A 54,688-nucleotide genomic window follows, 5' to 3' on the forward strand; every position below is an offset into this window, starting at 1 on the left:
ATTTTATCACAGTACAGTGTAACCTGTGTTTGTCTCAGTTTTCTACCCTGTTCCCTTTTTAATTCTGCTCCTGTTCTCCAGGAGCTAGGGGGTTCTGCCTAACACCCCGACGTGGATCCACCTGATGTCCTCCATTACCAACCACCCTTCAAATGTTCATTACATCAGCTACTGTTGTCATTATCTATGAAGTTTTCTTGCTCTATCATAATGTGAGACCCAGATAAACAAAAAAATATTAAATGGATTTGCATATGAATGGAGTGGAAATTAGCTGACTTCGTAATCTGTAAAGGAAATAACTTTAATGTGTCAAGCAGATTACACTTTCTTTGCCAGTTCTGTAACGTAGCGATGTTTAAGACATGGATTTCATGTTGTAATGTTAACAAGGTACCCAAAAGTAGTTTGAATAAATATTTTAGTAGTTAAGCAACTTGTTCAAACAGTAAAATTGTGGTGGAAATCTGCCTTGTTTGCATAGCGATGATGAAAAGAATGCCATTTAGGCTGTAATCTCAAACTCTAATCATTAGGTCATCACACCGTTGATAGTTTATAGAATCCCATTGTGAAGCAGAGGACACTATTTGTCATGACAGGCCCAATTCCTTCCTTGGGCAGAGTATGCCCAGAATTAGTTGTGTCATTCCTCCAACGGGCTGACTCCCTTCCAGTGTATTCTGGGTTACCAGCCAGCCCTGGCCCCATGGACTCCAAGCCAGACCGAAGTGCCATCCGCCTCAGAAGGAGCAGGCGGTTTGCCACAGCAGTGAGACGTGTCGTGGATATTCTACTCCATAATGAGAGACATGAACCATTAAGAATCAGCTATTCTTTAATCAAAAAGTATTAATAAGTGAGCAAGTCACCATACACACACACACACACACACACAGCGTGAATAGAGAGAGCTCAGAGATTCTGAGTTGGGGCTTGCTTTATATAGCCCAACCTTGTTACATTTCCTTCATCCACCACAACTGTCTCAATGTGTCGAACCAACTGATATCTACTGGATGAGGTGCCCAAATATTCTGAGTTCTCTTGTGAGTATTAAGGACTGTTTGGTCTTAGAATAGAGGATAAGGAGAGACTTTGTTCAGAACAGGTGCCTCATTTCAAACATGCAAGTTTTAGAGTACAGGGTGGGGTTAAGAACACGAGATGTTTACAGCCGTAGTGGATTCGGTACAGAGTTAGGTGAAAACAGCAATTTACACAACCAGAGTAACATGATAATTATGTACAATCATTTCAAGTAATACAATTTTTAATTTTTTTTCCCCCACAGGTGCCCATGTTCGATGCTGGTGATTGCATCTGGCTCTCCACCAGGAACCTCCCACTCTGTCTGCCATGTAAGAAGCGGAGTCCCCGGTTTGTGGGGCCGTTCAAGGTCCTCCGGAGGGTCAACAGGTAAACATACAGATTACAACTCCCCTCTAACTACCGCAGTTCACCCTCTTTTCACGTTTCCCTCCTAAGGCCAGTGGTTCCTGGTCCCCTGGCTGACGATGTCCCGCACAACACTCCTCTACCTCCCCTGGACATCGAGGAAGCCCCGCCTATGTCATCAGATCCCTCCAGGACTCCCGACATCATGGGGGGTCGGCTTCAGTACAGAACCGCCCCTGCTTCAGTACATGGTGGACTGGGAGGGGTATGGTCCAGAAGAGCGGTGTTAGGTTCCAGTGGATGACATTCTGGATCCCTACATCATCTGAGATTTTCACCTTTGCCGTCTGGACCGCTCCTCGCCCTCACGTCATCGGTCTACTAACCACTGGTCCTGGCACCCATCTTCACGCACACCTGCATCTCATCTGTTACAACTGGACCTCATTACTCCCTGCTTACTTACCCTTCTAATAGCACTCTTTTGTTACTAGTTTTCAGGTAGTATTGTTTGTTTCCATGTCAGACGCTTCTCTTGTTTTGTATCATTCCATGTTCATTGATATTAAACTCACTAACTGCACCTGCTTCCTGCGTCTACGTTACACCTTATATGTTGCCTTTATATTTTTGTTCAGTATACATCCCCATGTGCATCCCCATATTCATCTTCCTTGGTGTGTTTAAATAAAGTTCCTTTGTAACTCTAAGGCTGCTTTATTCCCCTCTAACTGGGGGCGGTGTCAATTGGGCACAAACCAGAAATGTGTAGAGCCGTGTCGCTCTTTCAGAAGTGTTTCCATACTTGAGGGGTGTGTCTATACACTACCGTTCAAAAGTTTGGGGTCACTTAGAAATGTCCTTGTTTTAGAAAAAAATGGGGGTTTTTTTGTCCATTAAAATAACATCAAATTGACCAGACAATCATTGTTAATGGTGTGAATTACTATCATAGCTGGAAATGGCAGATTGTTTAAAATTTTATTTATGGAATATCTAGAGGCCCATTATCAGCAACCATCCCAATCCAAGTTTATCATTTTAAAAGGCTAATTGATCATTAGAAAACCCTTTTGCAATTATGTTAGCACAGCTAAAAACTGTTCTGATGAAATAAGCAATAAAACTGGCCTTTAGACTAGTTGAGTATCTGGAGCATCAGCATTTGTGGGTTCGATTACAGGCTCAAAATCACCAGAAACAACAACCTTTCTTCTGAAACTCGTCAGTCTATTCTTGTTCTGAGAAATTGCCAAGAAACTGAAGATCTCGTACAACGCTGTGTGCTACTCCCTTCACAGAACAGCGCAAACTGTCTCTAACCAGAATAGGAGTGGGAGGCCCCGGTGCACAACTGAGCAAGAGGACAAGTACATTAGTGTGTCTAGTTTGAGAAACAGACGCCTCACAAGTCCTCAACTGGCAACTCCATTAAATAGTACCCGCAAAACACCAGTCTCAATGTCAACAGTGAAGAGGCGACTCCGGGATGCTGGCCTTTTGTACTTTTTTTGTAACACTTTTGTAACTGCAGTAGCCTAGTGCAGGGCCACCGTGTCCCCCCTGCCGCCCCACAGTTTGGCACCACTGGCCTAGTGCAGTCATTTTGTAGTTCAACTGTAGTTATTTTGCAATTACTGCATCCAAATGAACACTATTCATTTTTGTAAGGGTAGGCAGATAACAAGGATTCCCCATGGCAATGTTTTTTTTAAGTGCAGCATATTTGTTTGCTTTATAGATTAGTGAGAGAGAACCTCCCTTTACATAACCATAACTGTTTACATTTTTACCAAAAATATTTTGTGGAATGAACAGCTGACTATATGGGATGGTAGGGAAAACATGTGGTTGAGTCCTTTTCAACTGTAACATGGACTCTTAATAACAACGTGATGAAACCACAGAGTTTTTAAACCCAAAGGCGCAACATCGCGAGACTTCCGGGAACGCTTGCGAAACAGACTAAACAGTTTGAGAGGTCAATGAGAGAAGTGAAAGATTCTTCCTTAGTTGTTCATTTCCTCAAAATCTAGTGAATGTCTTAAGTAGCTGAACATGTTATTACTCACATCTTGTGAAAGTGACAAACAGTCACGTTTTCATTTTCGTCAAAAACAACTTAATATCAAAGGACTGCCTTTGATTTGAAGGCCTGCATATGCACAGTTCACCACGAGATGACTGTTAGACCCGATAATGTGTTTCTACACGAGCTTAGCTAGCCATTGGTTCCCAAACTGTGGGGTCTAAGGGGAACTCAGTCCAGCTTGAAAGCTGTAACAGTAGAATGCACAAGGTGCAATTTTGAAATGAGGTAGTGCATGATCAGTTTTCCTCTTGTCATGTCAGTCATTGCATACCTTAGAGCTATTTATAACTTGTCAGAAATGTCCAGATTAACTAGCCCATGCCAGCTAACAATTTTTATCCCATAGATTTTGTTGCAATGTTTGAGTCACTCAAATATCACATGAATACGCATTAGACATGGCAAAATGTATAGAATTGCAAGAAAATGCACTTCAAACGTCAAAATGTTCTCTGCACCCCATGACAAAATGTGTAGAATTGCATGAAATAAGCTTTAAACCTACAACATTTTCTCTCCGCCACCAAGAGGGGTGTGAACAGTTGGTGTCACAGTGCTTGTGCCCATTGAAATAGATGTGCCACGCGTGCAGGGAGGGCGCGGGATGTTCCCCAATGCTGGAAGGGGGGCCTGAGTGGAAAAAGTTTGGGAACCTCTGAGCTAGCCAACGTCGTCATGACATCGCCTATAAGTGTGATTAGGGATTTATATTGGAGAAGCAGTTTCAACCTATCTTCATACTGTACTGTCTTTGATGAAACTGTTGCTCCCTGCTGAAACAAGCAAAAGAGTCTATGGTTCCCTAGGCAACATCCCTCACAATGCAGCAGCAGCACACATAGAAATAGAATGAATATATAATTTTTTAAATTTAACCTTTATTTAACTAGGCAGGTCAGCTAACAACACATTTTTATATACAATGACGACCTACCAAAAGGCAAAAGGCCTCCTGCGGGGAGAACAAAACACACATCACAACAAGAGATACACCACAACACTACATAAAGGGAGCCCTAAGACAACAACATAGCATGGCAGAAACACATGACAACACAGCATGGTAGCAACACAACATGACAACAACAAGATAGCAACACAACATGGTAGCAGCACAACATGGTAGCAGCACAAAATATGGTACAAACATTATTGGGCACAGACAACAGCAGAAAGGGCAAGAAGGTAGAGACAACAATACATCATGCGAAGCAGCCAAAACTGTCAGTAAGAGTGTCCATGATTGAGTCTTTGAATGAAGAGATGGAGATACAACTGTCCAGTTTGAGTGTTTGTTGCAGCTCGTTCCAGTCACTAGCTGCAGAGATGAGCGACCCAGGGATGTGTGTGCTTTGGGGACCTTTAACAGAATGTGACTGTCAGAACGGGTGTTGTATGTGGAGGATGAGGGCTGCAGTAGATATCTCAGATAGAGGGGAGTGAGGCCTAAGAGGGTTTTATAAATAAGCATCAACGAGTGGGTCTTGCGACGGGTATACAGATATGACCAGTTTACAGAGGAGTATAGAGTGCAGTGACGTGTCCTATAAGGAGCATTGGTGGCAAATCTGATGGCCGAATGGTAAAGAACAACTAGCCCCTCGAGAGCACCCTTACCTGCCGATCTATAAATTACGTCTCTGTAATCTAGCATAGGTACAATGGTCAGCTGAATCAGGGTTAGTTTGGCAGCTGGGGTGAAAGAGGAGCGATTACGATAGAGGAAATCAAGTCAAGATTTAACTTTAGCCTGCAGATTTGATATGTGCTGAGAGAAGGACAGTGTACTGTCTAGCCATACTGCCAAGTACTTGTATGAGGTGACTACCCCAAGCTCTAAACCCTCACAGGTAGTAATCACACCTGTGGAGAGAGGGGCATTCTTCTTACCAAACCACATTACGTTTGTTTTGGAGGTGTTCGGAACAAGGTTAAGGGCATAGAAAGCTTGTTGGATACTAAAGAAAGCTTTGTTGTAGAGCGTTTAACACAAAATCTGGGGAAGGCGCCAGCTGAGTATAAGACTATCATTTGCATATAAATGGATGAGAGAGCTTCCTACTGCCTGAGCTATGTTGTTGATGTAAATTGAGAAGAGCTTGGGGCCTAGGATCGAGCCTTGGGGTACTCCCTTGGTGACAGGCAGTGGCTGAGACAGCAAACCAGGCTAAAGACCCCTCAGAGACACCAATACTCCTTAGCTGGTCCACAAGAATGGAATGGTCTACCATATCAAAAGCTTTGGCCAAATCAATAAAAATAGTGGCACAACATTGTTTAGAATCAAGGGCAATGATGACATCATTGAAGACCTTTATAGTTGCAGTGACACATCCATAACCTGAGCGGAAACCAGATTACATACCAGAGAGAATACTATTGACATCAATAAAGCCAGTCAGTTGATTATTGACACGTTTTTCCAACACTTTTGATAAACAGGGCAACATAGAAATTTGCCTATAACTGTTACTGTAGGAACCGCTTGATCTCCTCCTTTAAATAAAGGGTGCAGCATGGCTGCCTTCCAAGCAATGGGAACCTTACCAGAGAGGAGAGACAGGTTAAAAAGGTCAGAGATAGGCTTGGCAATGATAGGGGCATCAACCTTAAAGAAGAAAGGGTCTAAACCATCTGACCCAGATGTTTTTTTGGGGTCAAGTTTAAGGAGCTCCTTTAGCACTTCGGACTCAGTGACCGCCTGCAGGGAGAAAATTTGTAGCGGGGCAGGGGAAAAAGAGGGACTAGGGGCTAGTCGCATTAGAATGGGTGGGAGATTAGGAAATGTTGGACAGGCAAGATGGCATGGCTGAGTCAAATAGGAATCCTGACTTAATGAAGATCTCAGCCATGTGCTCCTTGTCAGTAACAACCACATAATCAACATTAAGGGTGATGGGCAGCTGTGAGGAGGAGGGTTTATTCTCCAGGTCTTTAACTTTTCCAGAACTTCTTGGGGTTAGACCCACAGAGAGAGAACTGCTCCTTAAAGTAACTAACTTTGGCCTTCCGGATAGCCTGAATGGACATATTTCTCGTTTGCCTGAACGAGAGCCAGTCAGCTTGAGTATGCGTGTGCCGAGCCTTTCGCCAAATGGAATTCTTGAGGTGGAGTAATTCTGCAAGATCACGGTCGAACCAGGGGCTGAACCCATTTTTTATTCTCATTTTCTTTATGGGGGCATGTTTTGTTATCAATACAACTGAAAATATAAAAAAAGAAGGTCCAAGCGACTTCGAGAGAGGGGATCAAGCTGATTCTATAGCAATTTACAGAGGCCAGGTCATGAAGGAAGGCTTGCTCATTAAAGTTTTTTAGCAAGCATCTATGACAAATCAGGACAGGTTGTTTCACTGAGCAGCCATTAGGAACACAGGCTGTAAAACAGGTATCACTAAGGTCATTACAGAAAACACCAGACTGATACTTATCAGGATTATTTGTGAGGATAACATCGAGGAGAGTAGCATTTTCTGGGTCTTTGGAGTCATACCTTGTGGGATTGGTAATAATTTGAGAAAGATTTAGGGAGCCCCATTGCTTTTGGACTTGGTAAGGTGGTTTAAGCATGTCCCAGTTTAGGTCACCTAGCAGGACAAGTTCAGATTTAGTGTAAGGGGCCAGGAGAAAGGTAAGGGCAGGTTGGGCACAGGCCGGTGCTGATGGAGGATGATAACACCCAGCAACAATCAACAAAGAGCTATTTGAAAGTTTAATGCTTAAAACCAGCTAATCAAATTGTTTGTTGACAGACTTGGTGGAGACAACCGAGCACTGAAGGTGATCCTTGGTAAAGATTCCCACCACCCAAGATTGCCATCACCTTTGGAAGATCTGTATTGCCAAAAAAGGTTATAACCAGAAAGGTTAACATCAGTATTCAAAACACTCTTCCTTAACCACGTCTCAGTAATGACCAACACATCTGGATTGGAGCTGTGAACCCACACTTTCAATTGATCCATTTTAGGTAATACGCTTCTAGTGTTAACGTGCAGAAAACCCAGGCTTTTACGAGAACAGAAATCAGTGAAGCAGATATCAGAACACAAGTCAGAATTGGGGCTAGCAACAGTAGATGGGCCAGGGTGTACATGCACATTTCCAGATATCATCAACAGTAATACAATCAGGGCACGGCATAGTACAGGGAGAGCTCTGCAGTGTTGATTCATGACATTTGAATGTGCATTAAATGGCAACAAGATCATATTGTACAGCAATTTCAGCAGGTAACATGAATAGAAAGCCAGAGAGAGGTGGTTAGAATAGGATGGGAGGCCAATAGTCTGTGTAACCAATAGAGAGTCAGAGTCCCGAGTGTGGGAACAAACATAGTCTGTCCCACGGTTGGGTGAACAAGAAAGTTCATAGTCAACAAAGCATACAGGAGTCATGAGGCAAATAGCATAAAGCTCAATAAAAAAAAATATAACGACTGGAGGCGAGCGAAAGCTCGGGAGAGAGGGGGGAGTGTGGCGAGGGTACCTGTACCAGACAGGGGGAGACAGGCCAGGGAAGACGGTGAACAGATCACCAGGTTGAATCCAAGCAGCAGTGCAGCAGGCAACGGGAGTAGGTGTCACACCCACTTGGGAGAAACATTTTTCTGGAGGCAGATATATTGTAGAAAATGCCAGTGGATGGTCTCTGAACTTCAAATGGGCTTCAAATGCCTCTGGATTTGTGTGGGGTATGCTGTGAAACTCTCCTGCCATTGTTGGGCTCAAAGGCTTTGACACCTCAGCATGTCAAGTCGTTTGTTTGTTACTGGTAGATTTTAACCTACTAACAACCTATTCATTTATGGTGGAGAAAATCTACAATTTCCTTGTTGTGTAGTGCAAACTATTTAGTTTTGCTGGTGTAAAGATCGCGGGTCTCCCTCAACTCGGATAAAAAAAAAATCTCGCTATTTGCACTTCTACACTTGAAGTATACCAAAGAAACCCTCTCTCTGGCTTGCCTGGGTTCTATCCTCAGCTTTCCCTCCGTGGAGTGTGTCGTCCAAGCTGCTCCTCTTCACTCTCCACCCGGCTGTCAGAGACAGCTCAACAATCCCCAACCCGTTCTCTCAATCGACCCCCACACCCAATCTACTCACATACAGACATACACATAGTCCCTCTCTCCCCTTACCTTTCCTTGGCCTCTATTTCTTACATCTCTCAGAGAAAATGACAATTTTTGTGGTATTGCTTTGTGCACTGACTTTACTGAACTCTGGAGAAAACTAACATTGTCGCTGGGTGAAGTACATCTGACACTGTGCTCTCCCGTCCATTAGACATTTTGTCTGCGGGAACTTGCTCTTTTTCACTCGGTCCACTCGTACAAGTGCCGATGCATTTGTGGCATGATGTGAACAGTACGAACTTGCGTCACTACCAAAGTCTAATGGTTTTAAATGACTGTTTTGTATTGTCTGGAAACTCACTTGTAGAATTCTCTTGCAGTAATTCTCTTAAAAAAGAGAAGCCGTGCAAGGTTATTAAACAGAGGTGTCTATTTTCTTCTTTTGTTGATATCAGCTAACGTGCAACCTAATCCTGGCCCTGATATGCAATGTTTCCAAACCCCTTCTGATTTTAAATCTAGATCTGGTTTTGGTATTTTTCATTTATATGTACGCAGCCTGTTGTCAGAAATGTATGGGGTTAGGATTTGGGCTAAATCAACTGATACTGATGTACTTGTTTTCTGAAACCTGGCTCAGCAAGTCTGTTCTTGATAAGGATATTTGTATAAATGTTTACAATGTGTATCGCACTGATCGAGTTAAGAAAGGTGGGGGTGTGGCTATATATGTAAAGACTAAATTCCTTGTAAATGTGGCAAAGTCTGAAACTATTTGTAAACAGAATTTCTTGCTTTGAATCTTGAGGTTTCAAAGGGTCTCTCTATAACTGTGATTGGCTGTTATCCTCTACGGGCTAGGGGGCAGTATTGAGAATTTTGAAAATATGTGCCCATTTTTAACTGCCTCCTACACCAACTCAGAAGCTAGGATATGCATATTATTAACAGATTTGGATAGAAAACACTCTGAATTTTCAAAAACTGTTTGAATGGTGTCTGTAAGTATAACAAAACTCATATGGCAGGCAAAAACCTGAGAAAAATACTACCAGGAAATGAGAATTTTGTGGCTGTACTATTTTTGAGTCATTGCTATTAGATCACACAGTGACAAAGGATTCATTTCGCACTTCCTACGGCTTCCACTAGATGTCAACGATCTTTATAAAGTTGTTTGAAGCGTCTATGATGAACAGAGACCGGATGACAAGGAAGAGAAGTTGACCTCCCTGGGATGTCGTCACTTCATTATTGCGCGCACCTGCGTGGTCATGCGAGTTCATGTGATGCGAGACATTTTTCAAAACGTGTTTCAAGACACAGGAGAGGTCGGGTTGAAATATTACTGATGTTTCACGTTAAAAATGGCTCTAAAGATTGATGCTAAACAATGTTTGACTTGTTTGAACAAACGTAAATAGATTTTTTTTTTACTTTTCGGCGTGACTTTTCCCCCCCCTCCACCCTACTTTTGAGTAGCGCTAACACCATGGAACAAGTTGGAGTTATTTGGACATAAATTATGAATTTTGTCGAAAGACACCACATTTGTTGTGGACCTGGGATTCCTGGAAGTGCCTTCAAATGAAGATAATCAAAGGTAAGGGATTATTGACAATAGTATTATTGATATTAGCTGGTTACAAGATGGTGCTAACCTGTATATCCTAGCCTATTGTTCTTAGCACAGCACCCCGTTTATTGCAAAGTGTGATTTCCCAGTAAAGTTATTTTGAAATCTGGCAATGTGGTAGCATTTACGAGATTTTAATCAATAATTATTTGAATGACAATATTATAATTTACCAATGTTTTCGAATAGTAATTTTGTAAATTGTAACGCTGGTTCACCGGAAGCATTTGAGGGAGAAAAAAAATCTGAATTTCACCGCTACTGTAAAATGCTGTTTTTGGATATAAATATGAACTTGATGGAACAAAAAATGCATGTATTGTATAACATAATGTCCTAGGGGTGTCATCTGATGAAGATTGTCAAAGGTTAGTGCATAATTTTAGCTGGTTATCTGCTTTTGTCATTGCTACTAGCCTCATGCCATGAATATGCATAGGAATCTCGAGACAGCTCTGGAATGTCACGTGTCATACTTATATCCACATACGTGTAACAACATAAGCATTAGAAACTTTTATCAAATAAACCTCACGTGGCAAATAAGCCATAATTTTTTTGGTGGACCAAATTCGACACACTCTTATTGACTGCCACACAAAAAGTCATTGCTTGGTGAGCGAAAAATGATCAACGCAACTTGCCTGTCTTTGAATTGACAAAACATTACACACAGCTATTTTCAATGTACTCTCCTAACATAACCTAACTTTATGCTTTTGCCGTAAAGCCTCTTTGAAATCGGACAATGTGGTTGGATTTAGGAGATGTTTATCTTTCAAATTGTGAAAAATAGTTGATTGTTTGAGAAATTGAAATGATTAGATTCTTGCAGTTTTGAATTTCCCGCCATGGTCTCTTGACAATGAATCCCATTACCGGGCAGGGGTCCTCAACAGGTTATAGACCCCCCTCTGCTATCTGTGATACATTTTCTTCTCTGATGCACCTTATGTCTAAACTTCTTTACAGTGAAATGATCTTGATTGGTGATCTGAACTGGTGTGGGTTAAAGCCGGTGTCTGATGATTTTAAAATGTTTTGTAATTCTATGAGTCTTACCCAGTTGATTAACTCACCCACCTGCCCAAATCTCAAATGTCCAGAGAAATTTACCCTGATTGATTTGATATTGACAAATGTTCCACATAAATATTCTGCGGTTGGTGTTTTTTGTAATGATTTAAGTGACCATTGTGCTATTGTTGCTGTTAGAAATACTAAAGATCCTAAGACAAAACCACGCTTTATTTGTAAGAGAAATGTTAAGATTTTGATTGAGCAGGCTTTCTTTCATGATTTGTTTTATTTTGACTGGAGCAAGATTGAGCTTATTCCTGATGTGGAAACGGCCTGTAAATTCTTTCATTATGTTGTTTTCCAAATAGTAAACAAACATGCCCCATTCCACAGGTTCAGAGTTAAAGAGCGGGATAATCTATGGATTTCTTCTGAGCTGTCTTGTATTATTCACAAACGTAATCTAGCCTGGGATAAAGCAAGGAAATCGTGTTCTGATGCTGATTGGCTACGAAACAAATGTTATTTTCTTCTCAGGAAGGCCAAGTCTGAATATTTTATGTCTGTTACCTGATAGCCTGAATGATCCTAGAAAGTTTTGGAAGGCTATTAAGTGTATGTCTGGTAACAGTAATGGTAATGAATTACCATTGTGTATTGAAGGACTCAATATGACTGTATATGACAAAACTGAAACGCTGAATTGTTTCAATGAGCACTTTGTATCATCTGGAAGGCTGTTTGATTCAGTATCCTCTGTCTCTGTACAACCCTGCGTGGATGAACCAGTGAGAGCTGGTCAAACTTTTAGCTTTTTGCCATTCTCAGTGCAGGAGGTACATAAAGCCCTGAAATCCTTAGATCAGAGAAAGCCTGGAGGTCCCGATCTTCTTGATCCCTGCTCTGGCAGGTGATTTCATAGCTGAACCACTTACATATCTGTTCAATCTAACCCTGGAATGTGATGAAATTCCAAAGTTCTGGAAATCATCATTTGTCCTACCACTTTTAAAAGGGGGAGATCCAACACTTTTAAATAATTATAGGCCAATCTCAAAGCTGTCGCCCCTGGCAAAAATACTTGAAACCCTCGTTAGTGAACAGCTAAAAGAGTTTTTATATACTAATTCTATTTTATCAATGTACCAATCGGGCTTCAGGAAGAAGCATAGCACAATTACAGCAGCCATGAAGGTTTTAAATGATATCACTGAAGCCCTTGACAAAAAACAGGACTGTGTCTCACTTTTTATTGATCTCTCTATGGCTTTTGATACAGTTGATCATGCTAGGCAGAGATTGTCAAGCGTAGGTCTTTCGGAGCATGCAGTTGCATGGTTTGCTAACTATCTGTCGGATAGAACTCAGTGCACTCAATTTGATGGGCTCATGTCTGTTAAATTGTCTGTCTGTAATGATGTGCCCCAGGGCTCTGTACTTGGTCCCCTCTTATTCACTATTTATATAAATCATTTAGACAAAAATGTGCAAAATACGCAACTTCACTTTTATGCTGACGTTACTGTTATTAATTGTTGTGCCTCGTCTCCTTTGTCCAAAATCAGGCTGTAGGTTTGGAGTTTTGATCTGGAGTGAAGGTTATACTGTGCAGTGTAGCATCCTGTTTATATCCCTGCCGAAAAATCCAAGGTTATCTAACTTCAAATCTATCTTTTTGTAAAAACATACTGAAAAATGTGGGAGCTCACAAGCAGCTGTGTCTTTCTCTCTCTGGGCTCTGGTCAATGGGCTTGGAACCTCTAACCCTGGCAATTTGTGAAAATAAGCATTAAGCAGACCAAGTGAGAATTTTTTTATTTATTGGGGACAATAAGATAGGTTCAAATTTAGTCAAGATAAAACTTAATTGCTATTTTTATATGTGAGGCTTATTTTATCGAATAGAAATGTTATAATGCTTAGGTTGTTTTATGAGTGTACTGATATAGTTTCAAGTTTTATTAGTTGTATGTACGGGATATCCATGTTATACTGTACATCGTCCAACGAAATTCTTACTTGCAGGTTCCTTCTTGACAATGCAACAACAATAAGAAATAATAAAAGATAAGAATATGAAGATAGTAAATGGCAGTAGAATAGTACAATACATTTTAGCATAGGTATAATACAGGAAGGCACAATTTATAGTCCAGTCTTTACACTTGTATTGGGGAAGGGGGGATGAGTGGCAAGTGTGTAAATTGAGCAGTATAATAAAAGTCTGGTAGCAGCAGTGGTGGAAAAAGTACCCAATTCTCATACTTGAGTAAAAGTAAAGATACCATAATAGAAAATGACTCAAGTAAAAGTGAAAGTCACCCAATAAAATACTACTTGAGTAGAAGTCTAAAAGTATTTGGTTTTAAAGACTTACGTATCAAAAGTAAAAGTATAAATAATTTCAAAATCCTTATATGAAGCAAACCAGACGGCACCATTTTCTTATATTTTTTCAATTTATGATTAGGCAGGGTTAGACTACAACATTTAGACATAATTTACAAATGAAGCATGTGTGTTTAATGAGTCCGCCAGATCAGAGGCAGTAGGGATGACCAGGGTCAAGTGTTCTGTTGATAAGTGCATGAATTGGACCACTTTCCTGTGCTGCTAAGCATTTTTTTTTTTTTTTATTTATTAACAAATTCTTATTTACAATGACGGCCTACCCCGGCCAAACCCTAACCTGGACGAGGCTGGGCTAATTGTGCGCCGCTGTAAGGGACTCCCAATCACGGCCGGTTGTGATACAGCCTGGAATCGAACGAGGGTCTGTAGTGGCGCCTCTAGCACTGAGATGAAAGGAATACTTTTTGGTGTCAGGGAAAATGTATGGAGTAAAAAGTACAATATTTTCTTAACGAATGTAGTGAAGTAAAAGTAGTCAAAAATATATATAGTAAAGTACAGATACCCCCAAAAACTACTTAAGAAGTACTTTAAAGTACTTTTACTTAAGTACTTTACACTACTGGGTAGGAGCAGATGTGATGTGTGTGTAGCATGAATGTACGTGTGTGTGTGTGTGTGTGTGTATGTCTGTGTGGGTGTGTGCATGATTGAGTGCATGTGTGCTAAGGTGTGGAGAATCAGAGCAGGTGGTCAGTCCAGTTCAAGTGTTCAGCCGTCTGATGGCTTGTATAGAAACTGTCTCTGAGACTGTTGGTTTCAGACTTCATGCTCCGATACCGTCTGCCCAAAGGTAAGGGAAAGAACAGCTCGTGTGTGGGGTCCTTGATGATGCTGTGTGCCTTCCTCAGGCACTGCTTCGAGTAGATGTACTGGATTGGTGGGAGTGTGGTCCCAGTGATGTACCTATGACCGTGTGAATAGTGATGTAAATGGCATCTTCCGTGGATCTGTTGGAGCAGTAGGCACATTTGAGCGGGACCAGTGTGCCTGGCATACTGGCCTTGATGTGTGGCATGACCAGCCTTTTGAAGCACTTCATAATGACCAAGGTGAGCGCGATGGGCCGATAGACAAGTATTGTTGAAATTTAAATTAGGCCTGCCTTCTAAAAGATTTAGAAGTCAGTTGTTTGTTCACGTTCTCTGTATTCTTCAAAAAAATGCCTTACTTTAGAGGCTGGTGGGAGAACCTATATGAGGACAGGCTTATTGTAATGGATGGAATGGAATTAATGGAACAAAGTCAAACGTGTGGTTTCCATATGTTTGATACCATTTCCTTTATTCTATTACAGCCATAACAATGAGCCCATCCTCCAATAGCTCCTCCCACCAGCCTCCTCTGCCTTATATGTAGCGTAGCTGTAGTCTCACGTGACCATCCTTCCAAATCCCGTCTAGCTACTGTAGATTTAATACAATAAAGTCAATTTAAAATCTAGGGCGAGATCCTTAATTTGTATTAATTACACATACCATGTCTGTCTGTGTTTTACAATGTTGTGAATATATTTCATGACATGGTCTTAAGGGGTTCATTCTTGGTGGGTCATTCTCAAATTAGACCTCATAGGCTATATGCCGCATTGTAAACATGCAATGTTGGATAGAATAAAAAATATACACACAGATCAATAAAGACAATTTGAAGCAACATAAAAAGCTTTATTTGCACGAAAGGACCAGTTATCCAGGCCACAATGCCACTGCATATTCTTCATACACAAATGGTGTCTGGTATATTGCACTATAGATCCTCAAGTTTGGTGAAGCTAAGCTAAATATATGTCAATGCTGCTTACCATGTTTACTGTGCTCATTGCTGTTAGCAGGTAGAGAAAATACATAGATAGTTGTCATGAGCCATAATATTTTGCATTTGTCTTCTTGTTCTCCTGTTTAATACGGGCCAGGTCTACTTCAGACCTGCTCACCATGACCCGGGTCAGAATATTGGTCCTGGTTCCTTTACCCTGGGGTATGGCACAGACACACAAACTGAAGATTTATAACCGGATAGTGGAAGCTCCTTAGCCTGAACCCAGATCTGTTTGTGCTGTCTTGTATAGTATGTGCATAACCAGTGTTCTTGTGTAGATTGTCACATCTTAAAACAGGGTCGTATTCATTAAGTAGAAAATGGACTGAAACAGGGAAGAACAACCAGGATTTGTCCAATAAGAAATGCAAATTTTCATTTTTAAAATATCTTTGTTGCGTACCCTAATGATCAGGACCCAGGGCAACCTCTCATCTGGTACATAACATGTAACAATGTTTGCCTTCAGTGCCAAGTTGAGTTTCTCAGCAAAGAAAGCAGGCTTGCATCCAGCACACTTCACTGAAAGACATAAAGGAAAAACAGTCAGGGGACAGCATCGACAAGAAGGGGCATTCTCCAAAGCTGTCTCGAGGTGTGTGTGTGTGTGTGTGTGTGTGTGTGGGGGGGATTCAATCAAATGTTATGTGCCACATGCTTTGTAAACAACAGGTGTAGACTAATAGTGACATGCTTACTTACGGCCCTTCCCAATAACACAGAGAGAAAAATTAAATAAAAAACACAAGGAATAAATACATACTGAGTAACAATAACTTTAGCTATATACACGGGGTACCAATACCAAGTCGATGTGCAGGGGTACTAGGTAGTCGAGGTAAATATGTACATATAGGCAACAGGATAGGCAATAAACAGTAGCAGTGTATGTGATGAGACAAGAGAGTTAGTGCAAAAAGGGTCAATGTAGATAGTCCGGGTAACTATACTGCTCAAAAAAATAAAGGGAACACTTAAACAACACATCCTAGATCTGAATGAAAGAAATAATCTTATTAAATACTTTTTTCTTTACATAGTTGAATGTGCTGACAACAAAATCACACAAAAATAATCAATGGAAATCCAATTTATCAACCCCTGGAGGTCTGGATTTGGAGTCACACTCAAAATTAAAGTGGAAAACCACACTACAGGCTGATCCAACTTTGATGTAATGTCCTTAAAACAAGTCAAAATGAGGCTCAGTAGTGTGTGTGGCCTCCACGTGCCTGTATGACCTCCCTACAACGCCTGGGCATGCTCCTGATGAGGTGGCGGATGGTCTCCTGAGGGATCTCCTCCCAGACCTGGACTAAAGCATCTGCCAACTCCTGGACAGTCTGTGGTGCAACGTGGCGTTGGTGGATGGAGCGAGACATGATGTCCCAGATGTTCTCAATTGGATTCAGGTCTGGAGAACGGGCGGGCCAGTCCATAGCATCAATGCCTTCCTCTTGCAGGAACTGCTGACACACTCCAGCCACACGAGGTCTAGCATTGTCTTGCATTAGGAGGAACCCAGGGCCAACCGCACCAGCATATGGTCTCACAAGGGGTCTGAGGATCTCATCTCGGTACCTAATGGCAGTCAGGCTACCTCTGGCGAGCACATGGAGAGCTGTGCGGCCCCCCCAAAAAAATGCCACCCCACACCATGACTGACCCACCGCCAAACTGGTCATGCTGGAGGATTTTGCAGGCAGCAGAACATTCTCCACGGCGTCTCCAGACTCTATCACGTCTGTCACGTGCTCAGTGTGAACCTGCTTTCATCTGTGAAGAGCACAGGGCGCCAGTGGCGAATTTGCCAATCTTGGTGTTCTCTGGCAAATGCCAAACGTCCTGCACGGTGTTGAGCTGTAAGCACAACCCCCACCTGTGGACGTCGGGCCCTCATACCACCCTCATGGAGTCTGTTTCTGACCGTTTGAGCAGACACATGCACATTTGTGGCCTGCTGGAGGTCATTTTGCAGGGCGCTGGCAGTGCTCCTCCTTGCACAAAGGCGGAGGTAGCGGTCCTGCTGCTGGGTTGTTGCCCTCCTACGGCCTCCTCCACATCTCCTGATGTACTGGCCTGTCTCCTGGTAGCGCCTCCATGCTCTGGACACTACGCTGACAGACACAGCAAACCTTCATGCCACAGCTCGCATTGATGTGCCATCCTGGATGAGCTGCACTACCTGAGCCACTTGTGTGGGTTGTAGACTCCGTCTCATGCTACCACTAGAGTAAAAGCACCGCCAGCATTCAAAAGTGACCAAAACATCAGCCAGGAAGCATAGGAACTGAGAAGTGGTCTGTGGTCCCCACCTGCAGAACCACTCCTTTATTGGGGGTGTCTTGCTAATTGCCTATAATTTCCACCTGTTGTCTATTCCATTTGCACAACAGCATGTGAAATTTATTGTCAATCGGTGTTGCTTCCTAAGTGGACAGTTTGATTTCACAGAAGTGTGATTGACTTGGAGTTACATTGTGTTGTTTAAGTGTTCCCTTTATTTTTTTGAGCAGTGTATTTAGCAGTCTTATGGCTTGGGGGTAGAAGCTGTAGAGGATCCTGTTGGTTCCAGACTTGGCGCATTGGTACCGCTTTCCGTGTGGTAGCAGAGATAACAGACACTTGGGTGTCTAAAGTCTTTGACAATTTGTAGAGCCTTCCTCTGACAACGCTTTGTATAGAGGTCCTGGATGGCAGGGACCTCGGCCCCAGTGATGTACTGGGCAGTACACACTACTCTCTGTAGCGTCTTGCGGTCGGATGCCAAGCAGTTGCCATACCAAGTGGTGATGCAGCCAGTCAAGATATGGTGCAGCTGTAGAACGTTTTGAGGATCTGAGGGCCCATGCCAAATCTTTTCAGCCTTATGAGGGGGAAGAGGCGTTGTCGTGCCTTCTTCACGATTGTGTTCATCTGTGTGAATCAAATGAATTCCTTAGTGATGTGGACACTGAGGAATTGAAGCTCTCAACCTGCTCCACTACAGCCCTGTTGATGTAGATGGGGTGCGTGCTCGGTCCTCCGTTTCCTGTAGTCCACGATCAGTTCCGTTGTCTTGCTGATGTTAAGGGAGAGGTTGTTTTTCTGGCACCACACTGCCAGGTCCCTGACCTCCTCCCTATAGGCTGTCTCTTCGTGTAGGTTATCGGGACTACCAACGTCGTGAAGTCTGCCAAGTTAATGATCAAATCAAATCAAATTTATTTATATAGCCCTTAGTACATCAGCTGATATCTCAAAGTGCTGTACAGAAACCCAGCCTAAAACCCCAAACAGCAAGCAATGCATGTGAAAGAAGCACGGTGGCTAGGAAAAACTCCCTGGGAAAAACTCCCTAGAAAGGCCAAAACCTAGGAAGAAACCTAGAGAGGAACCAGGCTATGAGGGATGGCCAGTCCTCTTCTGGCTGTGCCGGGTGGATATTATAACAGAACATGGTCAAGATGTTAAAATGTTCATAAATGACCAGCATGGTCAAATAATAATAATCATAGTAGTTGTCGAGGGTGCAACAAGTCAGCAACTCAAGAGTAAGTGTCAGTTGGCTTTTTCATAGCCGATCTTTGAGAGTATCTCTACCGCTCCTGCTGTCTCTAGAGAGTTGAGAACAGCAGGTCGGGGACAGGTAGCACGTCCGGTGAACAGGTCAGGGTTCCATAGCCGCAGGCAGAACAGTTGAAACTGGAGCAGCAGCACGGCCAGGTGGACTGGGGACAGCAAGGAGTCATCATGCCAGGTAGTCCTGAGGCATGGTCCTAGGGCTCAGGTCCTCCGAGAGAAAGAGAGAATTAGAGAGAGCATATTTAAATTCACACAGGACACCGCATAAGACAAGAGAAATCCTTCAGATGTAACAGACTGACCCTAGCCCCCCGACACATAAACTACTGCAGCATAAATACTGGAGGCTGAGACAGGAGGGATCAGAAGACACTGTGGCCCCATCCGATGATACCCCCGGACAGGGCCAAACAGGCAGGATATAACCCCACCAACTTTGCCAAAGCACAGCCCCCACACCACTAGAGGGATGTCTCCAACCACCAACTTACCGTCCTAAGACAAGGCCGAGGATAGCCCACAAAGATCTCCGCCACGGCACAACCCAAGGGGGGGGGTGCCAACCCAGACAGGAAGACCATGTCAGTGACTCAACCCACTCAAGTGACGCACCCCTCCCATGGACGGCATGGAAGAACACCAGTAAGCCAGTGACTCAGCCCCTGTAATAGGGTTAGAGGCAGAGAATTCCAGTGGAGAGAGGGGAACCTATAGAGCTCCAGCCTTTCCGTTCACCTTCACACTCCTGGGCCAGACTATACTTAATCATAGGACCTACTGAAGAGATGTGTCTTCAGTAAAGACTTAAAGGTTGAGACTGAGTCTGCGTCTCTCACATTGGTAGGCAGACCATTCCATAAAAATGGAGCTCTATAGGAGAAAGCCCTACCTCCAGCCGTTTGCTTAGAAATTCTAGGGACAATTAGGAGGCCTGCGTCTTGTGACCGTAGCGTACGTGTAGGTATGTACGGCAGGACCAAATCGGAAAGATAGGTAGGAGCAAGCCCATGTAATGCTTTGTAGGTTAGCAGTAAAACCTGATGGTGTTGGAGTCGTGTGCGGTCATGTAGTCGTGGGTGAACAGGGAGTACATGAGGTAACTATGCACGCCCCCGCGTTGAGGGTGTGTTGCTGCCCACCCTCACCACCTGGAGGCGGCCTGTCCGGAAGTTCAGGATTCAGGTTTGAGGGAGGTGTTCAGTCCCATGGACCTGAGCTTAGTGATGAGCTTGGAGGGCACTATGGTGTTGAACGCTGAGGTGTAGTTGCTGAACAGCATTCTCACATAGATGTACCTCTTGTCCAGATGGGAGAGGGCAGTGTGGAGAGCAGTAGAGATTGAGTCATCTGTGGATCTTTTGGGGCTGTGTGTGGATTGGAGTGGGTCCGGGGTGTCTGGGATGATGGTTTTGATGTGAGCCATGACCAGCCTTTCAAAGCATTTCATGGCTACATACAGGTTACCTTGGTGTTCTTGGGCACAGGGACTATGGTGGTCTGCTTGAAACATGTAGGTATTACAGATTGGGTCAGGGAGAGGTTGAAAATGTCAGATAAGACACTTGCCAGCTGGTACTATGGTCTTCTCTTAAGTCAGACATAGTGCTCCATTGTCCTCACACAAAACGGAATGGCCATGAAATGATAAACAGGCATTTGCAATCAGTAATTGGATAATATTAATATGCCTTGGATAATGTGCCATCACATCTATTTATAAAAAAGTGATGATTATTTTAGTCTCGAGAGACTTATCTTGCTCACAGCGTGGCCTTATTTGAATGAAGAAAATGGAGCCCATGGTGTAATGTCACAGGACTAAGGCCTAGTGAAGGGTGTGATGCAGCAGAAGACATGGATTCAGGGTGATGCACAGATTATTTGACAACACTGGAACGTTTGTGGAACATTACTAAGCTTGGTCCTGGCTGTGCTCTCTCACCTACGGCAGTCAGACAGTTCTCAAAGTCTCCATTCAGTTCCAGGTCAATAGCCTTTGCCACATCCACCTTACTGTACTTGGAGTACCTCTCAAATGCGGAGAGAGAGGGAGAGTGGGAAAGGATTATGTTCTTGATTATACAGTATCAACCATGTGTGTTTGCACATGCAGTTTATGAAAAAGGAACCCCCCCCCCACACACACACACACACACATCTAGTATTAGTATTTGTGGTGCGTTGACCAAAAGTAACATTCTATGATTAAAAAAGAAGGTCCACACTCAGGTATTTGCAGTGAAAAAAAAATCTATGAAGTGTCTAAAAGGAATTCTGGACAAATGTTGCTTCTCCCAACTTCATCAACGGAAGGGTGTCAACATTTTGCGGGCCGCATTCGGTCGTCACCGAGGTACCGGAGGGCTGCACTTAAAATCTATTATATTTCCTCGCAGTCCCCAAAAATATGGTCCTATCTATCAGGTTTTGAATTTTCGACGCTCCCTGACTGTTTAGCTTTTGTTTCGATGACTGTTAGTAAGCTGGACAGAGTGAAGGGACTATGAATGTAGGTCCATTATCATGTGTACACAGTTTCGATATTGTTTTAGTCATTTAAAATATTGACTAAGATTGTTTTTCCCATAAATAAAATACCCCCCCCACCAAAGCACCCGCAGGATTGAATGTGCTCGTGGGCCGTATGTTAGACACCTCTGGTCTAACTGATGACAAAAACAAAGCACACTATAGGGCTACGACATAATGAACAGGTGGTGAGAAAAGTAATAGTGTAAGCTTATTGGGCAATGTCTTATTTACCAAATGTGTATACATGTGCAGTGTGTATATTCACCTTGGCGGAGCTGAGGAGCACTTCTGGTGGTCAGAATGTCTATGAAGACAGAGCAGTCTGTTCCCTTCCTCTTCTCTCCAGCCTCATACAGGGCCTATAGACAGATACAGTAGGCACGGGCATCACACACGGTTCGCATTACAGTGACTCTTTGCGGTGCCCAACCTTGATTCTGACACTCTTCCATACCCTGGCATCACTGTCAGCAAGTTCCTGGTTCACCATGGTGTCCTCATTCCTAGTAGCCTACAGTATGCGAATGAGAGAGAGGGGGAGTGAGGTTAACTGTGCCAAACTATTTATCTTTAAACATGTTTAATAAACAAACAATAAAACACACCTTGCAGAGTGAGAGCAGAGCATTCCTGAAGTCTGCGCCTGTGTCAGATTTGATGTCTTCCTCTAGCTCCTTTTTGTATTCTAGCAATGAAAATGCCATGATTATTGGTTTGTTGTAAATATCACATACAGGACATTTACATAGACATATTTACATATTGCAGACACACCTCCCTTATAGACTTTCTTTATCTCTCTGATCTCCTTATTGGTCCTGGAGGCCAGAATCTCAATCAGAGTATCCTCGTCTGTGCCCAATCCCTGAAAGAGAGAAGGCGAGAGGGGATGGTGTGAACGGTCAACAAGGACAAAAGTGTCAGGTCACAAGTCGTAAAGCTGAGAAAGAGTCCAGGATCGGATAACACAAACAGAAAGTGCAGGGCAGTGTTAATTATACCCCAAACGCAACAAAACACACTGAAACATGGAGGGACTACCTGCACTTGTTCAATAACATCTAATTTTCAGGTCTACTCCTATACCAGACACCTCACACACACACACTGCACATCGTGAACTCTAAAGTACAGTAGATACTCGGCAGCACCGTCTCCTCACATATTAAAACAGTCCCACCCATTGTAAAAGTCCCACCTTTTTGCCTCTATTCTGAGTTTAGTGAGTGACTAGCTGCGTGCATGTTTACCTTCATGGCCAGTTTGAGCTGTTGGGCGTCATATTGGGCTGGCGTCTTGAGCAGAGCCAGAACCACATCCTCCAGGTCTCCCTTTAGGGCAGTCTCCAGAGGCTGCAGAGAGAGGGGTGACACACTCTTCCACAATCATACACAAGTGTGTGTGTGTGTGTGTGTTAAGCTGGAGTTTGCACGTTTTGCATCATTCCATCGGTCCTAAAGTGCAAACTCCACCCACCCACCGCCAGCCGCACATGCTAAAACAAACACAACTAGTGTGCTGGTAAGTGTGCGTGTGTCACATCATACCTTGCCGTTAGCGTTTTCGTAGGTAGCTTTGATCTGCTGTCTCTGGGTGTTGCTTCTCCCCACCAGCACATCAATGATGGTGTTCTCATCCACACCTGCATCACAATATGGAGGGACTTGTTCAATAAGAAACGTTGTTGCGCATGTTGCCTAAGCCATGAGCCCTCTGTTTTTTTTTAACGAATACAAAATCTCTGTATGGCCCCGGCCTTACGGTGAGGCAACCCTGACTACTCACCAGCAACAAACAATGAAAACACGGACCCGGACATATTTACACTAGTGTTTTATACCGAATACAGGTTTAGTATCACGATGCTTGATACCGAAACGATACTCAATACCAAAACGATACTCAATACCATGGATAACCGTGTGGCTCAGTTGGTAGCGCATAGCAGTTGCTGCGCCAGGGATGTGGGTTCGATGCCCATAGAGGACCAGAAAGGGAGAACAAAGTTTGAAAATGTATGCACCATTGAACAATAATTGGTGAAACTAGAATATAACAAATAGAATATATTCTGTATGAAATGTCTTGCTAAAATAAAAAAGTAAATAACAGAAGAATATCTTCAATGTTCTTTATGCAGAAACCATATCTGTGACTCAGTCATTTTTTGATACACAGTGTTAATTTCTTCCTCTAGGGCCATACTTTTGGGTCAAATGACATTCATTAGGCCTATGATTCATTATAGCTAAATCAATGAATGTATTAAATTAATAGTTTAGTTTAAAAAAAAGACATAAAAACACTGAAGCTCATTTCGAAAGCTTCTATATTGCAATAGTCTACTACACACCATAGAAATATAATGGATTTTACATAGCATACTACGATTCCCAGAGTGCATTTCACTTCCCATGGTGCAATGCTCCGCCCAGGGCTGCTGGCTGTAGTAGTCTAAATATATTGCTGTCAAGTTATGAGTGCATTTCACATTACTTTTGGGTTGTAATCATATATTACAATGCTCACATGAATGCCATGCTGAATATATGTTCATGTCATTGTTACTCAAATTATTCCAATTTAGTTGCTCGTAGACTAACGTTACAATGCGAATGTCATGTGTAATATAGTTTTTTTTAATGTTGTTGTGGAACTAAATCTCCCTTGCACTGCTTTGTAACACATTTTTCTTAGTTGTTTCAGTAGGCTGGCCCTCATCTGCTCTGTAAGCAGTCTTCCAATAGTTTGCTTCTGCAGCCAGTTTTGTCAACAAGCTGCAGGTGGAGGTATGATGTTTCTGTTATAAGAAGCCATGCTGTCAGCATTTTCTCTTTCTCCCTCGTTTTCTTCTCAAAAGTGTCTCACACTGTGTCAGCTGCATGCGCAAGTAGCCTGGTTAGCTACTGCCCCCTTGAGAAGTTTCAGACAAATTACAAGACGGGCTCGATACTCTCAATCCGTATATAACGTGAGACACATTTGACAGTACTGAAAGTAACAAACATTCTAGTACCAAACTAGTATCGAAAAAGTCCCGAAGTGTCGGTACACTGTCCAACAATACACACATGCTCACATTTCCTCTCATAATGCCCCCCTATGCTGCCTCATGTTACACACAGAGAGTTATGTTCACCTGAGCTGCTCTGCTATGAACGGTTTGGTAGTACCAGCAAAATAAATAGTGGGGGTACGCCGTACCGGTGAAACATGACAATCACAATAATTTAAGCATACAGTGCATTTTGGTCTGAGACTCAGGTGCATCCTGTTTTGATTGATCATTCTTGAGATGTTTTTACAAAAACTGTTGTGTAGCCTAAACGTGTAATTTCTTTCAGCGACATAAAAGCTGACAGTATTTAATTTTCAACAACATAAAATATGCATACAAGATAAACTGAAATACTATCAGAAACATGTTGGATCTGTTTCACAACTTTTCATTAATTTAAACTGGCCAGAAAAAAAGCCATTGTTGAAGAAAAAAATAAGCAAACACGTTTGGTGTTCGCCAAAAGGCATGTGGGAGACTCCCCAAACATATGGAAGAAGGTACTCTGGTTAGATGAGACAAACATTTAGATTTTTGGCCATCAAGGAAAAAGCTATGTCTGGCGCAAACCCAACACCTCTCATCACTCTGAGAACACATCCCCACAGTGAAGCATGGTGGTGGCAGCATCATGCTGTGCTTATGTTTTTCATCGACGGGGACTGGGAAACTGGTCAGAATTGAAGGAATGATGGATGGTGCTTAATACAAGGAAATTCTTGAGGGGAACCTGTTTCAGTCTTCAAGAGATTTGAGACTGGGACGGAGGTTCACCTTCCAGCATGACAATGACCCAAAGCATACTGCTAAAGCAACACTCGAGTGGTTTAAGGGGAAACATTTAAGTGTCTTGGAATGGCCTAGTCAAATCCCAGACATCAATCCAATTGAGAATATGTGGTATGACTTAAAGATTGCTGTACACCAGCATAACACATCCAACTTGAAGGAGCTGGAACAGTTTTGCCTTGAAGAATGGGCAAAAATCCCAGTGGCTAGATGTGCCAAGCTTATAGAGACATACCCTAAGAGACTTGCAGCTGTAATTGCTGCAAAAGGTGTCTCTACAAAGTATTGACTTTGGGGGGATGAATAGTTATGCACGCTCAAGTTCTTTTTTTTGTTGGTCTTATTGCTTGTTAGTTTCACAATAAAAATATTTTGCATCATCAAAGTGGTAGGCATGTTGTGTAAATCAAATGATACAAACCCCCCAAAAATCTATTTTAATTCCAGGTTGTAAGGCAACAAAATAGGAAAAATGCCAAGGGGGGTGAATACTTTCGCAAGCCACTGTAGTACGCAACACAGACTTGCCAAAAGCCCTGAGTGATGCCAACTTTCATGTAGGGATCAGGTCTTTTTCAGACCCGTTTCATCAGAACACAAATACACTGAAATCCTTTCAAGAGGCTCTGGAGTAAATTCAATGTGACAAGATCAATTACATATTCAAATTAGACACGTCATTTCCTCATTCACTTCCAAGGGGAGGTTTATAGCTCAGCCCTTGTGTTGAACACTGTGCAATGTTTAATAGTGAGAATGGCAGAATGGTGAACTTACTAAATGACTGAGAGTTTGACTGTGTGATATTAGGTTGCTTCTTGTGTAAATATTTTCCGTCTGGATTTTAATGATTTGTACCCTTCTTGCAACAGCACAATCCATCAAAGGCAAAATCTCCCATATCTATAGGCTCTTATCTGAGAATGTGGCTCCTCCTTTACTCCTTTGAAAATAATCTGGGAAAGAACCTTTGACTAACAGTGATGAATTATGGGTGGATGTTTGCGACAGGGTATACTGCTCCTCTACTAACATGAAAATGAAAGAATTGAATTACACATTTTTGTACATATTATATTACACTCCAGTTAGACTCCATAGAATGAATACTTTAAAATACTTTAAATTTCTGTGGACACAGAAATGTTTCCTGGTACGGGGACCTCCTGTCTATTTTCACCCCTAGCTATGTAACACCCATATATACTTTGTTGAGTGCATGCGTGTGTGTGTGTGTGTGTGTGTGTATGTCAATCTCACCCTTGGCATTGATGGCCTTAACCAAGATGAGTACATCCCTTTCGACATTGAAATTTGGGTCAGGAGTCACAGTGCCCTGACTGGGTAAGGTCTGAGAAAGAGAAGAGAGAGAGAGAACACTTAGCTGCCATGCAGTTAATTAATGTATACCTTCACAAAATCCAGAACAATAGTATAGAAGCAAAGGAAGGAACAGCACATACAAAGAATATGTTAACAGGAGGAAAGAGCAGGAATTGTGCAGTTTTTCCACCGGTTTCAACAGTTTCTGAAGGGAAGGGCTCCTACTCCTGAATTCCTTCTATGAGTCACAAGACTCCCATTATTTTGTATCTCAGACTCTTTCTTTATCCTCAACAGCCATTACTTTTCTCTGTCCTCCCTCCCCGTCCCCAGTCCCCCTCCTGCCTATCCGGCTACAAATGTAGAAACACCGCCTGGTAAGTTTTTCCACACATTTAAATATTTTTTAATTTTGTATTTAACCTTTATTTAACTAGGCAAGTCAGTTAAGAACTAATTCTTATTTACAATGACGGCCTACACCGGCCAAACCCGGACGACGCTGGGCCAATTGTGCCCTGCCCTATGGGACTCCCAATCACGGCCGGATCTGATACAGCCTGGATTCTAACAAGGGTGTCTGTAGTGACGCCTCTAGCGCTGAGATGCAGTGCCTTAGACCGCTGCACCACTCGGGAGCCCATGCGTACCACAAGAAGGGAAAAAAGAGCAGATTTGTGGCATTCCCTCCAGAAAGTGGAGCAGAACCCTACCGAGTCATCGGGCAGGCCCAGATAGACGGTCTGCTGCAAGAAGGCTGCGATGAATGACATGGTGGTACGGGTCTGAAGAGAGAGGAATAGGGGGATTCAGTAATAACCACAGTATTAATAATATCCTTTGTATTGAACACCAAGGCCTTTTGCATTTCTGAGTGTGAAATGGAGAGATGAAAGGCTCTTTGTTGCCAGAATATGCTACAGTACAAGACCAGGGCACCATATTTGGTCAAATTACATTTCAGTAGACTCACCCCCAACACAACCTCATTCAATGTGGTACAAACATTTTGTTATTTTCCTATGACTGCCACTTACATAGGATAATCATCATTACATAGAGTAAAATTAAACATGCCTAGAACAAGTGGATATAATTCATGTTTATGATGCTGCACAGATTATTTATTTGTCACTGCAGAACAAATTGCCCCCATCTATTTCACAATGGTATGGCAAAAACCGGGTGTTGACCACACCTACAACAGGAATCATGTAGAACTCACCCAAAACTTTAACCGTTTCATCACTTTTGCTCAATTAGTTCACAATGGCTTTCAAGACATGACAGGATCAGCTACATAGAATAATTAATCAAAATAATAATTAAATGTCACTACTACGCCCAGCCACACACACCCTTTGGCTACCTAAGCGACATGAGTGACAAACAAACAAGGATGCAGGCTACATATGGTAAAGTTCCTTGGTAACTAGGCTGTATTTAGAATGTAGGCTATTCATACAGTGGGAAGTTTAGTTTCCCAGTTTAACAAGGTTCAAACTCCCGAAAAATAGAGAAATTAACAAATTACTGTTACCTAGGTTCGAGGTTCGCGGTGCTCAATTTCCAGGAGTAGGTTGATTGAAGGGACTGGGACACTTCTTCAGACTGAGTTTGCAGGTGCATTGTGAATTTGCGCTCATGTATTTATATAGCTGCACAATAAACCCCACCTAGCAACCATTCATCCCACACTTGCTCTACGCTACCATTTGATTGGCACTTGCCATTTGATTGGCACCCAGGGTGGTGAAAGTGCATGGTGATCTTGATGCTCCTTTCTAATAAATATCAAGGGTCTTATTCTGGTGACATGATGATCGATGCTTGACTGCCATTTGACAAATAAAAAATATTCTCGCTCTTATCAATAATAATCTCATCATGTAGACTAGCCTACCGGCACAGCTTACCCCGTATGCACTACACAGAACGCACTGCAACTGCCTCTGCAACGCAATGCTATCAAAGCCAATCCCTTACAAAAAGCAGTATTGAAACTGCAGTAAAGTGCAGTAACTGCAATTGACTGGTTTTGGATGCATTAATTGCAGAATAACTGCGGTAACACTGCAAAAAGTTTTCAAAAAGTATTCAGACCCCTTGAATTTTTCAACATTTTGTTATCTTACAGCCTTATTCTAACATGGATTAAATAGTTTTTCCCCCACATAATTCTACTAACAAAACCCCATAATGACAAAGCAAAAATAGGTTTTTAGACATTTTAGTAAATATTATAAAATAAAAAAAACGCGGAAATATCACATTTACATTCATTTAGTATTCAGACCCTTTACTCAGTACTTTGTTGAAGCACCTTTGGCAGTGTTTACAGCCACGAGTCTTCTTGGGTATGACGCTACAAGCTTGGCATACCTTTATTTGGGGAGTTTCTCCCATTTTTCTCTGCAGATCCCCTCAAGCTCTGTCAGGTTGGATGGGGAGCGTCAATGCATAGCTATTTTCAGGTCTCTCCAGAGTTGTTCGACCGGGTTCAAGTCCGGGCTCTGGCTGGATCACTCAAGGACATTCAGAGACTTGTCCCGAAGCCACTTCAGCATTGTCTTGGATTTGTGCTTAGGGCCATTGCCCTGTTGGAAAGTGAACCATCGCCCTCGCTCTAAAACAGGCTTTCATCAAGGATCACTCTGTACTTTGCTCTGTTCATCTTTCCCTCGATCATGACTAGTCTCCTAGTCCCTGCCACTGAAAAACATCCCCACAGGATGATGCTGCCACCACCATGCTTCACAGTAGGGATGGTGCCAGGTTTCCTCCAGACATGATGCTTGGCATTCAGGCCAAAGACCAGAGAATCTTGTTTTCTCACGTCCCTAGACTAAGGCCAATCTCCTCCGATTGCTCAGTTTGGCCGAGCGGCCAACTCTAGGAAGAGTCTTGACGGTCCCAATCTTCTTCCATTTAAGAATGATGGAGACTACTGTGTTCTTGGGGACCTTCAATGCTGCAGACATTTTTTGGTACCCTTGCCCAGATCTGTGCCTCGACACAATTCTGTCTCGGAGCTCTACGGACAATTCCTTCAACTGTGGGACCTTATATAGAAAGGTATGTGTCTTTCCAAATCATGTCCAATCAATTTAATTTACCACAGGTGGAATCCAATCAAGTTGTCGAGACATCTCAAGGATGATCAATGGAATCAGGGCATGCCTGAGTTTAATTTAGAGTATCATAGCAAAGGGTCTGATACTTATGTAAATTAAGTATTTTGGGGTTTTTTCTTCTAAAGACCTGTTTTTCGCTTTGTCATTATGGGGTATTGTGTGTAGATTGATGCGGAAAAACATGTATTTAATCAATTTTAGAATAAGGTTGTAATGTAACAAAATGTAGAAAAGTAAAGTGGTCTGAACACTTTCAAATGCACTGTATATATTATTCAGCCTTCCCCGTAGCTCAGTTGGTAGCGCATGGTGTTTGCAACGCCGGGGTTGTGGGTTCGATTCCCAGGCGGGGCCAAGTACGAAGAAGAAGAAGAAAAAAAATTGTATGAAAATGAAATGTATGCATTCACTACTGTAAGTCGCTCTGGATAAGAGCGTCTGCTAAATGACTAAAATGTAAATTCTTAAAAGTTAGTTGTAACTATTGTATGCTGCCTTTCTGCATAGCTGTACTGTAATATGTGCAGGTAGCATATACATTTTCATACAGTCCTTCCCTTTTTAATAGCCTTGTTGTTCTACTCGTGCTATCAAATATAGTATTGTGTACAGTGTATTCATTACCTCGGTTTCTCCTGTTTCAGAACCACTACCATTCCACTACCTTTCCCACTTTTCATATTCATGCACATCCCCATATTCATCTTCCTCTGTGTGTTTAAATAAAGTTCCTGTGTTAGGGCTAGGCGTCCCGCTAGCGGGACACAAGCCGACAACATCCGGTGAAATTGGAGGCCGCGCAATTCAAATGAATAATCGTAATATTAAACATTCATGAACATACAAGTATCTTATATCATTTAAAAGCTTAAATTCTTGTTAATCTAACTGCGGTGTCCGATTTCAAAAAGGCTTTACGGCGAAAGCATACCATGCGATTGTCTGAGGACGGCGCCCCACATCAACATATTTTTCAACCAGCATAGGCTCCACAAAATCACAAATAGCGATTAAATAAATCACTTACTTTTGAAGATCTTCCTCTGTTTGCAATCCCAAGGGTCCCGGCTACAACATGAATGGTCGTTTTGTTAGATAAAATCCTTCTTTATATCCCAAAAAGTTGGTTTAGTTGGCGCCATCGATTTCAGTAATCCACTCGTTCAACATGCAGACAAAGGAGTCCAAAAAGCTATTATTTTATGTACTATTTCTTACATGGTTAGCCCAGGAAATCTCAAGTGTTATTACATACAGCCGGGAAGAACTATTGGATATAAAAGCGATGACAACTTACCAACATTACGACCAGGAATACGTCTTACCCGAAGCGGATCCTTTGTTCAGACCTCCACCCTGGACATGGGATCTTATCCCAGAGGCCGACCCAAAACAACGCGTTCGCCGCAGGAGAGGCAGAGGCCTACTGGTCAGACTCAGAAGGCGAGCACACCATCCACCGCTCCCAAGCATATTACTCGCCAATGTCCAATCTCTAGATAACAAGGTGGACAAAATTTGGGCACGAGTTGCCTTCCGGAGATACATCAGAGATAGTAACATTCTCTGTTTCAAGGAAACATGGTTCACTCGGGATATGTTGTCAGAGTTGGTACAGCCACCTGGTTTCCTCATGCATCGCGCCGACAAAAACAAACATCTCTCTGGTAAGAAGAAGGGCGGGGGTGTATGCCTTATGATTAACGACTCATGGTGTAAACACAACAACATACAGGAACTTAAGTCCTTTTGTTCACCTGACCTAGAATTCCTTACAATCAAATGCCGACTGCATTATCTTCCAAGATAATTCTCTTTGATTATAGTCACAACCGTGTATATCCCCCCCAAACAGATACCTCGTCGGCCCTGAAAGAACTTCACTGGACTCTATGTAAACTGGAAACCATACATCCTGAGGCTGCATTTATTGTAGCTGGGGATTTTAACAAAGCTAACTTGAGAACGAAACTTCCTAAATTCTATCAGCGTATCGAATGCGCAACATGGGCTGCTAGCATTCTGGATCATTGCTACTCTAACTTCCGCGATGCATACAAAGCCCCCCCGCCGTGCCTTCGGCAAATCTGACCATGACTCCATTTTGTTTCTCCCAGCCTATAGACAGAAACTAAAACAAGAAACGCCCATGCTCAGGTCTGTCCAAAGCTGGTCTGACCAATCGGATTCCACGCTTCAGGATTGCTTCAATCACGTGGACTGGGATATGTTCCGGATAGCCTCAGACAGCAACATTGATGTATACGCTGACTTGGTGAGCAAGTTTATTAGCAAATGTATCGGAGATGTCGTACCCACTTGTGACAATTAAAACATTTACTAACCAGAAACCGTGGATTGATGGCAGCATTTGCGCAAAACTGAAAGCACGAACCACCGCTTTTAATCATGGCAATGCGACTGGAAACATGACCGAAAACAAACAGTGCAGCTATTCCCTCCGCAAGGCAATCAAACAAGAAAAGCATCAGTATAGAGACAAAGTAGAGTCGCAATTCAATGGCTCAAACACAAGACATATGTGACAGGGTCTACAATCAATCATGGATGACAAAAAGAAAATCAGCCCTCTCGCCGACATCGACATCTTGCTCCCAGACAAATTAAACAACTACTTTGCTCACTTTGAGGACAATACAGTGCCACTGACACGGCCCGCTACCAAAGCCTGTGGGCTCTCCTCCTCCGTGGCCAACGTGAGTAAAACATATAAACGTGTTAACCCTCGCAAGGCTGCTGGCCCAGACGGCATCTCTAGCCGCGGGCCTCAGAGCATGCGCAGACCAGCTGGCTGGTGTGTTGGCTGGTGTGTTTACGGACATATTCAATCAATCCCTATCCCAGTCTGTTGTCCCCATATGCTTCAAGATGGCCACCATTGTTCCTGTTCCCAAGAAAGCTAAGGTAACTGAACTAAATGACTATCGCCTCATTGCACTCACTTCCGTCATCATGAAGTGATTTGAGAGACTAGTCAAGGAGCATATCACCTCCACCCTACCTGATACCCTAGACCCACTCCAATTTGCATACCACCCCAATAGGTCCACTGACGATGCAATCGCCATCACACTGCACACTGCCCTATCCCATCTGGACAAGAGGAATACTTATGTAAGAAAGCTGTTCATTGACTACAGCTCAGCATTTAATACCATAGTACCCTCCAAACTCGTCATTAAGCTCGAGACCCTGGGTCTCGACCCCACCCTCTGCAACTGGGTCGTGGACTTTCTGACGGGCTGCCCCCAGGTGGTGAAGGTAGGAAACAACATCTCCACCCTGCTGATCCTCAACACTGGGGCCCCACAAGGGTGTGTTCTCAGCCCTCTCCTGTACTCCCTGTTCACCCATGACTGCGTGGCCATGCACGCTTCCAACTTAATCATCAAGTTTGCAGACGACACTACAGTGGTAGGCTTGATTACCAACAACGATGAGACGGCCTACAGGGAGGAGGTGATGGACCTCGGAGTGTGGTGTCAGGAAAATAACCTCTCACTCAAAGTCAACAAAACAAAGGTTTTGATCGTGGACTTCAGGAAACAGCAGCGGGAGCGCCCCCCCATCCACATCGACAGGACAGTAGTGGAGAAGGTGGAAGGTTTTAAGTTCCTCGGCGTACACATCACGGACAAACTGAAATGATCCACCCACACAGACAGCGTGGTGAAGAAGGCGCAGCAGCGCCTCTTCAACCTCAGGAGGCTGAAGAAATTTGACTTGTCATCGAAAACGCTCACAAACTTTTACAGATGCACAATCGAGAGCATCCTGTCGGCTGTGTCACTGCCTGGTACGGGACCTGCACCGCCCTCAACCGCAAGGCTCTCCAGAAGGTAGTGCTGTCTGCGCAACGCATCACCGGGGGCAAAATACCTGTCCTCCAGGACACCTACAGCCCCCGATGTCACAGGAAGGCCAAAAAGATCATCAAGGACAACAACCACCAGAGCCACTGCCTGTTCACCCCACCATCATCCAGAAGGCGAGGTCAGTACAGGTGCATCAAAGCTGGGACCGAGAGACTGAAAAACAGCTTCTATTTCAAGGTCATCAGACTGTTAAACAGCCATCACTAACATAGAGAGGCTGCTGTCAACATACAGACTCAAATCTCTGGCCACTTTAATAAATTGACTTAATAAAGGTATCACTAGTCACTTTAAACAACGCCACTTTAATAATGTTTACATATCCTACATTTCTCATCTCATATGTACAGTTGAAGTCGGAAGTTTACATACACTTAGGTTGGAGTCATTAAAACTAATTTTTCAACCACTCCACAAATTTCTTGTTAACAAACTGTAGTTTTGGCAAGTCGGTTAGGGCATCTGCTTTGTGCATGACACAGATAATATTTCCAACAATTGTTTACAGACATTATTTAACTTATAATTCACTGTATCACAATTCCAGTGGGTCAGAGGTTTATGTACACTAAGTTGACTGTGCCTTTAAACAGCTTGGAAAAGTTCAGAAAATTATGTCATGGCTTCAGAAGTTTCTGATAGGCTAATTGACATTTTGAGGCAATTGGAGGTGTACCTGTGGATGTATTTCAAGGCCTACCTTCAAACTCAGTGCCTCTTTGCTTGACATCATGGGAAAATCAAAAGAAATCAGCCAAGACGCCAGAAAATAATTGTAGACCTCCACAAGTCTGGTTAATCCTTGGGAGCAATTTCCAAATGCCTGAAGGTACCACGTTCATCTGTACAAATAATAGTAAGCAAGTATAAACACCATGGGACAACGCAGCCGTCATACCGCTCAGGAAGGAGACGCGTTCTTGTCTCCTAGAGATGAAAACACTTTGGAGTGAAAAGTTCAAATCTATCCCAGAACAACAGCAAAGGACCTTGTGAAGATGCTGGAGGAAACAGGTACAAAAGTATCTATATCCACAGTAAAACGAGTCCTATATCGACATAATCTGAAAGGCCGCTCAGCAAGGAGGAAGCCACTGCTCCAAAACCGCCATAAAAAAGCCAGACTATGGTTTGCAACTGCACATGGGGACAAAGATCATTCTTTTTGTGAGAAATGTCCTCTGGTCTGATGAAACAAAAATATAACTGTTTGGCCATAATGACCATCGTTATGTTTGGAGGAAAAAGGGGAGGCTTGCAAGCCGAAGCACAGCATCCCAACCGTGGCAGCATCATGATGTGGGGGTGCTTTGCTGTAGGAGGGACTGGTGCACTTCATAAAATAGATGGCATCATGAGGAAGGAAAATTATGTGGATATATTGATCCACTATCCATTATGTGGATACATCTCAAGACATCAGTCAGGAAGTTAAAGCTTGGTAGCGAATGGGTCTTCCAAATGGACAATGACCCCAAGCATACTTCCAAAGTTGTGGCAAAATGGCTTAAGGACAACAAAGTCAAGGTATTGGAGGGCCATCACAAAGCATAGATGTCAATCCTATAGAAAATCTGTGGGCAGAACTGAAAAAGCATGTGCGAGCAAGGAGGCCTACAAACCTGACTCAGTTACACCAGCTCTGTCAGGAGGAATGGGCCAAGATTTACCCAACTTATTGTGGGAAGCTTGTGGAAGGCTACCTGAAATGTTTGACCCAAGTTAAACAATTTAAAGGCAATGATACCAAATACTAATTGAGTGTATGTAAACTTCTGACCCACTGGGAATGTGATGAAAGAAATAAAAGGTGAAATAAATCAATCTATCTGCTATTATTCTGACATTTCACATTCTTAACATAAAGTGGTGATCCTAACTGACCTAAGACAGGGAATTTTACATTTTTAATGTCAGGAATTGTGAAAAACTTGTTCTTGTTCTGTTTTGGAGCCTTTTTCTTGGCGAAAGGTTCATGTTTTTATGTGTGCATGTGACCAGTACGACCATACATCATATGGGCTGACAGTCAAAGGTGCTTGCTTGTCCAACTTGGGGGAACTGTGGAGCTACGGTTAGAGGAAGTATGTCTGGTTCCTGTCATTCTGGCCCCTGTGGTCCTCACTCAGTTGCGTCAGACTCACACACACACACACATACATCAGGTCAAGTGTTTTGCAGATGCTTGTATGGGGTAGCTTGACTATATAAATGTTCCTGTACTTTCTGTACAGGAGGCTCTCACTCTATCTCACCTGCAGGGGTGGGGCGACCAGCCTCCTCCTTATAATACGTTTAAAAATAATATTAATACCTTGATTGATTATTGATTTTGCCTCTCCTCATTATTAGTTAATGGTAGAATTTCCACCACACGTTCAACATGGGAAATAGTTTGCAAACTTTGGCTAACGTTAGCTAACATATTCCATTTGTTTCGTGTTAGCCGCGACCGTTCACTAACGTTAGCTAACAGTCTGAGAACATAGTGTGCGGTGAACGTAAGTGTCTATTACGGGTCTAAACTGCCGCTAAAAATAATCAAGTGGCCATATACACTTTCTACTATATTTAGTAGGAATTGCTAAGTCGTTTTCAGTTTGAATATTGTCGCTAAAAAGCCACTGTAATCCTTACAAAAAGTAACTGTTTGATGTTTGAAGCTAGCTAGCTAACGAAGAACAACAAAGAATATCTAGTTAACAGAAGAAAAGAAAGAGAAAATCAGGACAGAAGAAAAAGGATATCAAAGTGAAACAGTTCTCTAAAGACACAGGTGACAATAATACAAGAAACAACACTTCTGTAGCTTGTCAACTATGTGTCTGTCTATCCCTGTTCTCTCCTCTCTGCACAGGCCATACAAACGCTTCACACCGCGTGGCCGCTGCCACTCTAACCTGGTGGTCCCAGCGCGCACGACCCACGTGGATTTCCAGGTCTCAGGCAGCCTCTGGAACTGCCGGTCTGCAGCCAACAAGGCTGAGTTCATCAGGAAACATGGATTACCACAGATAACACTGCTACTCCTACTGCTCTCTCTTCATCTGCCCACGTGTTCTCGCATACCCCTAGAGCATCGAGCCAGCGGGGTGGTGGCACTGGAATCCTCATCTCTCCCAAGTGGACATTCTCTCTTTCTCCCCTGACCCATCTGTCTATCTCCTCATTTGAATTCCATGCTGTCACAGTTACCAGCCCTTTCAAGCTTAACATCCTTATCATTTATCGCCCTCCAGGTTCCCTTGGAGAGTTCATCAATGAGCTTGACGCCTTGATAAGTTCCTTTCCTGAGGATGGCTCACCTCTCACAGTTCTGGGTGACTTTAACCTCCCCACGTCTACCTTTGACTCATTCCTCTCTGCCTCCTTCTTTCCACTCCTCTCCTCTTTTGACCTCACCCTCTCACCTTCCCCCCCTACTCACAAGGCAGGCAATACGCTTGACCTCATCTTTACTAGATGCTGTTCTTCCACTAATCTCATTGCAACTCCCCTCCAAATCTCCGACCACTACCTTGTATCCTTTTCCCTCTTGCTCTCATCCAACACTTCTCACTCTGCCCCTACTCGGATGGTATTGCGCCGTCCCAACCTTCGCTCTCTCTCTCCCGCTACTCTCTCCTCTTCCATCCTATCATCTCTTCCCTCTGCTCAAACCTTCTCCAACCTATCTCCTGATTCTGCCTCCTCAACCCTCCTCTCCTCCCTTTCTGCATCCTTTGATTTTCTCTGTCCCCTATCCTCCAGGCCGGCTCGGTCCTCCCCTCCTGCTCCGTGGCTCGACGACTCACTACGAGCTCACAGAACAGGGCTCCGGGCAGCCGAGCGGAAATGGAGGAAAACTCGCCTCCCCTGCGGACCTGGCATCCTTTCACTCACTCCTCTCTACATTCTCCTCTTCTGTCTCTGCTGCTAAAGCCACTTTCTACCACTCTAAATTCCAAGCATCTGCCTCTAACCCTAGGAAGCTCTTTGCTACCTTCTCCTCCCTCCTGAATCCTCCTCCCCCCCTCCTCTCTCTCTGCGGATGACTTCGTCAACCATTTTGAAAAGAAGGTTGACGATATCCGATCCTCGTTTGCTAAGTCAAACGACACCGCTGGTCCTGCTCACACTGCCCTACCCTGTGCTTTGACCTCTTTCTCCCCTCTCTCTCCAGATGAAATCTCGCGTCTTGTGACGGCCGGCCGCCCAACAACCTGCCCACTTGACCCTATCCCCTCCTCTCTTCTCCAGACCATTTCCGGAGACCTTCTCCCCTTCCTCACCTCGCTCATCAACTCATCCTTGACCGCTGGCTACGTCCCTTCCGTCTTCAAGAGAGCGAGAGTTGCACCCCTTCTGAAAAAACCTACACTCGATCCCTCCGATGTCAACAACTACAGACCAGTATCCCTTCTTTCTTTTCTCTCCAAAACTCTTGAACGTGCCGTCCTTGGCCAGCTCTCCTGCTATCTCTCTCAGAATGACCTTCTTGATCCTAATCAGTCAGGTTTCAAGACTGGGCATTCAACTGAGACTGCTCTTCTCTGTGTCACGGAGGCTCTCCGCACTGCTAAAGCTAACTCTCTCTCCTCTGCTCTCATCCTTCTAGACCTATCTGCTGCCTTTGATACTGTGAACCATCAGATCCTCCTCTCCACCCTCTCCGAGTTGGGCATCTCCGGCGTGGCCCACGCTTGGATTGCGTCCTACCTGACAGATCGCTCCTACCAGGTGGCGTGGCGAGAATCTGTCTCCGCACCATGCGCTCTCACCACTGGTGTCCCCCAGGGCTCTGTTCTAGGCCCTCTCCTATTCTCGCTATACACCAAGTCACTTGGCTCTGTCATATCCTCACATGGTCTCTCCTATCATTGCTATGCAGACGACACACAATTAATCTTCTCCTTTCCCCCTTCTGATAACCAGGCGGCGAATCGCATCTCTGCATGTCTGTCAGACATATCAGTGTGGATGACGGATCACCAGCTCAAGCTGAACCTCGGCAAGACGGAGCTGCTCTTCCTCCCGGGGAAGGACTGCCCGTTCCATGATCTCGCCATCACGGTTGACAACTCCCTTGTGTCCTCCTCCCAGAGTGCTAAGAACCTTGGCATGATCCTGGACAACACCCTGTCGTTCTCCACTAACATCAAGGCGGTGACCCGATCCTGTAGGTTCATGCTCTACAACATTCGCAGAGTACAACCCTGCCTCACACAGGAAGCGGCGCAGGTCCTAATCCAGGCACTTGTCATCTCCCGTCTGGATTACTGCAACTCGCTGTTGGCTGGGCTCCCCTGCCTGTGCCATTAAACCCCTACAACTCATCCAGAACGCCGCAGCCCGTCTGGTGTTCAACCTTCCCAAGTTCTCTCACGTCACCCCGCTCCTCTGCTCTCTCCACTGGCTTCCAGTTGAAGCTCGCATCCGCTACAAGACCATGGTGATTGCCTACGGAGCTGTGAAGGGAACGGCACCTCCATACCTTCAGGCTCTGATCAGGCCCTACACCCAAACAAGGGCACTGCGTTCATCCACCACTGGCCTGCTGGCCCCGCTACCTCTGAGGAAGCACAGTTCCCGCTCAGCCCAGTCAAAACTGTTCGCTGCTCTGGCACCCCAATGGTGGAACAAGCTCCCTCACGACGCCAGGACAGCGGAGTCAATCACCACCTTCCGGAGACACCTGAAACCCCACCTCTTTAAGGAATACCTAGGATAGGATAAAGTAATCCTTCTAACCCCCCCTTAAAAGATTTAGATGCACTATTGTAAAGTGGTTGTTCCACTGGATATCTTAAGGTGAATGCACCATTTTGTAAGTCGCTCTGGATAAGAGCGTCTGCTAAATGACTTAAATGTAATGTAATGTAATGTAATGTTTCACCGAAACATTTTGGAATGTTCATTCAAATAGTTCAACTGAAATTGTTACTCTGGTAACATGTTTGCTGGAGACAGAAGAAGCTTGTTGAACTCGCCACTGGTATTGTGATGCAATAATCTCCATGGTAATGTAGAATGATAATTCAAATGATGTTAAAGTATGTGGCTCATGCAATGGAATGTATTTTTTGTAATGTCAGTTGAGTTGAATCAATGAAGCACAGCACATATTTTAGCACATATTTTAGTTCCTGTTTTGCTACTATGGGTACACTCGCAATGACCGCCAGTCCACCCATTATGCCATCATTAACTTGAATGGGGATCCATGTTCTATTAATTATATTTCTATGGCAGCACATGCAGTCAGGAGAAAAGGAGAGAAGAACATTGGCGGCAAAAATTGTTTTTTTTATCTTTTGGTATTCAAACGGTTATTAAGGTGACAACGATCATTTTGCTGTCCAAGCAGATTACTGTTCGATTTGATCAGGGTGCGCATCCCCTCACTGTCTTCACCCGGTCACGTGACGGGCCATATCCCAGTGCAACGCAGGGCAGCTTAATAGAATCCCCTCATTGGCTGTCCATCATCCTTGACTCTAGCAGGCAACCTGCAAAAAACGCCCACTGATCTACCCCAGCCTACCTGGCCACAACTGTTATGTCATCTCAGGTCTATGGTGTATAGAAAACCAAACACGCCTGGTTATCTTTGCTGTATTATCCTTGACTATGTGAGCAGTGATTCCTCAATAGAACCTCCTTTGACGCTGGCAGTAAAGCGCACCTCTAGGGTGTGGTTTGCTAGCTACCTCCTGCGATTGTCAAGGCAACATGACTGTCTGGGACCTGATGCTACCTGTAAGCTACTGTCCAACTTGAATAAACTCCTATCCTAGGTATTCCTTAAAGAGGTGGGGTTTCAGGTGTCTCCGGAAGGTGGTGATTGACTCCTCTGTCCTGGCGTCGTGAGGGAGCTTGTTCCACCATTGGGGTGCCAGAGCAGCGAACAGTTTTGACTGGGCTGAGCGGGAACTGTGCTTCCTCAGAGGTAGCGGGGCCAGCAGGCCAGTGGTGGATGAACGCAGTGCCCTTGTTTGGGTGTAGGGCCTGATCAGAGCCTGAAGGTATGGAGGTGCCGTTCCCTTCACAGCTCCGTAGGCAATCACCATGGTCTTGTAGCGGATGCGAGCTTCAACTGGAAGCCAGTGGAGAGAGCAGAGGAGCGGGGTGACGTGAGAGAACTTGGGAAGGTTGAACACCAGACGGGCTGCGGCGTTCTGGATGAGTTGTAGGGGTTTAATGGCACAGGCAGGGAGCCCAGCCAACAGCGAGTTGCAGTAATCCAGACGGGAGATGACAAGTGCCTGGATTAGGACCTGACTTACTGACAGGTCTGTCTCTGTCTGCCAGGCTATGGATGTCCTATGGGCAATCTGGGTTGTGGAAGCAGAAGCATGCTATTGGTCATTTCCTGCTGAGTCAGGATGTTTATGTTTATTAAAAAGGCATCAAGATGGATGTACGGGTTATAACACATGCTTTGCTGGTGCGAGCTTACCCTTTGTGCCTTCTAATTCAGATGATTAGTTGGGTGGTTTCATACATTTTTCCTGACCATGTGACCTGACCAGAAACACTCTGGGCCCTAGGTATAACATGTACACTTGATTAATGGAAATCTTACAGATTATGGCTTTAAAGTGATTCACTACTGGTCATCTAACCTTCCTGTTAGTCTGGTTTCACTCTGTTTGTTTCTGCTCTGGACAAATTCTGTTGTTGTTTGGCATGACGGCCACCACAACAACAACAAAGCTGGCTAAAGCAGAAACCAAATGACATCCAGGCTAGCTGACCATACTGCACAGCAGTTACTACGATCACTCTGTGTAAGGTCCCCAAATTATCCCACCAATACCTTTCTCATGCACCCTTGAATACGGGTGACCTACTGTACAGTACACCCCCACCTCCACCTGAGAAGAGAAGGGTCATACTGGACAATGGTGATCATAGACCTTGGCCCGTATTCATAAAGCATCTCAGACTGAGTAAGCTCTAGGATCAGTTTAGCTTTTTAGAGTACAAAGAATAAGAGTAGATGGACATGGGGGACCTGATCCTAGATCAGAACTCACTACTCTGAGGCACTTGTGAATACAAGCCCTGATCCAATCTAGACAATGGTGGTGATGTATGGGGTCTCATGGACTAGAGAGACAGCATCTAGTTGCAATCTCTATCTCACACACTGGAAACCCGATGAGTGTTTGGAGCTCTTCCTCCGCAGCGAACAGGGCAAGCTAATACCCAAGTGGTGAAACCCCATCTCTGAAGTTTAATATTTAAAGAGTGTTGAGAGTTTGGTTACCCTGAAAAGCGAGCAGCATTCCAGCTATTCCCTCTCCGTACCTGGACAGCAGCAGGTCTCCGACATCGCTTTGCCACAGCAGGGATCAGATCTGAAATAAGGTGCTCATTTATAATCAATCCAATATTTGATTTGATTGTTCTTCTTTTTTGGGGGGGGGCACTTTTTAGCTTCATGTCATTGATAAGCTAAATGTGTGAACTAATCTCATCCTGTAGTTGAGTGACAGTACAGGTTCAGATCAAAACTGTTACTGTGTGTAGGTTATTGAAGATAATGTTTGAAAATGTTCAATTCATAGTGTTACGAAGTGAACCAGTTCAAGGTCTGGACCAACCTCTGTGGAAAGTAGCTTAGGATATCTGGTGAGATAGACGTGCACCTTCCAGAATGCTCTTTGATAAAGATGAGATGCTATTTTAGTTTTTTTTCTGCATAGACAAACAGTTAGTTTGAAATCCTGTTTTGCAAAGCACACACACATGCACATGGACAGCTGCAATGGTTATGAAGGCATGAGTGTCTCATGTGCCATCAAATGAGAAAGTCTTTAAGAGTTTTGTGGTTTTGTCACTACTCTACATGTATCCCTGTTTTGCGCTTTATGACAGGGTCCAAGCAGTCATACATGCACAAACACACACTCATCTCAGACATCATGTACGTGAGTTCCTCGGGAACTGAGAATGTGTCCCTGTCTCTGACGTTTCTGGGGAAGAAAGTAGGGAGGCACTGCTCTGTTGCCCCTTCATCAAAACAACGTAAGTATGCCACCAACTCCCAAACACGTGCACGCATGCACGCACACACGTACAACTAGATGCTGTCACCCCAGTATCTCTACTTGCACATCATCATCTGCACATATATCACTCCAGTATTAACACTAAATTGTAATTATTTCGCCACTATGGCCTATTTATTGCCTACATCCCTACTCTTCTACATTTGCACACTGTACAGAGACTTTTCTATTTTTCTTTTCCATTGTGTTATTGACTGTACGTTTGTTTGTGTACGTTTGTTTATGTGTAACTGTTGTTGTCGCACTGCTTTGCTTTATCTTGGCCAGGTCGCAGTTGTAAATGAGAACTTTTCTCAACTGGCCTACCTGGTTAATTAAATAAATGTGAAATAAAATACAAATATAGGTTCTAACTAGTTATAAGTATAGTGAGGATCCTTCTTGTAACTTCTAGTTATTTGGATCCTTGGTGAGGAGTGTCGTGTAAATTCTACACATTAAAGGGAAAGCAAGAGAGACTGCAAGTTTCCTCAAACAACAAAGTTCTTTATTAGTAAGATTTGCAAAAATGGAGCTGGTTAGCAGAGACCCAAAATGATGCACAGCTAAAAGCCCCCGAACACATTCAGACTGTCATTTATAGCCATCCTCAGTGTCTGTCTTTGCCGAGCCCTATGTCCTTATATGGTCCCTTATGTTGGAGTTTCGCTAAGCATGTCATAGTCATCTCATACCTTTAGAAAACAAGAACCGTATCCCAGAAAGGTACTCTTGAAGTCAACAGAAACCAGTTGTTTCCTGCTTTCTCAGGGCATAGCACACAGCTAAGATTAACAGAATAAGATGTATGCTTATATAAATCTTTCAGCATGCGATGTCAAAGTAAGAGTATTCACAACATTTCTCCCATAGGAGTTATGTTAACTTAATAGAATAACTTTATTGTTCCCGCTTCTTTTTGGAGACAGTGAGGTCATGAGGGAGGATTCTAGGTAGGACCCAGACTGAGGTGCTGGTTCGTGTGTGTCTGGGGAGCTCCTGGGTTCTTCTCAGAGGAATGTGTTAGGTGTAGACATGTGAAGACAGAAGAGGTTTAAATATTTCAGATGCTTGGTTGGGTCCATTTCAGGCAGCAGAGCAATCAAATCGTATTTGTCACATGCTTCGTAGACAACAGGTCTAGATTAACAGTGAAAAATTACTTACGGGTCCTTTTCCAACAATGCAGAGTTAAAGCTAAGAGTACATTTTTTTGTGTGCATGTTATTTGTATGTGGGCTTATGTAGTGTATGTGTGTTTAGGTCTGTGTTGGGTACATGTGAAATTGTGTAAGTTTCAACAGCAAATGTTATTTTGCTAGAAAATAATATTCAAGCACAATGTTTCCCCCAACAAAACATTGATTTGGAATAATAGAGTTATTAAAACTTCTTAGGGCTTTTCTCCATTTCCTGCCTGTGTCACACCCTGGCCATAGAGATCCTAATTATTCTCTGTTTGAACACTTACCACGCTACGCCTTGGTCCACTTCTAATGACGAGCGTTACAGCCTGAATGACGTGCCAAAGGAAACTGCCTGTAGCTCAGGTCCTGAAGCCAGGGTATGCAAATAATTGGTACCATAGGAAAGAAAACACTTTGACGTTTGTAGAAATTTTAAAATAATGTAGGAGAATATAACACAGTAGATATGGGTGTAACGGTTGTCGAAAGGAGCGGACCAAAGTGCAGCGTGGTTGTAGTTCCACATTTTATTTAATCCGTGCAAATACATAAATAACTGAATAGACAAAACAAACCGTGACAGAGAGAAACAAACACTACTCAAAATATAACCCACAAAACCCAGGAAGAAAAACCACTACTTAAATATGATCTCCAATTAGAGACAACGAGGACCAGCTGCCTCCAATTGGAGATCAACCCAAAAAACCAACACAGAAAAACTAGAACTTAAACATAGAAATACAAAACACCCCTTGTCACACCCTGACCTACTCTACCATAGAAAATAACCTCTTACTATGGTCAGGACATGACAATGGGAGGAGAAAATCCAAAGATAATTTTCCAGTTGGTTCTTTGAGACACCATCCTCTTAGAAATGCAAGAGAAAGATCATATTGAAAATTACCTCCCAGGATGCAATTCCTATGGCTTCCACAGGGTGTCAGAAGTCTATGTTCAAGGTTTCAGGCTTGTAACTTCAAAAACATAAGAAATAACAGTTTTAGTAGAAGGACAAAGTCATGTAAATTTGTGTTTGCGCACACCATGAAGACATTACGCACCTGCTAAAAATCAGTTTCCTATTGAACATATTTCTTTGATTACATTTTAGGGTATCTGAGGAGTAAATAGAAACGCATTTTGTCTTGTTGAATCAAAGTTTAGGGGTAGATTTTCGGATTCCTTTCTCTGCAAGTTGAACGAGTGGTTTCCTCAAAATCGATGGCGCCAACTTAACAGACTTTTTGGGATATAAAGAAGGATTTTCTCTTACAAAACGCCACTACATGTTATAGCTGGGACCCTTTGGATGACAAATCAGAGGAAGATTTTCAAAAAGTGAATATTTAATCTTTATATGTGAATGTATGAAACCTGTGCCGGTGGAAAACTATTTTGATGTGGGGCGCTGTCCTCAAACAGTCGGAGGACATGTTTTTGCTGTAATAGCTACTGTAAATCGGATAGTGCAGTTAGATTAACAAGAATTTAAGCCTTCAGCTGATATAAGACCCTTATGTACCTACGTGTTTAAAATCCGTAATATTTATGATTATTTATTTGAATTGCGCGCACTCCAGTTTCACCGGAAGTTGTCCCGCTAGGGGGACGCCGATCCTTAATGAATAGGAAAGCCATTTTCAAAGGCCTTTGGTTTGACATTTTGTATGTGATTTGGTAGATGACACTGGGGAGTTTTTGCTGTTAGATGAGTTCAAGTTCAGGTTAATATTACTCAGAGAATATATGAAGGTTTGCAAAGCAATTCCACTTTCTTTACTTGGACTTAAGAACACTTTGTTATCTGAGGTTCTCTCTTTTCCAAGTTTACAAATTAATGACTTGTCTGTGGATAAAAAAATGCAACAATAAGTGGATACTATTGGCAGTTAATGAAGTCATTATAATTCAATATATTGCTATGGAAGTGACCAACCCATGCTATGGTCAAAAGCGACTACCTTTTACCTTACTTGTCCAGCTATCCCAAAAGTTAAAGAAACTCAATTTTTTTAATATTCTCTTTTATGTACCCTGCTAATGATTTCTTGCACAAAAGATTCTATTTTGATAAAATGCCTTTTTTCCTCTGATTCCGAATCCTTAGAGCATTAATTTTTTTTCATGCCGCCATTCTAGTAAACTATGGATTGAAATTCATGGATGGCTGTGTATAAAATCTCCAGACTTGACTTCTAATAATTTTTCCAACTTTTTAAGTTTCACAAGTTTGAGGGATTTATAAAATTGTAACAGTTCAATGAAAAAAACCTACAAAATCATTTTTCCACTCCATTTACATTTGTGAATATAATATTTTGCCAAGAGAATAATAATGTTAATGAAATAGTTATGATCGGAATTACAAGGATAAGCATAATGCTACGAATCCCTTTGGCCCTGCAGTCTAGGGGGGATGGAAACGAGACCCGTAATATAACTCATGCAAATTATAATAGTGATAAAGGAACAGTGTGAACAAAAAAACATAGACAACTTAAATCTACCGTCAAACACTATAGGTTTATTGTTTTAACCTCTTACATCTAGACGTTCCGCTAGCGGAACACCTGCTCCAATATCCAATGATAGGGGTGGCGCGAATTACAAATTCCTCAAAAATACAAAAAATGGAAGTTTTCAAACATATGACTATTTCACAGCATTTTAAATACAAGACTCTCCTTTATCGAACCACACTGTCCGATTTCAAAAAGGCTTTACAGCGAAAGCAAAACATTAGATTATGTCAGCAGAGTACCCAGCCAGAAATAATCAGACACCCATTTTTCAAGCTAGCATATAATGTCACAAAAAACAAAACCACAGCTAAATGCAGCACTAACCTTTTGATGATCTTCATCAGATGACAACCCTAGGACATTATGTTATACAATACATGCATGTTTTGTTCAATCAAGTTCATATCAAAAACCAGCTTTTTACATTAGCATGTGACGTTCAGAACTAGCATTCCCACCGAACACTTCCGGTGAATTTACTAAATTACTCACGATAAACGTTCACAAAAAACATAATTATTTTGAAGAATTATAGATACAGAACTCCTTTGTGCAATCGAGGTGTCCGATTTTAAAATAGTTTTTCGGTGAAAGCACATTTTGCAATATTCTGAGTACATAGCCTGGCATCACAGGGCTAGCTATTTAGACACCCAGCAAGTTTAGCCTTCACCAAACTCCGATTTACTATTAGAAAAGTTTGATTACCTTTGGTGTTCTTCGTCAGAATGCACTCCCAGGACTGCTACTTCAATAACAAATGTTGGTTTGGTTCAAAATAATCCATTGTTATATCCAAATAGCGGCGTTTTGTTCGTGCGTTCAAGACACTATCCAAGGGTGACGAAGGGTCACGCGCACGACGCATTTCGTGACAAAAAAATTCTAAATGTTCCATTACCGTACTTCGAAGCATGTCAACCGCTGTTTAAAATCAATTTTGATGCCATTTTTCTCGTAAAAAAGCGATAATATTCCGACCGGGAGTGGTGGTTTTCGTTCAAAGATAAAACATGGAGTCAACTCGTGCACGAGCCTGAGTCTCACAGTACTGTGACCAGCCACTATCCAAACGCGCTAATGTTTTTCAGCCAGAGCCTGCAAAGCCACGATTCAGCTTTTTGCCGCCTTCTGAGAGCCCATGGGAGCCGTAGGAAGTGTCACGTAACAGCAGAGATCCCCTGTATTGGATAGAGATAATCAAGAAGGGCAAGAAATTGTCAGACAGGGCACTTCCTGCATGGAATCTTCTCAGGTTTTGGCCTGCCAAATGAGTTCTGTTATACTCACAGACACCATTCAAACAGTTTTAGAAACTTTGGAGTGTTTTCTATCCAAAGCTAATAATTATATGCATATTCTAGTTTCTGGGCAGGAGTAATAATCAGATTAAATCGGGTACGTTTTTTTATCCGGCCGTGAAAATACTGCCCCCTAGCCATAACAGGCTAAACACACGGTAAAGGTGTGAGAAAAGGGGCTGACCTGGACCCAAGGAAAGAAACAATAAGCCAAAAACACCCCTAAGCTAGTCTAGCCTACTTCAATAACAGCTAGCTAACTAACCAAAAATACAGTGGGTGGTCCACCCAGTTCTAACTAGTGTATTTAGACAAGGTTTACCTACAGGTAATGTATGCCCATGGGCGACTTGTCTTGGTGCCCCATTTTCCCACCATCAAACAAACAGTCAAACAAAACTCACAGGATAACCGGACAAATGTGACATGTAGTTGCAAAACAAACGAGAGATCAATACAGAATGAGAGCGAGGTTGAGAGAGAACGATTGATCTGGGGAGAAAACAACTGACTGGGTTTTTTAAACCAAGGGAAAGGGGCTGTGATTGGGTAAATGAAAAGGTGCAGGTGTCTGATTAGCGACTGATTGGGGAATGATGATTGTCACCTGTGAGGAGAGAAGGAGAGAAAAGAAATACACATTCAGGATACACACACAGGATACCTGTATCCGTAACAAATGGCATTATGCTTATGTGTGCGTAGAGTCCAGTGTGTGTGAAAAGAGTCCGTGCAAGAGAGTTAGTGCAAAAAAGTGTCACTGCAGGTAGTCCATTTAGCCATTTGATTAGCGACTGCAGTCTTGCAGGGAGCTCGGCCCCAGTGATGTATTGGGCCGTAGGCACTACCCTCTCTAGTGCCTTGCGGTCGGATGCCAAGCAGTTGCCGTACCAAGCAGTGATGCAGCCATTCAAGATGCTCTCGATGGTGCAGCTGTAGAACTTTTTGAGGATCTGAGGGCCAATGCAAAATCTTTCCAGCCTCCTGAGGGGAAAGAGGCATTGTCGTGCCCTCTTCATGACTGTGTTGGTGTGTTTGGACCATGATCCTTTGTGATATGGAGACCAAGGAACTTGAAGCTCTCGACCCGCTTAACTACAGCCCCATCCATTTCCTGTAGTCCACAATCAATTCCTTGTCTCACTGACGTTGAATCTGTCTGTCAGTGGCATTCCTCTGTTTGGACCAGAGCCCTTGAGAGCCTGTGTGTGTAGTGTGTGTGCGTGCATGTGTGTGTGCTTGCAAGCGTGTGTTAGCCCGTGTGCATCTATTTCTATTCTCTTGTTTAGCAAACCTGTAGGCTGTCCTCACTGCCAGACAGGCTGATATGCTCTAGCTGCCAGCTCCACCGTCTTCTGTCCAGATGCCCTGTTTAAATCAATTACCCTCTCTGTCTGCTTTATCCCAGTCATTAGGCATCTCTCTGTCCTCACATATCTTCTTCTTCCAGTCTCTAATCTCATAGTGACGTATATCCTGTGTTGTATTTTGCTCAGGGGCTTGGGAGACGACCACCCGGTCGCCATATCCTGAGGTGACAGTGAGGTCCTCGCGGGTGGACAACACCCCCTTGGCAGTGTCAGTTTTGGAGGAGTTACCTGGGAGTGTCCCTGACCTGAGGGAGGAGGCCAAGCACCACCAGCCATGCCCGGTTGTACACAGCACACACCTGGACCAGGAGCTGGACACAGGTCAGCACAAGCAGAAACCCTGTCATGACACCATAAACCGTAAAACTTTAGGCATAACTGTGTCAGAGTAAATATTGTTCCAAATCCATGATAACCCTAACCGCTAAATAACTTTAAACTTGAATAACAGTCTTCAACAATAACCATGAATCCTACCAAAACACAGGCCCTAAGACATGTAGGCTAAATGTACTATGTTTAATCATAGAATGCAGCAAGCTTGTATACTGACTCCTAACCTTTCAGATAACTAATTATTTACCCTGATTCATAACATAATTTCTGTCTCTCCACAAAAAGGTGTTTCTGGGAAGAGAGTTACAACATGAGGTCATAACCACTCTTCTTCGGAGTAAAAGAGGCAGGAAGAGAGAAGGGGCGGGCGGGAATGAAAGACAGAATGAAGAAAGTATTCAAAGGCGACCATCTCAAGCAATGAACTGTGTTGCTGGTCTTTAGCCATGTTGCTGATATCGTTTCCTAAATCGTGATAATAACGGACTAACCTTTACATAAATACTGCATAGAAATAGAAAATATATTGTGGAAAACATACACCTTTAAACATATATGTTCTGTAGATGTGCATCATAATAACAAAACATAAGTGCATCTGTGTAACTATACAAAGTGTTAAACTATTATTATGAGAGCAACGTGGTCTCAGAGCATTTCATATTATTCTGTACGTAAATCCGAGACGCTCCGTTTAGTATGATATTTAAAGTTTCGTATGGTATGTGTTAATTTGTGGATGTCCATAATCCATTTCGTACAATATGTTACAAATTGCAATTTGTACAATATGTTACAAATTACAATATGTTACAAATTGCAATTTGTACAATATGTTACGAATTTGCAATTTGTACAATATGTTACGAATTTGCAATTGATTGACTTGTTACAAATTCCAATTTGTTGTGGCTAATGTTAGCTGGGTGGCTAGGTTGCTAATGCTAACTTTAAGGTTAGGCTTAAGGTTAGGAGTTAGGTTAAAGGGTTAAGGCTTGGGTTAGGGTTAGGAGAAGGGTTAAGGTTAGTATTTGGGGAAGGGTTAGCCAACATGTTAAGTAGTTGCATAGTAGCTAAAAAGTAGTAAGTAGGTGCAAAGTTGCTAATTAGCTAAAATGTTAAAGTTGTTTGTGATGACATTCGAACATACAACCTTTGGGCTGCTAGATGTTTGCATTATCTGCCCACCCATTCACCCCGTGTTATACGCCCACACAGCCACCCCGACCAACCACCCTTCTTTAGTTTTTGCCCTAAGTAACCTTCTATCTTATGTAACCAAACCAAACGTAACATAACATACTCATTTGAGTGTCTCTGATTTACATTTAATATGTTACACCTAGTCTATGAGACCAGTCTGATCAGAGCCATGTAAACCGTGTTTTAAACTAAATTAATAAAAGATAAACTTGACTTAAAACAATGCTGTAGTGTGTGCCTCCTGTGTGTGTGTGCGTGCGTAAAAATATCCAGGCCAGCACAGTACAAATCAGTTCGGCCCTATGTTTGTTCGACCATGATAAAATTGCAGTTCTCAACAGACAAATATTGGCCATATATCTCTAACCTTCAGCCATGACCTCAATCTGATCCGCAACCATTTTTTACTTTTTAAGTGGTGGTTGAACACAAAGCATTGTGGTTGAAGAGGTGGGCTGCATTTCGACGCTGGATTGGAGCAGACCACAGAAAAGAGCCTGGAGGCGGGTCCGTGGAGCAAGGTGCTGTATACAGACAGGGGAGAAGGATGGGAGATTCAGATTTTTGTCTGGATGGCAGAGAGTTCAAGCAGGGTGGTTGGTAAATAAATCAGGTTGCCGAAAACATCGGACGCCGATTCGGTCACGAAGCCTCAGCCTAAATAAAATGACTGAAACAGAAATTGTTTAATTGTTAAGCACAATATTTGCTGCTGAACTTCCTGCTTTTCCTTCCTTGCATGGGTACACTCAATATGGCAGCAGGTTCGCCCATCACAGAATATGACTTGAATGGAAATGTCCATTCGAGTCACTCTATATGGGAGTGGCAAAGGGAGTGTGTTAGTATTGGACAGAAGAGAGAGATTGGTATGTTTGGGCGATTCAGTGCAAAGATAATTAGGGAGCGTGTGGGTGAAAATTAAACTATGACATTATCTAGAATTCTTTGGAAAGGCTTGACTTAGGGTCAGGAAGCGGAAGAGAATGGGTACCCACTGGGCACAAACTGGTTAAATCAACGTTGTTTCCACATCATTTCAACAACAAAAAAATCAATGTGATAATGTTGAATCAATTTGGGAAACTGATTGGATTTGCAAAAAGTAATCAACGTAAAGGAATTTTGGGAATGTTTGACTTTTTTTCCACCCAGCTTTTAACCTAAAGCTAATTAAATGGTTCATGTAAAAAATTCAGTGAGCTCCAAAGTATTGGAACAGTGACAAACTTTGGGTTTGAAATGATACAATGACTATACGGTTAAAGTGCAGGCTGTGAGCTTAAATTTGAGGGTATTTTCATCCATATCAGGGGAACAGTTTAAAATGTCAGGACTTTTTGTACATAGTCCCTCCATTTTAAGGGACCAAAAGTATTGGGACAAATTCACTTGAATGTTTATTAAAGTAGTAAAAAGTTAAGTATTTGGTCCCATATTCATAGTACGCAATGACTACATTAAGCTTCTGACACAACGAATTTGTTGGATGCATTTTCTGTTTGTTTTTGTTGTTTTTCAAGTTATTTTGTGCCCAATAGAAATGAATGGTAAATAATGTATTGTGCAATTTTGGAGTCACCTTTGTTGTAAACAAGAATAGAATATGTTTCTAAACACTTCTAAATAAATGTAGATGCTACCACGATTACGGATAATCCTGAATGAATCGTGAATAATGATGAGTGAGGAAAAAATATATATTGTTATTGTAATAACAATGTAATGGTGAGAGGTTAGCATGCCTTGGGGTTATGATATTTGTGCGTCTGTAACTTTTTCAGGATTCATTATTCACGATTCATTCAGGTTTATCCGTAATCTTGGTAGCATCTACATTCATGTGGAAATGTTTAGAAATGTCTTCTATTCTTAGTTACAATAAAAGTGACTCCAAAATTACACAATACATTATTTACCAATAATTTAAATTTACATTTTTGTTAGATTGTGTGTGTTATCCTTACCTCCCATAGGCATCTCTGAATCTCTGTCCTCCAATGAGAGAGGGAAGCACCAGGAGTTGAAAGTAGAGGGGGCCAAGCTCTACATCCCCTACGAGTCAGCTGAACTCTACATTACGCAGGTACACATCCATAGGTCATACAAGATCTGGGAAAAATGCACATTTCAAAGAGTATTTTAGCATAGTATACTGTGCCTTTAGAAAGTATTTTACACATTTTGTTGTGTTACAGCCTGAATTTAAAATGGATTACATTAAGAATTTGGGTCACTGGCCTACACACAATACCCCATAATGTCGAAGGGGAATTATGTTTTTACAAATTAATGAAAACTTAAAAGATTACATTTCTTGAGTCAATAAGAATTCAACCCCTGCCTGTCGTTATGGCAAGCCTAAATAAGTTCAGGAGTAAAAATGTGCAATAATAGTGTTTAACATGATTTTTGAATGACTACTTCATCTCTGTACCTCACACATACAATCAATTATCTGCAAGATCCCTCAGTCGAGTAGTGAATTTCAAACACAGATTCAACCACAAAGACCAGGGAGGTTTTCCAATGACTCGCAAAGAAGGGCACCTACTGGTAGATGGGTAAAAAAAAAGAAGCAAACATTGAATATCCCGTAGAGCACGATGAAGTTATTAATTACATTTTGGATGGTGTAACAATACACCCAGTCACTACAAACTCAGGTGCCGGAGAGGAAGGAAACTGCTCAGGGATTTCACCATGAGGCCAATGGGGACTTTAAAACAGTTACATAGTTTAATGGCTGTGATAAGAGAAAACTGAAGATTGTAGTTACTCCACAATATTAACCTAAATGACAGAGTGAAAATCTGGAAGCCTGCACAGAAAAAATAAATATGGAAAATATATATACTGCTCAAAAAAATAAAGGGAACACTTAAACAACACAATGTAACTCCAAGTCAATCACACTTCTGTGAAATCTAACTGTCCACTTAGGAAGCAACACTGATTGACAATAAATTTCACATGCTGTTGTGCAAAGGGAATAGACAACAGGTGGAAATTATAGGCAATAAGCAAGACACCCCCAATAAAAGAGTGGTTCAGCAGGTGGTGACCACAGACCACTTCTCAGTTCCTATGCTTCCTGGCTGATGTTTTGGTCACTTTTGAATGCTGGCGGTGCTTTCACTCTAGTGGTAGCATGAGACGGAGTCTACAACCCACACAAGTGGCTCAGGTAATGCAGCTCATCCAGGATGGCACATCAATGCGAGCTGTGGCAAGAAGGTTTGCTGTGTCTGTCAGCGTAGTGTCCAGAGCATGGAGGTGCTACCAGGAGACAGGCCAGTACGTCAGGAGACGTGGAGAAGGCCGTAGGAGGGCAACAACCCAGCAGCAGGACCGCTACCTCCGCCTTTGTGCAAGGAGGAGCAGGAGGAGCACTGCCAGAGCCCTGCAAAATGACCTCCAGCAGGCCACAAATGTGCATGTGTCTGCTCAAACGGTCAGAAACAGACTCCATGAGGGTGGTATGAGGGCCCGACGTCCACAGGTGGGGGTTGTGCTTACAGCCCAACACCGTGCAGGACGTTTGGAATTTGTCAGAGAACATCAAGATTGGCAAATTCGCCACTGGCGCCCTGTGCTCTTCACAGATGAAAGCAGGTTCACACTGAGCACGTGACAGACGTGACAGAGTCTGGAGACGCCGTGGAGAACGTTCTGCTGCCTGCAACATCCTCCAGCATGACCAGTTTGGCGGTGGGTCAGTCATGGTGTGGGGTGGCATTTCTTTGGGGGGCTGCACAGCCCTCCATGTGCTCGCCAGAGGTAGCCTGACTACCAGTAGGTACCGAGATGAGATCCTCAGACCCCTTGTGAGACCATATGCTGGTGCAGTTGGCCCTGGGTTCCTCCTAATGCAAGACAATGCTAGACCTCATGTGGCTGGAGTGTGTCAGCAGTTCCTGCAAGAGGAAGGCATTGATGCTATGGACTGGCCCGCCCGTTCCCCAGACCTGAATCC

General features: G+C 43.0%; 2 protein-coding genes and 1 long non-coding RNA gene across 3 annotated transcripts; 1 reads left to right on the forward strand and 2 right to left on the reverse strand.

Annotated features, from left to right (window-relative positions):
• Positions 1-15,326: 15,326 nt before the first annotated feature.
• On the reverse strand, positions 15,327-21,218 carry LOC123729328 (annexin A1-like). The gene is made up of 4 exons (XM_045704216.1): positions 21,207-21,218; positions 20,963-21,092; positions 15,860-15,978; positions 15,327-15,610 (listed from the first exon to the last, which is right to left on the reverse strand). The coding sequence occupies exons 1-4, from the start codon at positions 21,216-21,218 to the stop codon at positions 15,494-15,496; spliced, it is 378 nt and encodes a 125-aa protein (XP_045560172.1). The 3' UTR covers positions 15,327-15,493.
• Positions 21,219-21,764: 546 nt separating this feature from the next.
• Positions 21,765-27,527, reverse strand: LOC106580229 (annexin A1-like). Its single transcript, XM_045704217.1, has 8 exons — positions 27,436-27,527; positions 26,660-26,750; positions 23,100-23,194; positions 22,803-22,904; positions 22,327-22,417; positions 22,158-22,237; positions 22,007-22,063; positions 21,765-21,911 (listed from the first exon to the last, which is right to left on the reverse strand). The coding sequence occupies exons 1-8, from the start codon at positions 27,493-27,495 to the stop codon at positions 21,780-21,782; spliced, it is 708 nt and encodes a 235-aa protein (XP_045560173.1). The 5' UTR covers positions 27,496-27,527; the 3' UTR covers positions 21,765-21,779.
• A 21,503-nt stretch (positions 27,528-49,030) lies between these two features.
• On the forward strand, positions 49,031-49,846 carry LOC123729131 (uncharacterized). The gene is made up of 2 exons (XR_006760865.1): positions 49,031-49,494; positions 49,795-49,846. It is a non-coding gene; the product is annotated as an uncharacterized lncRNA (long non-coding RNA).
• The last annotated feature ends 4,842 nt before the right edge of the window (positions 49,847-54,688 follow it).

The sequence above is a fragment of the Salmo salar genome, chromosome ssa20 (assembly GCF_905237065.1).
Source record: "Salmo salar chromosome ssa20, Ssal_v3.1, whole genome shotgun sequence".
Lineage (NCBI taxonomy): Eukaryota > Metazoa > Chordata > Actinopteri > Salmoniformes > Salmonidae > Salmo > Salmo salar.

Bases quoted from the DNA above. Each gene is read 5' to 3' on its own strand.
- LOC123729328 (XM_045704216.1), bottom strand. The intron at 15,979-20,962 runs GTGAGAGAGCAC...TATGTCTTTCAG, and splicing joins GAACTGTCTGACTGCCGTAG to TGAAGTGTGCTGGATGCAAG. The intron at 15,611-15,859 runs GTACGCAACAAA...GCCATACCCCAG, and splicing joins CCTGGGTCCTGATCATTAGG to GGTAAAGGAACCAGGACCAA.
- LOC106580229 (XM_045704217.1), bottom strand. From the start codon at position 27,495: ATGTCATTCATCGCAGCCTTCTTGCAGCAGACCGTCTATCTGGGCCTG. The intron at 22,238-22,326 runs GTGTGTCTGCAA...TTTCATTGCTAG, and splicing joins AAAGAAAGTCTATAAGGGAG to AATACAAAAAGGAGCTAGAG. The intron at 22,064-22,157 runs GTGTGTTTTATT...CGCATACTGTAG, and splicing joins CTCTGCTCTCACTCTGCAAG to GCTACTAGGAATGAGGACAC.